The sequence below is a fragment of the Pleurodeles waltl genome, chromosome 4_1, assembly GCF_031143425.1.
Source record: "Pleurodeles waltl isolate 20211129_DDA chromosome 4_1, aPleWal1.hap1.20221129, whole genome shotgun sequence".
Lineage (NCBI taxonomy): Eukaryota > Metazoa > Chordata > Amphibia > Caudata > Salamandridae > Pleurodeles > Pleurodeles waltl.
Window position 1 is genome coordinate 819,319,104 of NC_090442.1, and position 72,089 is coordinate 819,391,192.

The following is a 72,089-nucleotide window of genomic DNA, read 5'->3' on the forward strand; positions in this document are numbered from 1 at the left end:
ACTCCCCCACTTGCAGAACTCCACATAAGGCAGCAGAGATTTTTGGTCACTTTGCGGAGTTCCATGTAGCAGAACTCTACGAACTCCAAACAGGCCTAATCAATACACTACACATTGCCTCTAATTTAGGCACACTGCTTTGTGACAAGCTACCAGAGGGCTCAGCATAGGATAAATTAATTACTTTTGTGGTTCACCCTGGCACGGTTTTGTGGTGATTGCTTGAAAAGGGTATTGCCCCCTTCAACTGAAAACCCAATTTCTCACACAGACTCATCCTGAACCTCTCAAACAGAACTCACATCACAACACACCTCAGAGAGCCCCACTTGCTCCCAATATACAAACATGTTAATTTCAAATTGCTCACACACACAATCAAGGCACTACACAATTTAGTCCCCAGCTACCTGAACAGTTGCATTTCCTTTCACTAACCAACCAGACATGACCGCTCCACAGGATTCCTGCTTGCACACATCCCATGCATGCACAGAACTAGATCAGAAGTACTGGCATTCTCTTTCATCACTTCTAAATTGTAGAACAGCCTCTTACTCCAAATTGAGCCTTCCGCTCTCTACTTGAATTGCACAAGATGCTGAAGACCTGGCTTTTTCAATTACCCAACCTGCCATAGGCAGGGCTAGGCACACACATCTGCTCAGTACTAGGATACCCCCACAGGAGATAGTGCACTTTACAAATAGACATAACATGACATACCATCAAATCTGATACTGTTCAGGAAATGGTTTATAACCTTCCTGTTTCTTTATAGACCCTAATCTGCAACTTGATTATATGGGTCATGGCCTTCATTGTGGACGCATTTCATGGTATATCTTTTCCCTTAACCTAGTGCTAGGATACTTCTGAGAAAGTGGCTGTTTGCAATTTATAAATGGCAACGTGAAAACAAATCAAACACCTACATAAAAATTAGAGGACATTGATTTTAAGCAGCCAACCTCCGCACTGCATTAATGGAGTACTTACTGCTCACTGAAGTTTTTGAAAATGTTCTCTTCTTACTGTGCATATCAACTGTCAATGTCCAAGAGAGTAATGAAATGGTCAAGTCTTACTTGAGCTTCCATAGCCCAAAACACAAAAAAGTAACTTATCAAGAGAGAAGGCAGCCAAAAGGCAGCTTTTAATATACTACACATTCAAATAGTTTTCTAACTTGCAAAAAAACTAAGGCCCTCATTACAAGTGTGGCAGTGTCAAGATCGCCACACTTGCGATGGTGGTTTGACCACCGCAGACAGGGCTGTCCGACCACCCTATCATGACTGTGCCGCCTGCAACAGCCTGGTGGTCTCGGCTTTCACAATCTGGTATGGCAGCGGTGCAAGCAGCGCTGCCCTGGGGATTATGAGTCCCCTTTCCGCCAGCCTTTGCATGAGGGTCTCACCGTCATGCAAAGGCTGGCGGAAAGGGGGTATTGGGGGCCCTATGGGGGACCCTGCACTGCCAATGCACTTGGCATGGGCAATGCAAGGGCCCCCACAGACATCCCGCTGCCCATTTTGCTGCCTAAATTACGGGCAGTGAAATGCGCAATGAGTGCCGTCGCACCTGACGCACCACAACATTGGCGCCGGCTTGATTACGAGCCGTCGTCACCATTGTGGTGAGTTTTCCACTGGACCAGTGGGTGGAAACGCTGTTTTCACCTGCTGGCCCAGTGGAAAACTCCTAATAGGGCAGCCAGCATACCGCCAGCACTGACGGTATGCTGGCTGCAGTGGCTTCGGCGGTCTTCTCTGAAGACCGCCAAAGACGTAAGGAGGGCCTAAGTCTTCAAAAATAAATTATTTGGAGAAGCTTGCTTGTTTTAATTGTAGTCTTTTTCCAACCGCTGGGGGTTTGCCGAAAGTTAAATAGGTATTGAAACTCCAATTGACATGTGAAAGACAACACTTTGCAGAGATGAACAGCCAACACTGCTGGATAGGACACTAGTAATAAAAAAAAAGATGGTCACAGACTTCTAGCCAACAATCAGCATTATATAGACTTTTGTTATGAGCACCAGTTCGAACTTTATCGTTTTATAAGCTTGGGCATTTTACAGATCACTTAGTGACATACAAGTACCAGACATGGCTCTTAGAAGATATATGGATGTTGTGAACCCAGCAGGTCTCTGACATATACTGTACTTGCACTTGTACCATGATTATACGCATGTTTGACCATTCTGAGTTCTAGTAATTCTACCAGAGCCGGACATCCATTTGATGCCTCTGCTTTTCCACTGTTGGCTGCAGACGATGAAGTGTTCTAAGCTTAGTTATGGTAGCAGACAGATCTAAAGTAATTTGCCATTAAGGGTGTTACTAGGTAAACCGCACTTATCTTATACTGGGATAAAGTCCTCGTTTTCTCTACAGCTCAGAGCCCAGACTTGCAGGCATATTTCAGAGTTAAACCAAGGAAGCGTTTTCAACAGAAGTGCAGACTCCTCCTAATAGTCACACCTTTGTTGGGGGAGTAATTGTTGGGGATGTCATTTATAATACATTATACTAATTATATTTCATATGTCTATCCAGAGGCTACTGGAACAATTTTGATAGTCATTCTATCTCCTTCCTGGATTGGCAGCAGCCTCCAGTTTCAAACTGAAGAATGCTGTATTGCATGGAGGAATCCAAAAGGCATCCTAGACATTTTGTGGCAATCAACATTTTAATGAATGGCGTGCCTCGGAGGTAGATACCTACTTCACAAAACAACATCCCAAAAGTCATTTAGCTGATCCTTTGCTGATACTCTCAGCAGAGGAGCCAATATCTCTATTTGCATGGGGTCTGCATTACCCGCAAATAGTTTGCAAATGTAGAGGTTTCACGTTTCTATATGGCACAGTGTGATAGCAGGTTGAGCTTAGGATACCAACTCATTCAGACAGATACATACAGTCGGGTTTAGTCAGATCATGCAAATAATTTGCAAACCGACATTAACTGAAAGATTCAATCATATTTTTTTTATCTTACACATACAAACCATAGCATAAAGCACTACAGTACAACTTCATAAAATTCTCTTAAACTTCTGGTGACATTGTGTTATGCATGTGCCCGTCATCAAACCGTAAAACCAAAAGCTTGCACCAGAGTAATTACTCATGAGCTCAACCCAACAAAGCCACTGATGTGTTATAGCACATTTAGATACCTGTATTGCAACACACACATTCTGTACAGGCACCAGTTTGTACCTCTGCGATGATCACTCCATCACATCAATTCAAATCCCACTCTGAATGAACAATTGGGCAAGGTACAGACACTAAAGAGTGGAAGGGGCCTTATTGATCAGTCATCTTGCCTTCACATAGAGTCTTCAAAAAATATACAGTCAAGAGGTGACACAGAGAATAGTGATCCCCAACATATCGTACATGTACTGAAGGCCTCAAATAGGGATGGAGGCTCTTGCGCCTATCTACTGCCTTTGTCATGATCCCATACAAAAAAGTATTGTACCGCTGTTAGCTGGTGTAGATAGTTAACCGGAGAGCCATCCGGGCTCTCCTATATTTAGTAAGCGTGCTCTGCATGTTCGGGTGGGGCACTGAGAAGAGGTATAAAATAAAGATGGGGCTGCGCTGATGCAGTCCCCCGTGAGTTAACCAGCCGTCAGCATTGCCTGTGTCTTTCTTCCAAAAGTTCCCAAGTCTTTTTCCACATTGGCGACGAGCGAGATGTAAACGTTAAAATAGCTACCCGTGTGCCTCTATAATGATGTGCGACAAGTGAGGGAAAAAAAAAGAAGAAAGGGGAAGAGCGCCATGTCGACGACGCGTGCGACGGTGTGAGTGATCCCCGTTCCCCGCCCGCTGTCCTCGACGAGCTGAGCATTCTCAGCGTTTGCACCTCACCTTTGTCCGGAACAGCACGGGTGCCGTAGCGCCGAAGACTCCTGTCCCCATGTGGCTGTGGGGCTGCCCTGCCTCTGAGTCTGTGCGTGCGGGCTCCTGGATCGGAGGAAAGGATTCCTCCTCTGTGAGGTGAGCCCTGAAGAACGCTACGGGGCCGGAAGAAGAGCGGTTGTCCAGGCGAGGCATCTGTTGCCGAGGAAAGGCATCACAGCACGCCGGGAACACTCGTAGGGAGAAGGCGGCCCAGGAAGTTAAGACCACTGAGCGCTCGTAGTGAAACGAGGCTCAGATGGTGAAAAAACGTTGGCGGCAGCTGAGGGGTGTGTCCCTCCAATACAATAAACAAAATAGAAGAAAAAAAATACATAAAAGGAGAAACAAGATTTTTTTAATTTATTTTTTTAAAGAAAACAATACAAAAAGGGGTTCCATAAAAGAAAAAATACATTGGAATAAAAGGATGTAAAGGCTACAAAGTTTCACACAGAAAAAACTGTAAAGTAAAAAAAAAAAAAAATGGATAAGGAAAAGGACAGTTGAATTAAGTAAAAGCCGGAGACACAGTAAGAAACATTAGACATACACAAGAGCTGTAGCTTTTGAGAAAGTGTACATTTAAAGTAACAACATGAGTGCGCCACAACAAGAAAATGTGCCACCACCACAAGAAAATCCCCACCTCCCGGTACAGATAAATAACAGTGTTCATTCCTCCTTCACAACGTTGTCCCCATTCAGCCAACTGATTGATCCGGCCACAGCGGCACCAAGATGGCGCCTGTGGTTAAATCGACTGGACAACTATTTCTGTGCCACCAGTGAAACGGAAGGAGCGGTGCGCAGGTCACTAATGTTGGTGATGGGTGGAGATGAGTTACAAGAGTTGTTTGATTCAGTCCCAGACACTGGGGACAAATGTGACTTTGATGCGGCTGTAACGGCTCTTAATAGGCACTTTGATGCCCAGTTAAACTCAGACTATGAGCGTTTCAAACTGCGACAGGCGCAGCAGACGGAGATTGAGTCAATGGACATGTTTTATGCACAACTAAGAAAACTAGCAAGTTCGTGTACAGGTCTCAACCAGCAGGAGGAGATCAGAGCTCAGATTATTCAGGGGTGCCGGTCCAATGCACTATGAAAGCTCATTCTGCAACAACAAGGCATCTCCCTAGACGAAATTCAAATTCTTGCACGCTCTCACAAACTGTCGGTGGTCCGGGCAGATGCCATGGCGGCAGTGCGAGGTCGTCGTTGGCAGCTGCTTCGTCAACACGTCCACTTCAGGTGAAAAAAGAGCAGGTAGACGCTATTCAGGCTTGCCAAATGCCAGGACGACGATCAAACCCTTTTAGGCCCGGTGAACGTGTCTGTGGGAGCTGCGGGTATGAACACAAGGCTACAATGGGATGCCCGGCAAAAGGAAAATCTTGCAATCGTTGTGGCAAAGGTAATCATTTTGCAACAGTGTGCCGGTCCGGAAGGAATAAACAAGGGGATCAAATGGGAAAGGACTCTAACGTCCGGAGTGTAACCAAGAAGACTGAAGAGTTGGGAGATAGTACAACATCTAGTGCGCCCATCTTTGAAGAAGACGAGGAGGAGGACATTTTTGTGATCTCATTCACCGGTGGGAGGCAACAAAAGAAGAGACCGCCTCCCATGAGCAAGGTACAAGTCAACGGCATGTTAGCATCAGTACTCATTGACACGGGGCGTCTGTCAATGTCATGGATGAGACCCTGTTTCAGCAGCTAACTCTCACACCGTCTCTCACCCCAACTGCCACCAAGATATACAATTATGGAGGACGGAAGCCCCTTCCTCTTAAAGGAACAGTGAAGGTGTGAGTGACCAGTGGAGATCGGTTGACACAAGCTAAATTCTATGTGGTGACAGGAGATCGGGGCACCCTATTAGGGTATCACACTGCGGAAGATTTGGAGTTAGTGTTTTTTGCTCGCCAGGTATATGACTCTCAAGTGGAACGCCTTATCAGTGAGTTTCCGCAGCTCTTTCAGGGGCTGGGACGGCTAAAAGGGAAGTGCATCAAACTTCATATTTACCCGAGTGTTGCCCTGGTCACTCTGAGACATCGCCGTGTGCCATTCCACTTACGACCTGCAGTGGAAAAGGAGTTACAACTGCTCAAGGACCAAGGAGTCATAGAAAAGGTAGACGGGCCAACACCCTGGGTTTCGCTGTTGGTAATAGCTCCAAAACCCAAACAGCCGGGAGCTATTCGCCTCTGTGTTGACATGCGTCTGCCTAATAAAGCCATTCGGAGGGAGAGGCACAGAACACCCACTATGGATGACATCACAGCCGATCTGAATGGGGCGCAATGGTTCTCAAAATTGGATCTCAACGCTGGGTATCATCAGCTGGAGCTGGACCCTGATAGCAGGAACATTACCACTTTCTCAACAGATGTGGGGCTCTGCCGATATAAGAGACTGAGTTTTGGGGTATCCTCCGCCGCTGAAGTGTTTCAGAATGCCGTTAGAGAGACATTGTCAGGGTTGCAGGGGGTAATCAACCTGAGCGATGACATCTTGATACACTCCGGACTATAGATGAACATCATCAACATTTAAGGGCTACGTTACAAAGGTTAGTGGAATCGGGACTGACTTTTCACAAGAAGAAGTGTGCATTTTATCAGACATCCTTAGAATTCTTTGGCTACATCTTTTCTAAGCATGGTCTACAAGTGGATCCGCGTAAAGCGGAGTCCATCCGTCAAGCCCCAATTCCACAAAATTCAACAGAAGTGCAGAGCTTTTTGGGAATGGCCAAGTATTGTGGGAGATTCATACCTCAGCCTGCCACGATGGCAGAGCCTCTGCGGCAGCACACAAAAGGACAACACTGCTGGGAGTGGACCCCGGCTGCGGACAAAGCATTTACAGACATCAAAGCAGCGTTGTTGGACAAATCAACCATGGCTTACTTCAACCCCCGTAAGCCGACGGAAGTAGTTGTGGATGCGAGCCCCGTGGGGCTTGGGGCCGTACTTCTTCAGGAGCAGAGACATCAGGAGTGGGTTCCGGTTGCATATGCCAGCAAAGCTTTGTCTGCAGTGAAAACACGGTATGCGCAAATTGAGCGAGAAGCCTTAGCGATTCGATGGGCATGCAAGCACTTTCACTTGTATCTCTATGGACACGATTTTCAAGTAGTGACTGATCAGAAGCCTTTATTTTCACTGTTTGGCGGAAGCCCACGCTTAGCACCTCTTCGAATTGAACGATGGACTGCTCTACTTCAGCCGTATAGGTTTTCGGTTATTTATCGCCCAGGGGTAAATAACCCAGCGGATTACCTGTCTCAACACCCATCCCAGAAAACGTTTGATCCTCAACAAGAACAAGATGAAGAAAGCTTTGAAGTCTTTGTCAGTATGGCTGTGCAGTCCGCATGCCCCAACGCTCTTATCATCACATACATTGTGAATGCTACAAAGGATGATGTAGTACTGAAGCAGGTTACTGATTTGTTGGGTCACAAGAAATGGAAACACTTCCTAGAGAAAACGAAGGTGTCTAGCCAAGAACATAAAATGACTATGCAAGGTATGTGGAAGGTGTGTGATGAGCTGTCCACCGATAATACAGGACTGATCCTGAGGGGAAGGAGGATCGTGCTTCCTCAGTGCCTGTGGGCTCGAGTGATAGAGCTAGCCCATCAGGGGCATCAAGGTGCCGCAAAAACAAAGGCGAGGCTGCGTGCCAAAGTGTGGTTCCCTGGCATGGACAGTCAAGTTGATGAGATGGTGGGGAAGTGTCACCCCTGTATCATCACGTCTGCGGAACTGCCCAGTTCTCCGATAGTCACAGAACCTGCCACTCTGAAACCGTGGACGAAGGTCAGCATGGACTTTGAAAGCTTTCCGGATGGGCGGCTAACAATTGTTCTGATGGACTCGTGTACCAAATTTCCTGTGGTAGAGGTCATATCATCTACGGCATTTGAAAATGTGTGGCCAGTTCTCCAAAAGACATTTGCGTTATTTGGGCTACCTGATGAGATCAGGACAGACAATGGTCCCCACTTCAAGGGCAAGAATTTTGCTCATACCTTTATGGGTTGGCTATTTGTCATCGCAAGATCATGCCGTATTGGCCTCAGGAGAATGGTGATGTTGAAAGGTTTAGGAGAACTTTAAATAGAGCCCTCAGGATAGGAGTGGAGCAAAGAGAGGACGGTGAGCAGTGTCTACAACAGTTCCTCAGTGCTTAACGCCAGACACCCCATAGCACCACTGGGTGTGCACCAGCAGCTTTGATGTTTAAAGTCTCTCTGTGTGACTGTATCCCAGCTGGCCCACGCTGGAAACCACCTGTGTTGGATGTGAAAGCCACTCAGAGGCGTCAGGAGGTTACTAATCAAAAGGCCAGCGAAAAACGGCGGACAAAACACAGAGAGTTCCAAGAAGGTGATCAAGTGGTAGTGAAAAATCGGAAGGGAGGAGGGAAGTTCCGAACACCTTTTGAACCCGAGGTTTGGGAAGTCATTGGTATTCAAGGGGCAATGATAACAGCGCCCCGGGGAAGGCAAAGAGTTACGAGAAATGTGTCACATTTCCATAAAGCTGGAATCTTCGTCCCTGTGGAGGAGGAAGGAGAGATGGAGGAAATAACGGGTGTGTCGCCGAGCAGAAATGAAGAGACTGTGAGTGTACCTGTGGCATTGCCTGCTGCGCGAGTCCTGCCGTGTGATTGTCCTGGACATAGGGGTGTGCTCGCTAGAAGTACAAGATATAACTTACGCCCTAATCCTGCTCCCAACAGCCAGCTAAAGGATTTTGTCTGCACAGTAGGCCCGGTGTGAACTGTAATTCAGTGCCATCCTTTTCAGACTGAGCACTGGTGATGTCAGGTGTCGGTGATGTGAGGACATGTACTATGATCAGATGAACATTTTGGTTATATTTGTAGCTCATCGTTCTGGGCTGTCTCTTATTTCTTTCCTTTCTTTATCCTCGTTCTCTTGCTCCATCTTTGGGGTTTGTTGTGTGGTTTTGGATATGTTATATAACTACGTCTCTTCTGTGTGGAGTAAAACATGGGAGGGATCTAGAGAGTTAACCGGGCTCTCCCATATTTTGTAAGCGTGCTCCACACGTTCGGGCGGGGCACTGAGAAGAGGTATAAAATAAAGACGGGGCTGCGCTGATGCAGTCCCCCGTGAGTTAACCAACTGTCAGCATTGCCCCTGTCTTTCTTCCAAAAGTTCCCAAGGCCTTTTCCACAGCTGGTACATCATGGCCGTTATCTGTCCAGTGAATGACTTTTCAACCATTCCGAATCTGGTTTGAACCCGCTCAGGGCCAGGGCCATACGAAAGCTCACAGGTTGCCTCGCTCATGTCACATGACTCAGCTTCTAAACTCGAAGTTTGGCTAATATTCTGGGAAGTCTAGAGTATTTCAGGATAATTTGCGCAGGCCTTGTCGTTGTGCTAATGTTAGGCGCTGAAGCTGGCTGCACCGTTTTCTTATAAGTTTATTGTGAAACAATATGCACTGCAAATCTTTTGACAGTAGCTAGTAGGAGATACTAAAACTTGTTAAAATTCCACATGTTCACCGGAAGGCCTCAACGTTAAAAACATCATGCCCATAAATACTTTTTTTGTGACATCTCTGCAAGGATCACAAGAGATAACTTTTGCTAATTCGCACTGCCATATTCTAAATATGTAGCTTTTCTTTTCTCCTGTAGCAAAGGAAAAGGATTTTACACGTGAATTGTGATTTTTGTTTACTATGTAAGACACGTGCCCATTGTCAATGATATGTAATCTCAATTGGTTTTTGGTTTTGGAGGCTCTGCATCGCTAACTTAAGTGCACTTCCACGCTAGAAAGTAAAAAAAATAAAAATAAATGACACCCTGAAGGAATAGGTAGTTCAATTTAAAGATAATCGAAAACTGGAGGGATCTGCACCATTGGCACTTTTTTTGTGCAACATCACACATCACATCGCCAGTGATAACAACAGTCTTGCGCCTGATGCTGTGGCTATATGATGGTGCCTCATATTTGATAGTTATTTGGAATATGGCAGTAGAAGTGTATGGAGTGCACTTTAACAAAAATATGTTTGTAAGAAAATAGACTAATCGCTTACTCTAATGAGTACAACAGCTGTAATCCTCTGATAAGCTCCGCGAATGACAATAAAATATATTGTGGTTTTGTGTTCTAGGCGTACTGAACGGCACAGTCTATATAGATGGCTCACTTAGCATATCTGCCAATATGTCACTTACAAAGCATTCCCCAAATGCTTTTTCCCTGCTTTTGTTTTGCAGATTTAATTGAGCCAGTCTGAGAAGCATTTCTGTGCCTGTGTAAACCTAAAAAACCTAATTAACTCAATGAAAGTTATGCTACCTCTCCTGAAGCGAAACTAATGAAATTAAAATCAGCTAGATACATTAATTGAATATTGCAAAGCTTTAGAATGGTTTTAAAAGAATTGTTTAGAAACTAATAAAGACTGAGCCAGGCTACGCCTACTTCATCAAGACTGTTTTATAAACACATTAAGAGGCATGTTTAAGAGCCCCTAGCGCCACCTTACCGCCACCATAGCGTCATTTTTTTACACTAAGGTGGCACTAAAGTGGCATTTTCCCCACTCCATATTTACAAAGTGGTGCTATGCATGCATTGCGCCACTTTGCAAACCCTTGCACTACATTATGCCTGCGCCAGGCATAATGTACTCAAGAGGGGCGGTCCCCCTTTAGGAGGGCCAGAACAATGGTCCTTTTTTTTCAGCACTTTTACCGCTTGCTCATAGCAGGCGTTAAAAGGGGGCATACCATTATCTATAATAGGCCCCTATGTACTCTGCAGGAGCAGCACCAACATTTTGGCACTAATCCTGCAGAGTAGATCAATAGCGTAAAAAAATTACGCTATTGCCCCCTTTCCTGCGCCATGGTGTTCCCTATTTTAAATACAGCGCACATATGGTGGCTGTAGGGTGGCCCGAAGGGACACAAGGAAAGTGGCACAGCATTAGGTCCAGCGCCACTTTTCTTAAAAGTGCCCTTATTATTTTAGGTCTAACTTTGTACGGGATACAAACAGGATTCATTATGCATCACAAAGTAGAAATGAAGAAAACAAAAGCCCTGTAATTTTTTTTTGTCACTCCAACATAGATGTCCCACCCCATGTAATTAGGGGCTTGGTGAAATGTCCTTCGCAGTCGAAATTCAGTATTCAGCTGAGGGAGCGTAGCAGCTATACTCAAAATTAACATGAAATGTTTATGAAGTAATGCATAATAATGCCACATATAAAATGTATTAATGTGCTTTTGCTAAACGTGCGCTTGAAATATGCCCACGGGGAGTGGCCGCCAATAAATATGGGGATTAATGAAACTGACTAATAATAATTAAAATGAGATGTTAAAGTGTGATTTTACACTAATATTAAGAGTTATACATAAGGATTTCCTAATAAATCATTAGACTTTAGTTAGCATGAATCGAGGCCTAGCTGCCCGGTTTTCATATTAAATGTGTTTTTCTAACGTGCAGTGTGCTGACTTGCTGAAGGACATGTACTCGTATTTTTCCAAAGCTAATTGATGAGTGTAACCATGGTAGATCCGTTCTCATGAAATTCGACTTACTAGAAGAAACATTTTTGCTGAATGCAACACTGTAGACTAGTTACAGGTACAAGGTCACCTGAACCGGTACAGACAATGGGCCTACTGACTGAAGATGCGAGAGACCACGAGAGTATGAAATCATACCGGACATTCTGCCCGCTGGAGACGTCAATCATAAGAACCAATAAACTACGTGAGAACTATTATGGGGTGACAAAGTTTGATACTAACACTGTAAACCCATTGGATGAAGATAGAGGGGTGCCAACCCTATCTAATCAGAGATTAGGGGACTGTACAACGGAAAAGGGATAAAACCCTTTGACGCGAGGAGCAATTAGGAGATGCCATTGCGAACTTTTGTTATGACCCAGACACTTTGTCACTCTGCATGGAGACTTTGCCTTTTGGTTCTTCAAACCATCCTTGCCTTACCCTGCCCGTTATATACCTTTCCTCCTTATGAGGGAAGTGTCCCTTCTTACCCATCATGCTGAATTCCCTGGCTGATGGCGAATCAACTGATGTCCTGAGGACGAATACTGAATCTGTATGCTGACCCATTACGGAGGGTAACTATATGATGATGAAATTGTAATTGTCTGATTGCCTTTCCTTTCTAGAGACCAACTGCTTATTTGACAGAGAACATAGTTAGATGTTTTCCAAATTAGTGTTACCAAATTGTTTTGCATGAAGCCCAACATGCCAATGCTAATTTGAGGTTTGTTAAAGGGTTCACTGACGCAAATAGACAAATGACTGGTTCAATGCTTTGTTGAATGATGCACTAATGATACTCTACTAAGGTTCATTCATGTTGATGTTGTGCTATGTTCTAATGTTTGTAATCTTTGCTTTGATGAAATCTTATTCGGGTTGCCATATTATAACAATGCTGATATGTTTAATGATTTTGAGACTAATAAACTTGCTAGTAGAATTATAATCAATAGGGAATAAACATCACAAAATTGTACTAAACTGGTGTGGTTATTCATGACTGAAAGGGCATGGTGGTTTCTGATTCTAATTGATGACGTTATTGACTTGTTGATTGACATGTTGATCAGTTATCTCGTCCTAAGGTGTCTTCATTCAGGGTCAAAAGATTCATCGGCCTAAAACGAGTCCCAGAGTGAATAAATGAATTAGATTGGGACGCGTTAGCAGTTCTGGTAGCAGAGCGATGGTTACGGCCCTTTGGGGGCCCTAGGACGAGGGGCCATTGTTTAAAAGTGTTTTTCCAAATAATGCAAATTGGAGGTATGATGTGTCTCTAAATTCCCCATGACTATCCCGGAATCTCGGAGCTTGCTTAAGTGAGTTGGGTATGTTCTTTGCGTTTTAGTATGCATGGTGTAGGATTTGCGCTTGCTCAGCTTATACATATTGCAGGTGATTTGTGAAATTTGTGTGGTTTTAGGCCAGGTAATGCTGTCTTAGTAGGAGTGGGCATACTCCACAGTATGAGAGTAGGGAAGTCGGCGAACTTCATGTGAGTGTGGCACTTTGTGCTCAAAATTGTCCACGTGGTTGTTGGTAATGTATGGACCCGGCGTGGTCTAAGACTCAGGAGTATATTGACAAGTGTAGGAGACACTTGGTTTATGTTGTAATTTGTGCGGTTTAATAGGTCAATCGGGCATGGTTGACAAGTCGAGTTTAAGTGAAATTGTGTGATTGAAACCTTCGATGGAGATTTGGCAAGTTCTAAAGTGCACTAGAACAAACCATTGACAAGGCGAGAGTAGGATTTGCGGGTCGAATTCTGCTTGCGAGTGCAGGAGCTGAGAAGGAGAGAGTAGCGGCCGAGGCTTCAAGTGAAATCTCTGTAAAGTTCTGAAGCAATTGTGTTACCCTTCCTGTAGTACACCGACAAATTTGGGTTTTTGTTGTTAAAGGTGCTCGCAATATATTGCATTAGTTTTGTGTGAGGAGGACAAGCCGCAAGACTTTGTCAGCTGCAGTGTGTGTGAGTGTGATGTCATTGGAGCCACGCTGGGATAGGTCAGTTGCTGAGAGAGGGCGCACACGGATTGCCAGCCGTCCGTGATAGGCAATTTGTTGAGAAGGTAGGTGAAGAGTGTTCTGGGGATTATAGTCACTTCCTGAGTAGATCCTAAACAAAATAAAAGATGCAAAAATGAAGTTTTTCAAGGCTCTATAGTGTGCTTTGAGGGGAGATACATACATTACAGCGAGTGTGGGGGAGCCTACACCGCCTGAGGGTACTCCAGCTTATATCGTAATGGAGGAGAAGGGAGTTGCGCTATATCTTTGGTTAAAGCAGTGGTGCAAATTGACAGAGAAGGAGGGATGTTTGACGTTTCCGGAACATGGAACATTTAATATAAGAATTTTGGAAAATTTGCAATTGATGTTAAGTGTGCAAAAACCGCCCCCAAGACCAGCTCAGTATGAGGCATTATAGGTCTGGGATTTAATGGCCATACAACAGAGGCAGCAGAAATTTTCCAGGAGAATAAAAAGAGCAGAAAAGACTTTAGCGGAAGCTAAATGGGATAATGAGACCAAGATGTGGAGAAGGGGAATAGTTGATGGAATTAAGATGTTTCCGGCAATAACCCAAGAAGATGAGACACAGGGAAAGAAAGCCACTTGTAAGATAGACAAGGGCTCTAGTAAGCCAAAGGAGACTCAAAGGTATTGGGCAGATGTAGATGATTCAGACGATGAAGAGTTTCTTAATCAGTTGTTACATGATCGCCTGACACCATATGCCATAAATGATAATGTACAGAGCACTAGTGTGGGTTCTGAAGACCCGGCATAAAATAAGGGAATCACGAGTACAGTGCAGACAAGTGATACAGTTTTGATACAGAATGGTGTCTGTGTACCCACTGCGCCAGATACACAGATTCAGTTTCAGCCACCACAGATTCAGAGGCTCTATCCTGATGTTCCAGTATCAGAAACAACTACGAGTTTGATGGTGCCGCCTGATCCAGTATACACGAAATCAAAGTTAGTGCAGATTGAGCCAACTCCGCAATTGCTGCCCCAGCCGCAGCAACAGGTGGTTCCGAGTTACACTTCTGTTGCAGGACCACAGTCAGTAGCTACAGCACACATAATGAATCAAGCTATGGGAGTTAATGCTCCACAGGGTTTGGGAATTGGACAGTCACCAGCTGCTATATCATTGCCAATTACTGTTGGTCCACCAGTACCACTGTATGCGCAATGTAAGCCTGGCGTATGTGACCAGGGAGTAATGACCCAAGAGGCAATAAGAGGAGGGTCTACCGGAAACTTGCAGGGAATGACACAGGGAGGACAGACAACTGAAAGGTCTAGATCCTTGTTGGACTTTAGTCCGCTTGGGGTTCCTTTGGAGATGATGAGGCAAGCAGGGTCGGGAATACTAACCCCACAGGTAATGAGTACAAATACGACATAGACACCAATGATGCAGTCTGGAAATGTCTTGTTGCAAGGCTTAACAGCGCAACAATTGAACAAGTGGTGTTATAAGCTCAACACTCCGCAGACTACTACAGCGGCTGCAGAGAGGCCAGAAAGGGAAGAATACCTGAATTTTGTGAGACTGGGTGAAGAAGCCACTGAACTAGTGGAACGAACAATGGGGGTGAACAGATTAGAATTATACACAGAAGCAGAATTGAGGTATCTGTGCCCCAAAATAGCCAAGGAAGTGAGCAAGGTGCATCAGAGGTTGGCAAACTTGGCGGACAAATACAGCATAGACGTAGAAAATACTAAACATTTGAAGAAGAGCTATAGGTTAGACTTTGGACCTAAAGACTTCGATCATATGAAATCTACTGGAATGAAGGCACACCTCGAAGAGATACTGCAGAGTGCTAAAATTTGGGGAGCATTAGAGAAATGGGAAGGCAGATGGGCAAGGAAGAGAAATAAAGAGAAAGGTGATGGCCCAGAACCAAAGCAGGCGAAAGCTGCACCAGACACGGGGACAATAAAATTGTTACCAATGAGAGAGACAGCTGGAGGGGTCCTAGTCCATGTACCATGGTCCAGGGGTGACATCCTGTCATTCACAAATGATTATCCCAGGTTGAGGAAGAAGCCGATAGAATGGTACCAGCAGACGGACAGGTTTGTGAAGCTTGTGAAATGTCTTGGGGAAGGCTTGAATACCCTGTTTGAGATTATAGTTCCCGCTGACTTATGGCTTGAGTGCAAGAGGGGTGTGGATTGGCCGACAGAGGAACCAGCAAGGGACAAGGTTACTGGAACACCGTCTTCTGAAGTGATGAGATATTATCACAAAATGATTGAGTTTTTGAAGCAGAAATTGTCACCAAAGGTGACTGATTGGCAGAAAATTGATTGAACATCACAGGAGGGCAAAGAGTCAATACACGCTTACTATGAGAGGTTGTTGAAGGCATTCAAACACTACAGCGGCACTGAGGTCATAGAACCGAAAGATATGAATCTCCTTGTCTTCAGGTTTGTCGAAGGGCTGAGACCAGAGATTAGCCAGATTATTAAGAATCATTTGATCTGTTGGCAAGCAAAGCCGATTGATAAGGTGTTGCAGTATGCAAAATACTGTAGTGACAAGATTGAATTGAAGCAGAGAAAGTTGAAGGAGAAGGTGAAAGTGATGCAAATTAAGGCAGCACAAGCAGGGATGCAGGGAAATGGGATACAGCAGATGGTACAGCAGCAACCGCAGGGAACTGGAGTGTTTCAGGCACAACCGAGAGGTCGAGGGGGTTTTGTGAACCGTGGTCCAGATATTAATACTGTTGTGGTTCAAAATGATGTCCAAGGGATGAAAAAGGTTTCACTATGTCACGCGTGCGGGGGCGTGGGGCACTGGAAGTGGGAATTCCCAATGGTGGTGCAGGATGGTGTTGTTCAACAAAGCAATGATATCGGTACATTTAAAAATGTGAGGGATCCAAAAGTGAGGGGCCAAAATCCGAATTTCCAGAATAATATGGTGCAGATGCAGGGTCTCCAACCCATGCAACAAATTCAAATGCCACATGTTCAACCAGCACAAATGCAGCAGGCACAACTGCAGATTCCCATGGAAACCTAGACAGCAAATGCAGATACCATTAGCTCCAATGGGACAGCAACAGGAGATGCTTCCTCAACAGGTCACAGGTCAAGCAATGAGTCAAAATAACACAGTACAGCAGTTCCTATTGTGTGGTGAGGATGAAATAAACGATGAATGGTCAGATGATTGTTCAGATAGTGAAGAGTGCAGGCTTGCAGCATCCCTAGAAGTAGATCAGAGGGGACCTTATGTAGAAGGAAAGGTGATGGGTCATAAGGTTTCATTCCTAGTGGATATAGGAGCTACACGCTCTACAGTCAGAAGTGCCAAGGTTCTGAAATTGCCTCTTTCGGGGCATACCATAAGGGTGGTAGGAGTAGCAAATTAGTTCCTGACAAATCCGATTACAGATCCAGTCCAAGTCGAGATTGGTACTTTCCAGGGATTACATGGATTTGTAGTCTGTGACTTGAGTCCTGTATCCCTACTGGGAAGAGACTTACTGTGTAAAACAAGATGTTCGATTACCTGTTCCAATGAAGGGATTGAGGCGCAGACAAACAGTGATGATGAAGGGGACAATGGTCAGATCTCAGAGTTAGAGACGGAGACCGCAAATGAAGAGTACCCTTTGATAACCCTATTCCCGATGTTCACAGTGACTGACTTACCAGTCGAATTACAGGGAACAGGGACAGAAAAGGTGTGGGACTTGACAGGAAAAGAAGTGGGACTAATAAAAGGAGTAGAACCGGTCAAAGTAGAGGTAAAGCCAAATGCAGTGTTTCCCCAGATACTGCAGTACCACATGGCACAAGATGTCCTTATACAGGTGACGCAGATAATTGCAGACTTTATAAAGCAAGGTCTTCTAGAGGAAGTGATGAGCAGCCCGTGTAGTTCACCAATAATGGGTCTGAAAAAGCCTTGTGGGAAAGTTCGAATTGTTCAAGACTTGAGGAAAATAAATGAGATTGTGGTAAAATGTTGCTCCATAGTGCCAAATCCAGCCGTGATCATGTTTCAGGTTCCATGTGATGCAGAGTGGTTCACAGTTGAGCACCTGTCTCAAGCATTCTTTTCAGTGCCTCTTCATGAGGACAGCCAATTTCTTTTTAGTTTCAAATTCCTGAACAAGGTTTAGAGTTGGTGTCGAATTCCTCAAGGGTTTTCTGAATCACCTTCCATCTTCAATCAGATACTGAAGAAGGATTTGGAATCATTAGAACTGCCTTTCAGTTTGACTCTAGTACAGTATATTGATGATTTGTTAACTGCGTCCAGAACAAGAGATGACTGCAGGTATGACACGATTGCTTTACTGAACCATTTGGGAAAGAATGGACATAAAGGGGGTCATTACAACCCTGGCGGATGGTGTTAAAGCAGCGGTAATGTCGCAAAAAGGCCGGCGAACAAAAAAGTGAATCATGACCGTGGCGGAAACTGCCAACATAGACAGCCACTTTAAAACTCCAACCGCCACGGCGGTACAGACAAACAGAGCGGCGGTCACCGCCAATAGACAGACGGAAGACAATGTACTGCCCACAGTATCACAACCCGCCAATCCGCCACCTTTTCCGGGGCGGATTCACCGTGGATAAAAACACTGCGGAAACAGCTTTTGCAATGGGAAAACGCTCACCTTCTACACACTCCACGAGGAAGGAGGACACCATGGAGCCGGAATTACAAATCCTACCTGCCCTTGTCTTCCTGCTCATTTATGAACACCAGCAATGGCGGCGGCGAAGACAACGGTGAGTACTGTACCTACGACATAGGGGAGGGGGGAGGCAAAAGTCAGGGGGACACACACGAAACACCCCCACCTACACCCCCACCCTCGCACATTATAACACACACAGCTATGCATGTCAAAACATCACAGTAACAACCCACAACCCCCCCGGAAGAATGCAAAGACCAAAGGAAATCACTCGAAAAATTGTAATGTACCAAAATACAGTTACCAAATATATACAGATATATATACACATTCAAAAGTATATACATTACGAGAAGCAGTGCAGGTATGCACATATCAATGTCCATGCACCACTGGTCCAAAAATGCATGGGCGAGGCCTACAAGAGATACCTGTCCACAAACGGAGAGAACACTGCTGGGGCATCGGATCGAAATACAACAGGCACCTCAGGGGGAAGGGAAGGGGGGGGCACCTCAGCCGGATTACAGCACCATGCCAGATCCACGACGAGGTTCCATGCCCATTGATGTATCCTGGGAGTGCAAAGCCACAGTCTCTCAAGTCTATACAGTGGGTGGGTTGCCCACTGAACAATCCTGGGAAGTGCAAAGCCACAGTCTCTCAAGTGTCTCCAGTGGGTGGGTTGCTCACTGTACCATCCTGGGGAGTGCAAAGCCACAGTCTCTCAAGTCCCTACAGTGGGTGGTTTGCCCGCTGTACCATCCTGGGGAGTGCAAAGCCACAGTCTCTCAAGTCTCTACAGTGGGTGGGTTGCCCACTGTACCATCCTGGGGAGTGCAAAGCCACAGTCTCTCAAGTCTCTACAGTGGGTGGCTTGCCCACTGTACCATCCTGGGGAGTGCAAAGCCACAGTCTCTCAAGTGTCTCCAGTGGGTGGTTTGCCAACTGAACAATCCTGGGGAGTGCACAGCCACAGTCTCTCAAGTGTCCCCAGTGGGTGGTTTGCCCACTGTACCATCCTGGGGAGTGCAAAGCCACAGTCTCTCAAGTGTCTCCAGTGGGTGGTTTGGCCCCTGAACAATCCTGGGGAGTGCAAAGCCACAGTCTCTCAAGTGGATAACAGTCTCCACTGGTTCTGGAGGGGGAATGGTGCCCACACTGCATTTAGCTCCCCGTGACGGTTCGGGTGCCGTCACAGTCCCAGCTGTACATGGGATAACGATGCTTGATGTGGCGGTGTTTCCTTGTTCAGCAGTGCTTTGCCATAGCGGTCTCTGATCTGTTCAGTGGTTGTCTGCCCTGTGAAGCGGTTCTCTGCCCTGTTCAGCGGTGCTGTGCCCTGTTCAGCGGTCTTCACCATGGCGGTGATTCCCTTGTTCAGCGGTGCTTTGCCATGGCGGGCTCTGATCTGTTCAGCGGTTCTCTGCCCTGTTCAGCGGTGCTGTGCCCTGTTCAGCGGTCTTCACCATGGCGGTGATTTCCTTGTTCAGCGGTGCTTTGCCATGGCGGGCTCTGATCTGTTCAGCGGTTCTCTGCCCTGTTCAGCGGTGCTGTGCCCTGTTCAGCGGTCTTCACCATGGCTATGATTCCCTTGTTCAGCGGTGCTTTGCCATGGTGGGCTCTGACCTGTGTATTGGTGTGTGGCATGACGGTCCCTCATTTTCCAGCGGGGCTGGGGCAGCCGGGGCCCTCCTGGGCAATGACTATGGCGGTGGTCTCCTGACCAATGACGATTCTTGTGCCCTCCTGGGCAATGACTCTGGCGGTGGTCTCCTGACCAGTGACAATACTTGTGCCCTCCTGGGCAATGACTCTGGCGGTGGTCTCCTGACCAGTGACGACGGTGCTGGCGGTGGCGTCCCAGCCACCGGGGAGGATGGTGCCCTTCTCCGCCGTGCTGCTGTCACCAGACTGTGCAGACTTCCTCTGGCCCTTCACCACCTTTGGAGGAGTCACAGCTGGTTCTGCAATCCCCCTGGGACCCTTGAGAGCAGTTCTGCCACCCGGAGTCTTCACCCTGTCCCGTCGGCCACTTTCCAACTTTAGATGCTTTACAGGGGGTGGACTGGCAGTGCTTTGGCTCCGTGTCACACTGCCTGCCCTGGTGGCCGGTGCACTCCACACACCTGTAACACGCACCACTGGTACTGGAGTCTTTTTGGCTGAGGCGCTACTACGGGACTTATGAATTGGAGGGGTGGGGAAGGGGGCAAACAGGTCAACGTTGCTGAGGGAGAGTTTATGACGAACACTGGGATGGGTCGCTGGAGGGGGTCTGGAAGTGGAGGAAGAGGAGGTGGTTGTAGGAGGTGTCACTTTAGGTGTTTTGGGTGCAGGTGCAGGTACTGGAGGCTGTCGTGAGGTGGATGGATGTTGGGTGTGTGGGTGCCCGCGTTTGTGTACTTTGGGAGGGGGCGTCAGAGACACACTGGGAGAGGACACAGGGGACGTGTAAATGGGAGTGGGGGTGGTGAGTGCAGGTGAGCGGGGTGTGATGCTGGGTGTTCTGGTGCGAGTCCTAGTGCCTGTAGATGTAGTGCATGCAGGTGAGAGTGTAGACGACACTGGGAGGGAGGAGGGAGACGATGAGGAGGGGGACACAGTGGAGGCAGTGGGTGTTGCTGTGTCTGTATGTGTCTGATGCTTGTGTGAGTGCCTGTGGGATGTGTGGTGCCTATGTTTGCCTGAGCTACTTTTGTGTGTTGAGGTGTGTGCTTGCTTGTCTGTTGGTGTGCTTGGGATAGGCTGGGGTACAGGGGACTGGGTCTGGGTGGAGGAAGTTGGAGGGGGGAGGCTAGACACAGGGACAATGGCTGCCATCAGTGCTGAGGCCAAAGATTGCAGGGTTCGATGAAGGGCAGCCTGACCAGAATGAATGCCCTCCAGGAATGCATTACCGTGTTGCAACTCCCTTTCTACACCCTGGATGGCATTCACAATGGTAGACTGCCCAAAAGTGAGTGACCTGACGAGGTCAATGGCCTCCTCACTGAGGGCAACAGGGGTGACAGGGGCAGGGCCTGAGGTGCCTGTGGCGAAGGTGATGCCCACCCTCCTGGGTGAGCGGGCACGGGGCGAACGCTGAGGAGCTGCTGGGAGGGTGGTGCTGGTAGGGGGGGTGGCGGCTGTACCTGTAGAAGTGTGGGGCACAGATGGTGCCGCCACCACAAGGGAACTCCCATCGGCGGACGAGTCCGTGTCGCTGGTTGGTGATCCGGTGCCCGACGTGAAGCTCACCTCGCCCTCCGTCCCACTGGTGCATTCTGAGTCCGTGGTGTGGCCCTCCATGGCCTTGTGGGATGCAGCTCCCTTGTGCTCCGGTGCCACTGTACCTCTGCCTGATGATGCTGATGCACAAAAGAACAGGGAGAGCACAAAAAGGGGGGGGAACGACAGAAGAAAGACAGGTTGAGTGCATGGCATACCGCTACTGTTGGCAGACAATACAGACACAGCAGCCCCCTGCCCCACGCCGTGCTCCTGGCCTCTACAGATGCATTTCCTGGGATATGGCCTACATGGCTATGGTGGACATCTGCATACATGGAAGCCACAGGGGCATGTATACCTGTACTTGGCACTCTACTGCAGTGGGGTGGAGTGCCACATGGCCTGCATTACGGAGGGACCTAGCGTATGGAAGTCGCCCTGGCCTAGGGAAACCCACAGCCCTCCTCCCACACCTAGACCCCTCAACTGCACGCAAAGTCCTCAGAATGATAGTGTACTCACCCCCTTGTGTCTGCTGTGCTGCCCTCAAGCGCCCATCCAACTCAGGGTAGGCCACCGCCAGGATCCGGAACATCAGGGGGTCATGGGGCGACGGGCACCCCTCCCACGTTGGGAGGCCATCCCCAGCTGAGCCTCCGCCGTCTTCTTGCTCCAGCGGCGAACGTCCTCCCATCTTTTACGGCAGTGGGTGCCCCATCTCTGGTGGACCCCCAGGGTCCGGATGTCCTTGGCGATGGCACGCCAAATGTCCTTCTTCTGGTGGGCGCTGACCAACATGACATGTACAGGGGAAGAAGAGAAGTCATTACCAACTGCACCGTCGAAGTGAGTGGTCCCTATCCCTGCCCTTGCCATGTGGGACATGCATTCACACTCATTCATGTTGACTGCACTCTGCCCCCTTCCCTCTTACAACCAGCCCTCTCCACCCAGGCATAGCCCATACAACATGCTCTCTGTGTACTTACCTGTTGGTCTGGAGGACCGTAGAGTAGCGTGTACTGGGGGAGGACCCCGTCCACGAGCTTCTCCAACTCCTGAGCAGTGAAGGCAGGGGCCCATTCCCCAGACGCAGAAGCCATTGTCTCTTCCAGACCGAGGTCACAGCAGCACTTGCAGTGTAGGTCCTCTCCTGTCGAAAATCAGGTATCCAGTGATTGAACAGATAGAAAAAGGGCGGTCACGTCCGCGGCGGTGACGTCCGCGGCGGTGCGTATCCTTACCGCCGGCGCATTTCATCATTGGCTCCTGGGACCATTAGGGTCCAATGTTAACCAATGCAGCATTGCGCCGCGGTCTACGACCGCCTACCGCGACGGTGTACAACGCCAGCGCAGTTACCTCACATCCCATTGTCCTACTTTACAGGTCAGGCAGCCGCCATTTCAGGGGTCCACATGGCTTAATTTGCAACTGCGTCACAAATACCTGGGCCTACACTCGACACACATACAGGAATAATTTTTGTCTTTGGTGTTGTGTTCTGTGTATCTGTGGATACATACCTGGGATTTTGTTGACTCTGTGGTCGCTGTTGTCCTTCCTAGGCACCGTCAGCTTGGACATTTGAGAAGATGGTGGAATCCTCCGGTGTACCGACCGCTGGTGGACCTGTTGACAATGGAGGAGCGACATTTACTCATCACCTACAGGTTTGACCGTGCCACTATCCAGGAACTATGTACCCAGTTGGAGCCAGACCTGATGTCACCAATTCACCATCCCACAGGAATCCCCCCTCAAGTGCAGGTGCTGTCAGTGCTCCATTTCCTTGCAAGTGGATCGTTTCAGACAACAGTGGCCATGGCATCAGGGATGTCCCAGCCTATGTTTTCAAACGTGTTGTCCAGAGAGTTGTCTGCCCTGCTGAAACACGTGCGGAGCTACATCGTTTTCCCTCAGGTGGAGGATTTGCCAACAGTGAAAGGTGACTTCTATGCCCTGGGACATATCCCCAACATCATAGGTGCTATTGATGGGACCCATGTAGCTCTGGTACCCCCCCACAGGAGTGAACAGGTGTACAGGAACCGGAAGAGTTATCATTCCATGAATGTACAGATGGTATATTTGGCAGACCTGTACATCTCCCAGGTAAATGCTATGTTCCCTGGCTCAGTGCATGACGCCTACATCCTGCGCAATGGCAGCATCCCTTATATGATGGGTCAACTCCAGAGGCACCGTGTGTGGCTATTGGGGGACTCTGGTTACCCCAACCTGTCCTGGCTATTGACCCCAGTGAGGAATCCCAGGACAAGGGCAGAGGAACGCTACAATGAGGCCCATGGGCGAACTAGGAGGGTGATCGAACGCACCTTCAGTCTCCTGAAAGCCAGGTTCAGGTGCCTGCATATGACAGGTGGTTCCCTATTCTACTCACCAAGGAAGGTGTGCCAGATCATCATCGCCTGCTCGATGCTTCACAATCTTGCTTTGCGACGCCAGGTGCCTTTTCTGCAGGAGGATGGTCCAGATGGCGGTATTGTGGCAGCTGTGGAGCCTGTGGAGCCTGTGGACAGTGATGAGGAGGACGCTGAGGAAGAAGACATAGACAACAGGGAGTTAGTCATACAGCAATATTTCCAGTGACACACAGGTGAGAACAGTTTTCTTTTTACCATTACATTCACTTTCACACTTCTACCTCTATCCTGTCTGTCAGTTCATAGCAGTATTTGTTCACTGAGTTGTACCTTTCTATTACGGTTTCACAGGTGTGGTTAGCAACGTGTGTCATCTGCTTGCATCCTTCAAGGACTTGTGATGTGTGACATAGGTATGTTGGCTATAAAATTGGACAGCATGTTGACACTGTCATTGATTATACATATTTACCAAATCACAGACTGACTCCAGATTGTTTTGTGGTTCAAGGGTGTTTATTTCAGTGCTCAAAAATGGAGGGGGGTAGTGATATGGTGATGGGGGACGGTGGAGGAATGTCCATGGCAGAGTCCAGTCCATTTGTCACACAGGTGCACTGCCCATATGGGCATAGGAAGTGGAGATGGGGCAGTTCCAATCGGGACAGGGTAACAAAGTGAGACAGTGGGAGACAATCAGGGTGGTCTCATTTCCTGGCGGGGGTCTTGCCATCTTGTTCTGTCCTGTTCCTGGATCTCAGGGACCGCTTGCGTGGTGGTTGTCCGTCTGCAGGGGGTGGGGTGCTGGTGTGGTGGTTCTGTGGCGGGGCGTCCTGTCCACTAGCGCCGGCGGAGGGGGTGGGCAGTTCATCGTCCTGGCTAGTGTCAGGTGCCCCTTGGAGTGCAAAGGTGTCCCTCATGGGCTTTTGTATGTCCTTCAGCACCCCTACGATGGTGCCCAGGGCGAAGCTGATGGTTCTGAGCTCCTCCCTGAACCCCAAATACAGTTCGTCCTGCAGGCGCTGGGTCTCCTGAAACTTGGCCAGGACCGTCGCCATCGTCTCCTGGGAGAGGTGGTATGCTCCCATGATGGAGGAGAGGGCCTCGTGGAGAGTGGGTTCCCTTGGCCTGTCCGCCCCCGTCGCACAGCAGCCCTCCCAGTACCCCTGTGTTCCTGTGCCTCCGTCCCCTGGACCGTGTGCCCACTACCACTGCCCCCAGGTCCCTGTTGTTGTTGGGGTGGTGGGTTATCCTGGGTTCCCTGTAGTGGTGGACACACCGCTGATTGACGTGTCCTGGGTAGGGAGGAATGGGCCCGCTGGGTGGGTGCTGTGCTGGTGTTACCAGAGGGTGGAAGGTCAGTGTTGAGCTGTGCCTGTGCAAGAGGAACCGACTGTCCCGAGGCCCACGATGGTCCGGGCTGGTCATCAGGATCCAGTAGGGCAGAGCTGCTGTTGTCACTGTGGGCCTCTTCTGTGGGTGGAGTGGAGATGTCTAGACCCGCCGGTGTGGTGACGTTCCGTAGTGGTCCTGCAGGGATATAAGAGCATGATTAGTGCATGTGTGTGAGTAATGGTGTGCAATGGGTGGGTGTTTGTGTACCCCAGTGCAAGCATTCTGGTGTGTGGGTTTGTGTGATGATGGCTAGGGGGTTGTTCTGGTATGTGCAGTGAGCATGCTTTGGTGAGGGCTGACCATGCTTTGTTTTTGCATGTGGGGCTTGGTGTTGGGATGGGTGGTTTGTGTTATGAGTACATTAGTGAAGAGTTGGAGTGATAGGGGAGGGGGTGAGGGTGGGGGTGTGTGATGGCATGCAGGTAGGGTGGGGGATATAATAGTTGAGATTTAACTTACCAGTGTCCATTCCTCCACCGACTCCTCCGAGGCCCTCTGCATGCATGATGGTCAAGACTTGCTCCTCCCATGTTGTTAGTTGTGGGGGAGGAGGTGGGGGTCCGCCGCCAGTCCGCCGTACCGCAATGTTGTGCCTGGAGACCACTGAATGCACCTTCCCCCGTAGGTCGTTACACCTCTTCCTGATGTCCTCCAGATTTCTTGGATGCTGTCCCACAGCGTTGACCCTGTCCACGATTCTTTGCCATAGCTACATCTTCCTGGCTATGGAGGTGTGCTGCACTTGTGAGCCAAATAGCTGTGGCTCTACCCGTAGAATTTCCTCCACCATGACCCTGAGCTCCGCCTCGGAAAACCTGGGGTGTCTTTGGCGTGACATGAGGTGGTGTGGGTGATGTGTGGGGTGGTGTAAGTGTTGATGTGTGTGGTGATGTGTAGTGGTGTGTGGTTTATTGTGCGTGTAATGTTGTATGGATGATGGTGTTGTGTGCCTCTGTGTGGTGGGGTTCTCAGTTGCTGTGCTCTCTGTCTATCTGGCCTTCGACTCCAATTTTTTGTCATAGGGGTTTGTGGGTGATGTGGGTGTGTGTTTTATATTGTGTTGGGTGTGTGGGAGTGGTGTTTGTATGTGTATCAGGTGTTTGTATTTGGATTTGTCCAATGTGGCAGTGTTTTGGAGATGTGTGTGTATTTTGAGCGCAGCGGTGTGTACCGCCAATGGAATACCGCGGTTGAAAGACCGTTGCGTGGATTTGTGTGTCGTGATAGCATGGGCGTTATTCTGTTGGCGTGACGGTGGAGGATTTGTTTTTGGCAGTTTATCACTGACCTTTGGTGTGGCGGTCTTGTGTGGGTGTCTGAATTACGGCGGATTCCGAGATGTGGTTCATAATAGCTGTGGCGGAATTCCGCGGCGGTGTTTTGGTGGTCTTCTGCACGGCGGTAAGCGCCTTTTACCGCCAATGTTGTAAAGAGGGCCAAAGTGTCCCCAAAGAAGCTGCAATACTGTCAGAAAGAGATGAAGTACTTAGGTCACCTGATTGAGAAAGAATCGAGAAAATATCCAAAGAAAGGATGACAGCCATATTACAGATGAATCCACGGATAACTAAGAGAGACGTTAGGATCTTTTTTGGAATGATGGGCTACTGTCGTCAGTTGATTCCCAACTTCTCAATTATCTTTAAAACTTTGGTGAGATTGACTGTTAAGGAAATTCAGGATGGCACGAGTGCCATAACCATGTCCGAGAAAGAGATGAAGGCATTCATGGAACTGAGGGAAAGCATGTGCAGGGCGCCAGCTTTAGGTATGCCTGATTACACAAAGCCTTTTGTACTGTTTTGTCATGAACGTGATGTTTGTTCTTTGTCTGTCCTGATACAGGTCCATGGAGGTGCAAACCGCCCAGTAGCATATTTTTCAGCTCCTTTGGACCCAGTTGCAGCAGACTTACTGGGTTGTTTGCGTGCAGTTGCAGCAGTTGGTCAAAGCCTCACTCAGTGTGAGGGTATAGTGATGGGACATCCTTTAACAGGAATGGCCCCACATTCAGTTGAAATCCTGTTGACCCGATCCAAGACGCAGCATACAACAAATGTGAGACTTAATAAGTACGAAATAATTATTCTGGGATCACCAAATGTATCCTTAAAAAGGTGCACCGTGTTGAACCCGGCAACTTTACTTCCTATTGAAAATGCAGACATTGATGATGCTGAGGAGGTAGAACATGATTGTCTTGAGGTAACAGATATGTGCACCAAACCGAGACCTGATATTAAAGAAACCCAACTGGAAGAAAATGATTACATTATCTTTGTTGATGGTTCATGCCTGAGAGACACAGTAGGAGTACTGAGGGCTGGATATGCCGTGTGTACAATCAGTGGTATCTTAGAAGCTTCCTGGCTCGAAAGAATATACTCTGATCAGGTGTCTGAATTAATTGCTCTTACTAGAGCATGCCACGCAGCTGAAAACCTGAAAGTCACTATTTATACTGACAGCAGATACAGATTCGGAATTGTACATGATTTTGGCCAGTTGTGGTCGCAGAGGGTTTTCCTGACCTCTTCTGGTTCACCAGTGAAAAATGGCGAGAAAATTAAGGACTTGTTGCATGCGATTCAGTTACCTCTTGAAATTGCAGTGGTGAAATGCAAGACTTTGTGTCAATGGGAAATGGATATGCAGATCAAGTCGCAAGGTTCTGTGCATTGAACTGTATATCGTTTCAAGACCAATGGGAATTGTTACCTGAAACTGAAAATGAAACATGCTCAGGGTATGCATTAAGGGTGGTTGACACACTGGATGAGCTAAAATCATTGCAGGGACGTGCCAGTAAAGAGGAAAAACGTTCCTGGCAGAGAATGCAATGCGTACAGAGATCTGATGACTTATGGGTTTCAGAGGAGGGGAAAATGGTTTTGCCAAACAGCCTTTTATCACAATTTGCGAGGTTTTACCATGGTCAAGCACATGTTGAGGGAGACGCAGTGATCAGGTTATTCAAAATTGATTGGTTCAATCCAAAATTCAGACAAGCTGCAGAAGTCATCTGTCACAGGTGCATCATCTGTCAGCAGATGAATGCTGGGAAAGGGACTGTGGTGAATTTGAGCCACGTTGGGAGAGCAGGAGGTCCATTTAGAAGAATGCAGATGGATTTTTTTGAGATGCCTGTGTGTGGAGGTCTGAGATACGTGTTGGTGATTGTGTGCATTTTCAGTCACTGGATTGAAGCTTACCCTACACGTAGGAATGACAGTCTCACAGTACCGATGCTGCTGCTTAGGGAGTTAATACCACGTTTCGGGTTTCCGATCTCTTTAGAATCAGATAGGGGAAGACACTTCGACAATGAGGTGATTAAGCTCTTGTGTGCTGCATTGAACATTGAACAGAAGTTGCATTGTAGCTATCGCCCTAAAGCATCAGGACTAGTGGAGCAGATGAATGGTACCTTGAAGTCAAGAATGGCAAAAATGTGCGCAGCTACCAATTTGAAATGGCCAGATGCATTACCCTTAGTGCTTATGTCAATGAGAAACATACCCGACAAGAAAACAGGACTATCTCCTCATGAGATTCTTATGGGCCGAGCTATGAGATTGCCCGCAGTTCCTGCAAATGTTCTTGTGAATATCACAGATTATATGGTGTTGGACTACTGCAAGGGTCTGGCTGATCTGGTCTGGTCTTTCTCTCAGCAGGCGGAGGCTACCACATTCCCACCGATAAGTGATCCAGGTCACACCCTGAAAGCCGGTGACTGGGTTGTTGTCAAGAAACACATGAGGAAGTTGTGTTTGGAGCTACGTTGGAAGGGGCCATATCAAGTAATACTTACAACTACTACTGCTGTGAAATGTGCAGGTCTTCCAAATTGGATACATGCCAGTCACACAAAGAAGGTGACTTTTCCAACTGATGAGGAACTTGAAGTGTCCAAAACAACAGCTGCGGAGAAGAAAGTCTCAGGGCCGGAGAGTAATCAAAGGGGAACTGAGACTGAAGGAGAGCTCGCTGAGGACGGCTTAATCACTCAAACAGTAAACAAGATCCAGAGGGGTGACAGTGAGCCTATCTCAGCTGAGGTAACAGGGGAACCGGCACACAGAGAGGTTCTCCCAGAAGCAGACGGATAAGGGCTTGAAGTTGAGCCCATAACTGACCCTGAAGGTGAAGGAGGTGAGGTGGAAGGAGGTCAGAGTGTTCAGACTCCTCCTGAGCTACTTCCAGACCCATCAAGAGAAAACACCATAGTACAAGAGGAGGGCACTGTTCAACATCCCGAAGGACCGAGCGATAAGAAAACATTTAAAGGAGATAACTTGCCGGAGCCACAAGCTGCAAAGGAGAGAGTGATCCCTAACGAAACAATAGAGGAAGAAGTTGACACAACCAGGAAAGAAGATTTCAGTGAAGGAGAGTCACAGGGTGATCGCAAACTGAAAAGAAAGAGAGTTGCAAACAGAAGATACGCAGGTCCTGAATGGGCGTATGCAACATCAGCTGAATGGCAACAAGAAGTTTTGGCATTCTGTTTTGATTGAGAAATTCCAGGTCAATACTATGGCACCTGAATTCAACCATAGAAAGAGACTGTGTTAAAATTTGAAAATTGAATAAAGAAAGAAATCTGAGAAAAGATACTGATAAATTACCAGATGTGACACTGAAAACCTGAATTGACTATGAAAAACCGATTATGACAAGCTTCTAACCTGATTTGACAATGGGTCCTGGGAGTGAGTGAAACACTGTAAATACTTGCTAAGAGAAAGAAAGAGACTTTGCACAAAGAAGAAAAAAAAAAGAAAGAGCTTTTGGTATACCTCAAAGTTGATTGTTTGTTTTATCCTATTCTGCTCTCTGATTCTTTAGAGATCATGAGTAACACTAGAGATAATGATAGGGGTAAGATGTGTGGTTGGTTGAGTGCTATTTTGGGTATTGCATGCGTAATAATAATTATAGGTGTGATTGTGGGAATGCCATTGGTGGATAAGAGTGCGATTAACACTGTTTCAACTCCTGAGACTGCTATACTAACACCATGGGAGAGGTTTGAGCAGGATACAAAGTACTTGCATGAGGGAACTAATTCAAAAAGGGAACTAAAGTATTTTATTGCTTGCTGAATGAGTATGTTGACACAATGGATGCAAAGAATTGCTATGTGTGCATAAAGATTCCTTAGTCAGTACAAGAAGGGGTTACTTACCATAGTCTGCCACTTACATATGGAATAAGCTGTAGTTTGCTATTAACAAGATTCTATGATCAAGAACATGTTCAATACTTCTGTTCTAATCTAGATGTAGTGTTTTCTTTTGTGCCTGTAATTGAGTTTCTAAATAAATTAGCTAAAGAACATAACATAAAAATAGTTAGGGGTTTCTTTGAGCCGACACTGACATTTGGAACAGCTTATGCGCACCGCAATAATCTAACCTGCTTACAAACGTCTGTTGAAAAGACCTTCTTAGATCACACTGATGATAGAAGAATAGCATTAAAGGAAAGGCTAGAGAAGGGATTAGAAAAACGAACGTTTGCAAACGATTATGCTTATAGTGCAATAAAGACACAGGGCAAATTGACTATAGATGCATTACACGTAGGAAGGCTTTGTATATATAGGCCAAAATCTGATCATGACACTTTATTTGTGGGAACGAGTGAATGCATGCATGTGTTTTTGTTCCGGAGTAAATGGACATTCATGTTAAATGGACAGGATCCAGCGATCCCTGGGATCTATTATATATGTGGACTTAATGCTTATTACCGTCTTCCAAAGGGATGGTATGGGACATGTTATTTGGGAATAGTCTTCCCAAAGATCTACCAAATTGATGACTTAAAGCAACTTCCAAAAATATCTGAATTACATCATACTAAACAAAAGAGAGAGACAGCAGCTGCTGTCGTAGGTGACATATGTGGAGCCATAATTCCTTAAGTGGGGGTTATGTGAAACTCCATAAAGATTCGAAAGTTGTCTACTATTGTGGATAACATGCTGACAAACTTCACAGGGGATATATAGTCCTGATGGACACTGAACTTGCTGCGGAGAGGGCTATGACTCTTCAAAATCGGCTTGCGTTAGACATTCTTTTAGCGAAGTGTGGAGGAGTCTGTAAGATGCTTAATGAGCGCCACTGTTGTGCATTCATTCCTGATAATAGTAATAAGATTATAGGTATGCTTACTAACCTAACAAGAGATAGTGCAGATTTGAAGGAGCTGAAGGAACCTGGAGTTTGAGAAAGGGTTGGAAAAGGAATTACTAAAGTAGGGAATTGGTATAGCCGTATTTGGAATGGGGTACTTGCAAAAATATTAGGGGGTATATTGATTGTTCTAACTTGTTTATTTAGACTGTGGTTATCATGCAAAATTAGTAAAAGAAATAAAAGAAAATTGTCAAAACACAATAAAAGAAAAGAGGAAAAGAAAAAGGAGAAAATGTTCATAGAAATTTAGGAAAAATCACAGTGGGGAGGAAATTGAAATGTTGTTGAAAGGTTGTGAAGGGAAAGGTTTTGTGTGATGACAAGTGTCATCAGAGGAGGGACTGAGGGAGCGTAGCACCTATACTCAAAATTAACATGAAATGTTTATGAACTAATGCATAATAATGCCGCATAGAAAATGTATTATTGTGCTTTTGCTAAACGTGTGCTTGAAATGTGCCCACAGGGAGTGGCCGCCAATGAATATGGGGATTAATGAAACTGACTAATAATAATGAAAATGAGATGTTAAAGTATGATTTTACACTAACATTAAGAGTTATACATAAGGATTTGAAGATAAATCATTAGACTTTAGTTAGCATGAGTCGAGGCCTAGCTGCCCGGTTTTGACATCAAATGTGTTTTTCTAACGTGTAGTGTGCTGACTTGCTGAAGGACATGAACTCGTATTTTTCCAAAGCTAAAGGATGAGTGTAACCATGGTAGATCCGTTCTCATGAAATTTGACTTACTAGAAGAAACATTTTTGCTGAATGCAACACTGTAGACTAGTTACAGGTACAAGGTCGCCTGAACCGGTACAGACAATGGACCTACTGACTGAAGATGCGAGAGGACCATGAGAGTATGAAATCATACAAGACATTCTGCCTGCTGGAGACGTCAATCATAAGAACCAATAAACTACGTGAGAACTGTTATGGGGTGACAAAGTTTGATACTAACACTGTAAACCCATTGGATGAAGATAGAGGGGTGCCAACCCTATCCAATCAGACATTAGGGGACTGTACAATGGAAAAGGAATAAAAATGTTTGACACGAGGAGCCATTAGGAGATGCCATTGCAAACTTTTGTTATGACCCAGACACTTTGTCACTCTGCATAGAGACTTTGCTGTTTGGTTCTTCAAACCATCCTTGCCTTAACTTGCCCGTTATATACCTTTCCTCCTTATGAGGGAGGTGTCCCTTCTTACCCATCCTGCTGAATTGCCTGGCTGATGTCGAATCAATTGATCTCTTGAGGACGAAGACTGAATCTGTATGCTAACCCATTACGGAGGGTAACTATATGATGATGAAATTGTAATTGTCTGATTGCCTTTCCTTTCTTGGTACCAACTGCTTCTTTTGACAGAGACCATAGTTAGATGTTTTCCAAACTAGTGTTTCCAAATTGTTTTGCATGAAACCCAACATGCCAATGCTAATTCGAGGTTAGTTAAGGGGTTCACTGAAGCGGACGCAAATAGACAAATGACTCGTTCAATGCTTTGTTGAATGATGCACTAATGATACTCTACTAAGGTTAATTCATGTTGACGTTGTGCTATGTTCTAATGTTTGAAATCTTTGCTTTGATGAAATCTTATTCGAGTTGCTATATTATTACAATGCTGATATGTTTCATGATTTTGAGACTAATAAACTTGCTAGTAGAATTGTAACCAATAGGGAATAAAACATCACAAAATCGTACTAAACTGGAGTGGTTATTCATGACTGAAAGGTCATGGTGGTTTCTGAGTCTAATTGATGACGTTATTGACTTGTTGTTTGACATGTTGATCAGTTATCTCGTCCTAAGGTGTCTTCAATCAGGGTCAAAAGATTAATTGGCCTAAAACGAGTCCCAGAGTGAACAAATTAATTAGATCGGGACGCGTTAGCATAGCCATTCCTCAATCAGAAGTGAAACAAAACTACTCACAAAATTTGTTTTTGTGAATCAGGCTGAGGGTTTTAATTTGGATTCTACCCTGTATTACAATGTTAAATCAGGAATCTTTCACATTTGCTCCTAAAAAAGCTCACCCTTCGCATCTCAAATGGGGACGTGGTAGTACTTAGCCAAATAGTAGTCATTTCACACCTTGACAACTGCATCCTAACTTCCTCCCTTGACTCTTTTAGACCAGTGTTGCCTTACACTGGCAGGTGGGTGGTAGGTACATGCAAGAACAATCATGTACCTCTTCGCTCCCCCTTAGCTTCTCTGTTTTGCTGAACCTCTGTTTAATATGGTCAATGTCGTCTATAAAGTAAATTGGTTTCAAATGCATAATTACCTTCCTCAAATCTAGGCGGTTAACCTATTCACACAACCTAAAGCAGCCCACTGACTCACAGTTTAATTACCTTGGATAGAATGCAAAAATACGGAGAACATGCACAGGTCTAAACAATTGATAATAACTTAAAACAATACTGAATGAAAATGTTGCAACTACATTCTTGAATTGTCCTTTTTGGAAGCAGGGCTTAAATGTAGAGATGGAATGCCATGGACTTTCCTTGCAGAAGAGACGATATTTTGTGTGAGAAAAGAAAAGGAATGAATTTGAGAGCAGTGCTTGACCACTCAGGGTAAGGAGCATAAGTTCGCATTCATCAACTAAGGTCAATCTCCCAGAGAACCAGACAAGTAGCTGTTTGCTCCCTGAATGAATGATAAGGTAAATAATGAAAAATTCAAGATTACCTATTCCTATCACGCCCACAATATTAATCACTTAGGATTTGACACTCGAATCACTGGGTAGCATTATTCTAAACAAATCACCTCTTTCCAGTCCACAGGGTTAGGCCCCTTTGAATCTTCTTTTCCAATTGAACTAGACAAAAATGAGTTTGTCTCCTGATATTGAGGAGTAACCCCTGACGGCCTAAGGCCAGGCATGACTCTTCACGATGAGCAGATCCCCCATTCTGCCCTCGTGTCCCTGACCCCGCCTTTGCTGCCCTTGCTGCCTCATTCCCGGTGCCAGTGGTAGGAGTATCTATCATGTTCTACAATTGTATTGTATTTCATTTTTTCATATCGAATGTCATTCTCTACTCTGTTTTTAACTGCATTTGTGCCTTTTTTCTGCCCCACTTCATTTTTGCCGCTGTGTTTGCTGCCCAGTTCTCTTTCCGGCTCTTGCCGGTTTTCCCCGTCCCTGCCGCTGCATCCCCTGCGGCCCCAGCACCCCTCGCACCCCCATTGGCTACCACCTCCCAGCTGCTCCTATCTCCCACCTCCCCTTCTTGATGCCGGCCGCTGCGCGGCTTGAAGAGTGACCCGTGACCTGCCCTAAGGCCAGGTACGACTCTTCACAATGAGCAGATCCCCCATTCTGCCCTTGTGTCCCTGATCCCACCTTTGCTGCCCTTGCCGCCTCATCCCCGGTGCCAGTGGTAGGAGTCTCTAGCGTGTTCTACAATTGTATTGTATTTCATTTTTTCCGATCGAATTTTGCTCTCTGCTGTGTTTTTAACTGTATTTGTGCCCTTTTTCTCCCCCACTTCCTTTTTGCCGCTGTGTTTGGTGCCCAGTTCTCTTTCCGGCTCTTGCCGGTTTTCCCCGTCCCTGCCGCTGCATCCCCTGTGGCCCCACCACCCCTCGCGCCCCCATTAGCCACCACCTCCCAGCTGCTCCTCCCTCCCACCTCCCCTTCTTAATGCCAGCCGCTGCGCAGCTTGAAGAGTGACCCGTGATCTGCCCTAAGGCCAGGCACGACTCTTCACGATGAGCAGATCCCCCATTCTGCCCTCGTGTCCCTGACCCCACCTTTGCCGCCTCATCCCCGGTGCCAGTGGAAGGTGTATCTTGAGTGTTCTACAATTGGATTGTATTTCGTTTTTTCACATCAAATTTCGTTCTCCGCTTTGTTTTTAACTGTATTTGTGCCCTTTTTCTGCCTCCACTTTGTTTTTGCCACTGTGTTTGCTGCCCAGTTCTCTTTCTGGCTCTTGCCGGTTTTCCCAATCTCTGCTGCTACGTCCCCAGCACCCCCCCTCGCGCCCCTATTGCCTACTACCTCCAGCCTCGCAGCTGCTCCTCCCTCCCACCTCCCCTTCTTAATGGCGTCTGCTGCGCGGCCGGGGGTGTGCCAGAGGCAAGCCCGTCTGCACCCGTCCGTGCCTGGACTGCGCCCAGTGCCTGTTCCCCTGGTCCACGCCTCTCCGACCCCACAAAGTAGCACTACTCCTCCATAGAACTCCATGCTCTCAACCCAGGCCAGCCTCCCGCCTGCATACAGGCCAACCCCAAGCACACACACGGACCTTTCACATGCCACTAATGCTGTTTTTCCTGCACTCACACAAACACCAACAGCACCAAAACCCACCACAACAACACTAACACGCACCAAAACAACACTAACATGCACCACAACACTAACACACACCACAACAACACCAGCACACACCACAACTACAACAGCCCCTGCAACCACCTTAACTGCATACTCCTAAACACCCGCTCTGTCCGCAAACACACCATCGAGCTCTGGGACTTGATCACTACACACTCCCCTGACATCACCTTCCTCACGGAAACTTGGATGAACACCTCATCAGAACCCGACATAGCCATAGCCATCCCAGAAGGCTACAAAATCGCTAGCAGAGACCGCATAAACAAACCAGGAGGAGGCATCGCCATCATACACAAAAGCACCATCAAGATCACCACCAACACCCTCGACACCCTAGACAACGCAGAACACCTACACTTCCTAATTCACATAAACGCCAACACCACCCTCAGAGGAACCCTCATTTACCTACCGCCATGCCCCATCCCCCTTTCTGTGATACCATCGCTGATACCATCGGCTCCCACGCCCTCACCTCCACAGACTATATTCTCCTTTGTGACTTCAACTTTCACCTGGAGAACACCCACGACCACAACTCCACAATCCTGCTAGATAACCTCACGAACCTAGGACTCAAACATCTGGTCACCGCACCCACTCAATCAGCAGGACACACGCTGGACGCAATCTTCACCTCCAGCAACCACATCACATTTACACACAACAACGAACTCCACTGGGCCGACCGCCACTGCATCCACCTCTCCTTCACAAAACCCCCCACCCACGACTGACAACACACCACACCCTACCGAATGTGGAACAAGATCCCATAGAACACCTGAAGACCAAACTCCACCCCCCCTACACCAATGACCCCAACATCGCTGCTCACAACCTCACACACTGGTTAACGACCTGCGCAGACTCCCTCGCCCCACTGAAAAGTAACAACAACACCCGCAACATCAAGACCACCCCCTGGTTCACCACTGAACTCCAAGCCTCCAAGCATGAATGCCGCAAAACTGAGAAAGCATGGCGCCAAGAGCCCTCCATGAACAACTTCTCCACCCTCAAAACTACCATACGCAAACACCACCAACTCATCTGGACCACCAAACGGACTTAATGCAAAGAACGCATAAATAGTAACTCACATAACAGCAAGAAACTCTTTACCATCATCAAAGAGCTCACCAAACCCAAATCCTGTGCCATCGACCCCCCTCACACACAAAACCTCTGCAACTCCCTCTCCAACTACTTCCACCCCAAAATCTTAGACATACATAACAGTTTCACACCACCTGCACCCACCATTACCACCACTGACACCACCAACATGACCAACAACACAACACCCCCCACCCCAACCAACTTCACACCTGGATCCCTACCAATGACGAAGCAACCAAAAAAAACATTAACTCCATCCACTCAGGCTCCCCCACAGACACCTGCCCCACCACATATTCAACAAGGCCAGCCCAATCATCGCTCCACAGCTCCGTGGCGTAATCAACAGCTCCTTCGATGCCGCTACCTTCCCAGACACCTGGAAGCACGCCGAAGTCACTGCACTCCTCAAAAAACCCAAAGCAGACCCGGAAGACCTCACCAACTACCGCCCAATGTCTCTTCTCCCCTTCCCCGCCAAGGTTGCTGAGAAGATAGTGAAAGCCCAACTGTCTCACTTCCTAGAGGAAAACAATGCACTCAACGCCTCCCAATCTGGATTTCGCAAGAACCATAGCACTGAGACCGCCCTCATCACCTGCACTGACGACATCAGGACCGAGTCGACAAGGGCGAGACCGTCACACTCATCCTCCTGGACCTCTCTGCAGCCTTCGACACTGTTTGCCACCAAACCCTTTGTGCAGGCCTTTTCGACGCAGGTATCCGGCACAAGCCCCTAGACTGGCTTACCTCCTTCCTCGTCAAAAGAACCCAGAAAGTCCCTTCCAGTCCCCAGCAACCAAGATCATCTGCGGAGTCCCCCAACGGTCCTCCTTCAGCCCTACCCTGTTCAACGTTTACATGGCCCCGCTCGCCAACATCCTCCGCCCCCACGGAATCACCATCATCTCGTACGCAGACGACACCCAGCTCGTCATCTCCCTCACCAGGAACCTTTCCACCGACAATACAAACCTCCACGCCGGACTCCTCGACACTGCCAAATGGGTGACTGCAAGCCACCTCAAACTCAACTCCAACAAAACAGAAATCATCACATTCGGCCCCAACAAGACAGTATGGAATGACTCCTGGTGGCCCACCACCCTCGGACCACCCCTAGCACCCTCCACTGACGCACACAACCTCTGCATCATCCTAGACTCATCTCTCTCCATGGATCAGCAAATCAACATCATATCATCCTCCTGTTTCAACACCCTTCACATGCTACAGAAGACCTTCAAATGGATTCCCATGGAAACCAGAAAAACCATCACCCATGCACTCATCAGCAGCAGACTGCGAAAACGCCCTCTACGCTGGTACCACAGCCAAGCTTCCGCAGAAACTCCAGTGTATCCAGAACGCAGCCGCACGCCTCATCCTCAAACTCCCACGCCACAAACACACCTCCGCTCACCTCAGAACCCTTCACTGTCTGCCCATCAGAAAAAGGATTGTCTTCAAAATCCTCATCCACGCCCACAAATCCCTCCACAACACTGGACTAGCCTACCTCAACGAACGAGTGAACTTCCACGCACCCACTCGACTCCTCCACTCTGCTCACCTCTTCCTCGCCACAGTCCCCCGCATCCAACGCACCACCTCCGGAGGCAGATCCTTCTCCTACCTCGCCCCAAGACCTGTAACTCCCTCCCTACAACCTACACAAGACCCAGGACCTCCCGACTTTCAGAAAGCACCTAAAGACATGGCTTTTTGAGCAGTAAATCAGCATCCCGCTCCCTCCACCCCCTCAGCGCCTTGAGAACCTTCCGGGTGAGTAGCACGCTTAATGCAGTTTTTGATTGATTAATTGATTGAGTGGATGTGAGAAATTGGGTTGTTCACTTAGTGAGATGTGAACTCTGCTCAAGCAACAGCTACAATCCCTGCCAGAGTGAATCACTAAAGTCACTAAATTAACCTGTGCTTAACCTCTGGTTGCTTGGCACAAAGCAGTCAGGTTTAACTTATAAGCAATGTGTAAAGTATTTATGCAGTGCACCAACAGTAATAACGTGAAAACACAAGAAAATAAAAAGAAAGACAAATACCACACAGTGTGCACAGGCCCAAAGTATTATAGTTCAGGCTGGACTGTTCTGACGGGGCAGTGGTCAAGGCTGACCTGCATATAGCTGGCTCCCTACTGAGGTGACAAGGTGTGCAAACTGACAGTCGATTGGGATGCAGCACGAGTAATTACCAGTGGCTGAGATTAGTTCAAGCATTCCATCCATCACTTTTTGTATACGTCCTCTAAGTGGGATGGGAATGTCCAGTTGTAGGTCTTCTGCACACTGAGTCACTGGAACTAAGCTGTACCTAGCTGAGGAGCCCATAACCAGGGTGAAATCGATCCTGGGTTTCTTGAGTTCTGTTTCAAGGAGGATCTGGCCTGGCAGTTTGGGCTGCACAGTTTCAATTGGAACAGGGTTTAGATTGTAAATAGCTGGGTCCATACTGAGGTGACATGGTGGTCAAAATAACAATGGATTGTGATGGGGCCCTGAGTAATTGCCACTGGCTAAGATCAATTCATGGATTCTAGCCATACATTTTTTGAAAACTTTATGAACGTGACATCTTCAAAATTGTAACTTAAAATCTAACTAAAGAGGGTTTTAAATGACAATTTCTCAGATACCAAACATACACAATTTAACTGCTCACAATTATTAGTATGCATTTACTATATATAATTAGGTAACCCAATGTTATTGTGTTGAAGATGCAGGCCTCACATTAGTGAAAAATAAATTAGAACCTTACATTTTCAACAAAGAGCCTTCATAAGTTTAAAAAAAATAAAGCTTTATTTCCACAAAAGAAAAAGGGATGAGGGCAAGCAGTAAAAGTGTTTCTAGTTTCCATTGTATAAATGGAGTCGCTGACTCTGGGTGATTTGGTGCATCCTTGTTGAATATAGAAGTGATAGCGGGTGTTTGTTTCTTGTGATGAATCTCACACTTTAAGTACTCTTGTTTGAGGTAGGATATTTAGATGCCATGGGGTGACTGGGACATCCCTCTATACCTTTTGTCAACTGAGATTCCTGCTGCTAATGAGCATCCACTCCCAACAAATAATAGGGCTGTTTCTTGCACAAAGACATCTTGTTTGTCCTCAGCACCTCTTTCTGTCAGTTATAGTTCTACTCACGTTTTACACTGGCCAATTGACTTTCTTTTACCTGGCTTTCCATTATGCACTGGTCTGCAGCAAAACTGTGCTGTCTGCAATGTTGTCCCCTTTCAGCCTAATTGTAAAGAAGTTCCAAACTGTAAAGCTTCCTCATGTAGCCAAAACCAGAGTTTGTCGTGGAATTAGGCTGTTTCTACTTTTCCTTTGGGCGGGCTGTGCCTATGGCAGAGGTTGCTGGTGTTAGTATTTGGTTTTTTTAGAAGATAGAAGTTGATTGTGGTACAGAAGGAGGTTGAGTAGAAGTTTTCTGAACTTCTTCGTGGTCACTCTTGAAATTACCACTCACTGGTTCATCTCCCTGACTACCAGCTAGGCTTTCTGGAACCATTCTTTTCCCTCATTTTGTGGGGTAAGATTGAGTTGTACACTTCATGTTACCTTCATTTGATGAGGTTGTGGAGAAAATGGATGAATGGTCTTTCTTTTCCTGACAGGGGATGGTTATGAGGATGTGTCCTGTATAAAAACAGTCAGGACTGCCTGCTGTTAGGTATGCTCACCTTCCTTCTTTACACCTACCTCAGAATTAAATAACTGTAGCGCACTCTTATTGCTGTTGAGTTTCCTAGGAACATTCAGTTTTTGGTGCAATTCCATTTTGGACTTACTGGTCTCAACCATAACTAGTGTCAGATATAATTGAGAAATATCTGCCTTGGTTCTGGGAGTGGTACTGTTGTTGATCCAGGGCTGATTGTCTCATTGCCCTACTGCCCAGGAGAGGGTATAGCAGGTTTGCTGGGTTGCACATCTTGGCAGAAAAAAGGATGAGAGCTTGATGCAAGAGTTGTCCACAGCTGTCTTCTTCTCATAGGCTGCAGAAGCCCATTTCATAGGGGCTATTTTCTTCACTTTTGTTGTTCAACAGCATGATGGATAGCAATTAATAGGGACGTCTCCAAACTTTGGTATCAGATAATTCAAAGAACTCTCTCTATCTCAGTCTAGCCCACCTTAGAGCAATAACATTTAACAAGGAAACAGTCAGTCATGACTATTACAGACAATGCAATCCAGGGCATCACAACAGTAATATACCCACATTTGAACTAACTGTTCTGTTGTATTGGATACTAGTTTGACAAAATCAGGACCCTATGGGAATCAGTGGGAGGCTAGCAAAAATTAATTAAATTAATTAAAAATAAAATAACCATGGCCCAGAGAACCCAATACATGTACCAGAACACATGGAAAAGAACTAGAAAATGTGGTATAATTCCCTGGTGTCCTTCCGTAGCCCGTAGGATCTTTATTAGACCCTGGGGAATGTTGGGAAAAATCAATTACATTAATTGAAAATAATAGTGGCCATAGACATGAGGGCCTAAGCCATCTAGAAGAACATGTGGATAACAGTTCTGAAAATGGTAAATGAATACCAAAGACTACAATCAGTCCACAAGCACAACATATTAACAAAATATATAAAGAAAGAACAGATGAAAAATTAGCAACAATGTCTGCGGGCTGGTAAATGTCCATAACAAATACAATACTCCCAGCAGAAGGCTTTTAAAAGTGTCATGCAATAAAATGGTTACTAATCAATGATCATACACATACACTGGCTTCACAAAAGGAAGGGTGAACACATGGCTTGCATGGCAAAAAGGCATGGAACATAATGAGCAGAGGGCTGCCTACGAGACACACAATTGTTTCACAAAATGGTAGATGAGCACTTGTCAAGGAATGAGGAGGCATGGTGAACAAAGACAAAGTGGCCACCCATGAGACACACACTGGTTACACAAATTAGTGAAAGAATACATGGCAAGGAAAGCAGGAACTTCTTCCCCCATCAACAAATACATGGACCACTGCTACTCAAAATGTGCATGGGCCTAGTATTGAAGCAACAATAACTGAAATAACAGTACAGAAACATGGCCAAAATGTTTAAATGATGCTTTAAAAATTCCCCGAACACAAAATGGCTTAGACAGCAAATACCTCAGACAAAGATTTATACAATTTGTAGAAAGGCATTTTAATTAATCATCTTGCTCTCGGGCTCTCTTTGGCTCTCGCTCTCACTCTCTGTCACTTTCACTCTCTCTCACATGGAGGGGAAGGTAGCTGAGAACAAATTAACATGTCTTGCTACTAGGTCCTCATCTCCTAGAGCTATTCTAATCAAGCTGTTCTCAAACTAAACACCATTAGGAACATGTAAATAAAAAATACCTAATTTTGACATGAATTCAAGCTTGTCTTCTAACCCCTAAAGTAATAAAATTATCTCTAGCACAGCAGAGGTAAGAATGAGAAAAACACATTAAAACTACATCAGTAGCCTACAGCAGTCTAGAACACAAACAACAAAACACTACTATATAATTCCAAATCTTGGCAAAAACAAAAGAAAAATGATGAACTCTATAACTGCAGGATTCAATCACCTGAAAAAGTCTATTGCCCTTACATGCTTGATCCAATCGAGCATGTGCCTGCCAGCATCCCTACTCTAAAACCCAGCCCATCCAGCAAAATGCAAAGGGAAAAGTAAACAAAAAACGAACAAACATAGTGGTATTTGCTGTCCATCAAACAACAAACGTACTTGATTTTCACATTAAAATTCCAAGGGTACATGATGCAGCAGAGATTGCAGACAAAGGCTGAGTAATGCTTTAAAAAATGACCAATGGCTCCAGTGAGGACTGTTGAGGACAGGAAGAATATGTTAACATTCTATGTTCAGTAGCCTCACTGTCTAGAGCATGTCATCTTTAAAATAAATAAAAAAATGGTTCCCAAACAGTCCGATGGATTAAAATTCAACTCAAAATGAATTTTCCCATAGAATTCTTATTGTCCAATGTTTTAACGCCAGCCTCTCACGTCCAATTAAATTATTTTATTCATATGCTCCTTCAATAAGATTTTTACTTAAACAAAATCCCTGTTACATCACATGGCATTATGAATAATCTTTGGAATTACAAGTCATATTTGTGAAAGGAAATGCTGAAATTATACTAGAGTATAGTGACATACAGATATTTACATCCAATCTTATTCAAAAGTTGAGTGGTAGTTATAATAGAAGTTTACATTTGCTTTTTTTTGTGGCTGATTGGTCAATGTGTTTTACAGTCCTGTACTTAAAAACATTGACTTGAAAATTGGACTAATGTTCTGATAGTCTTCTTGGTCCTCCTCTAGTTTCTTGATGAATGGCTAGAATCAGTGGTGCTATTGGACTGACGATATTTTTTTTCTGAAATGTAAAGATATCTCAGATCATTAACACCTATACTCTTCTCATTTAGCATTCATGAAATTTAGCAGGAAGGTTTTTTGGTTAGATATTTCATCGACCTCCATGGTATTCTTCTCTACAACCCATGTGTATCACAGGACATGGATCTTGGCTCCCTTATTTTCTCTATCCATACTTTACCTCTCTTGTAGATCATCTCATCGCCCTTTTCAATTTATTCTTACCAACATAGGGCCAAACATTCTCAAATGCTCTACCTCTTCTTCTTTGCTCTGATCCTCATCATCCAAAATGCCATCTTCCCTTGCCATGCCCTTATCTTGAATCTGAATAATACTGAAATTGACTCATTTCCTGTGTCCCGTCTTTCCTCTATCTTTCCCTCTTTCTCACCTTTCTCTTTCCACATGTGCATAATTTTCAATTAAAATGTCTCATCCCTGCAAATGTTTACTCTTTGCCAATCCTGATAATTTTAGCTGTACAATCTTCACAAGGGTCACCCATTTCTTACTTTCCAGGCCACCAAAACTCTCATAATCACTCTTAGTTTGTCCTGTCTTCACTATGTTACAAACTGCTTTTTGCAGATCCCACTTATTTTTAAATCAGTCTTTAAGTGCTATCTGTCTTTTTTTTTAATTTTCCGCTGCTTGATTCTGTCCTCACCTCATTTCTCTCTGCTTGCTACTTTTCTCTTGCCTTCTTCACTCTGCTAATTTGCTTCCCATGCATTGTCTTCAATTATCTTTAGGATCTCACTTCTCACTGTCTCTCCTTTTTTGGTCAGCTTTAGTTTTCCTTTTACCTCTAGGCTGTTTCTCACAGTTCATTATGGTTCAATTCTATCAGTCCCATTCATGTTATCCCTACTGATATATTCCTATTCAGTTTTTGCCACTACATATCAGTAAGTAGGGCTAGAAGCACCTCCTACAGTTTTGAATTGAGGAGCATGGGAAAGCAATACTTCATGGTGGTCTCTGCACATTGTTGGTGCGGTCCGTACTAAGGCTTTGCATGAATAGAAGACTGCAGGCCATAACCCTGGCTTAGGCTAGAGATATGCTGGTGATGGCCATCTTAGATATCTGGATGTAACTTCCCTCATGGACCACTGCATATTTGCTAGGAAATGATGAAACAATCTTGCTGCATCTAGGAAACTGATAAGAAAATATTGGATTTCCTCATCAAGAAAATCTAGTGTCCTGTAGATCTGTATTGAAGGACACCAGGAATCACAGATTAGTCATGTTGTTAATAGAAACACTGCTGTACTCTTTTTGAACATTTAAATGAATGCTTATAAGATTAGGTGTTGGCCTGTGATAGAACGCAAAGGTTTTTTAGGCTGGGCATGGCCCTTGTGCAGTGTATTAGTGTCAAAGTAAAAGGTATTTGAATCTTGTATTTTTATATTACATTCATATGCAGGGAATTCCTTGATACTAACATTGATGGTTGTTTTGCATGTTGCAAGTAGTAACTATAACATCTTATAGAGAAAGTGCTTAGTGATAAAGCTTGAGGTAATTATTCCCATCTTGGAGAGAAGATTCAGCACACGCCTATGTAAGGCCCTCATTTTTTATATGTTTACTTTTCAGGAATTACAAGTTCCACATTCAAGTACAGAGGGTTGGTTACACAGAGACATTGTTAAGGTATAGCAATACTCTATTACAGCTAAATGCAGAACCCTTTATTGTAAGTTACTAATGATATTTTCTGCCTTACAGCATCTACTACATTCTGCAGAAATTCTTGACTGAAGCAGAAGTGATGAGTTGAAATGGTGAAGTCCAGTCTCGATGTTTTCTCTCTTATTCCATCCCCCTTTCTTTGTATACATTACTGGCACTTATACTTTCCTGTGTAAATGGTCATTGATGTTGTCAGTGAGAGACTGAAGAATGCATAACTTCTGTCCCCACCCATGTGGTCATCCAACCTGAGTAAGGGATCCTGCCACCAATCAATCTCATTGTTTTAATTTACTGTCTGAGCTAGAGTCTGGCAGATGAGTACACAATCACAAATTTGACAGGTGTCCCGTCTACCTTCTTACAAGTGTATTTTATCCGAATGCACTTGTAATAATGCAGAAGGGATTCATATGATGCTTGTGAAGGAGGACCCATCAGCCAAATTGTAAACCAGGCACCTAATTACAGAATTAGGTCATTACATGGAGGCGTGAGAACCAAGTTTTGCATCAGAATTAACTGTAGACAAACAAACAATTGGTGACATGCACTGAGAGTTTAAACCTCACTTGCATATGTATATGTCCTAGTAGCATATTCCGTACCCCCCAGCATCCTTGAGGGATTCATAGGGAATCCATAGAAATGCACACTATTCCTTAATCAATCTCAATTGCACTTTTATGTCCATTATTGTATTTCAAGGTGATAAGACCAAAGTGGCATTTGTTTTGCAATATGTAGATGGGAATTTTGATAGAGTATGCCCTTAACAGAGAGAAACAATCCATTGTGGTAAAACTTCTCTGCCTTCTGCGAGCAGGTTTGAAATGTATTTGCCAGAAAGTTGCATATTCTCTCTTTGATGAATGAATTATTTGATTTGAAGCACGTCCATGAAAATAGTTTTGAGCTTTATTATGATGTGTGTTCATTCGGTAAATGATATTGGGTGGCCGAAAAAAAAGAGCATAATTACTTTATTAGGGGCAAATAACTGATTTAAAAGGTTTGCTAGTATAGGTAGCAACACCTTCAGCTAAATGTGCACAGCTTACAGATTTAGTGGTACAGTTTGATCATCATATTTTTTAAGCAGTAAGAAAAAATTAAATCAGAGACAAATTTGTTAGTTGTGTCTCCTTAGCAAAAAGAAAGCCAAACCTCAGAGTCTTCTTGAACCATTTTAATTATGCAGTGTTTGGTGCACTGTATCTAAACACAAAAGAGACAAAAGTTGCACAATGAAATTATGTATTGCTAAAGACTTGAAACATTGTGAAATACTATTGGATTAAATCCAGACGATCTAAGAATTAGGCATAGGTAGCACCACATTCAGAAAGACAACAATTGACAAAAAGATTTGATTCCATGACTATGGAAGGAGGTGTTTTGCCTGACGAAGTCAACAACTCAGTTCCAAAATGTATAATGAAAATCATGTCATCAGATTCATCTCATATGAAAGTTCATATGAAGATAATCTTGTCAGGAGGTCGGAAGAGCATGCTGCCAGGGCTTTTAGATGCTAGAGCTTCTGGGAATTATATATGTATAGTATGTTTGTTCAATATTTGTAGATTTCATTAATCTGCAAAACATCCTGTGGATTTAAAGCAGTGGATGGTTAAAATGTATCAGCTGGTGTAGTGAGACTTTATACACACAATTTCCTTAGTCAGCTTAGCAAGTCATCATGAAAAGATTCATTTTGATTTCATAGATGCTCTTCTGTTCAAGGTAAACTTGGGAATGCCTAAACAGCAAATCAAGGGGGGAGCACTTTGCTGAAGAAATATAATAGATATGGTCCAGGATTTTGAAAGCTTGAGGATGAAATGTCTCAATGTTGTAGGTAATGTTTCTTTATTTCCATTCCAAAAATTAGCTTCATGTAGCCTTTGATTCCATTCCAAAGGTGACCTAATACAGGCAAAGTGAGCTAATACAGCCAACATGTTTCTTTCAAGCAAACTTCGTCCGGGCAATGGAATGTGGCAGGAGTCAGACCCTAGTAACCCTGGCTCAGTATGATTATTGATACAGTTTACTTCATAGTTCATCCACATCCATAGTAAAATGAACAATAATTGGCCCTTAGTCAGTGTCCATACAGCATGTTCGTGGTGGCTGTCAGTCAATTTCGGCAAAACCACAGTTGGTGTTACATAATCCTCATATTGATTGAGTTCTCAAGTCTTTTCAATTAAAGTCTGAATATTGTAAGACTAGCTGTCTGCTTTTATGTCAACCCAGAGGGCATTGTCCATTCAAAAGGTTTACAGAAATGTGTATTTTACCAGTTTTCATTTGCATGACCTCCTTACCCTCTTGGTATGACAATTTAATGATTTATTTGATAAGAATAAAGTAAATGTCTGGAGGAATCAGAATTTTGGTAATTATGTGCTACTCTTTTGATATAAAAGCATGAAAAAGTTTGGAGTTATTTCTATTCTCATAACTATCAGTAATTTGGCTCACAAATTCTCCTGCAGGAGCATAGGAACAACAAACTTAGTGAAAGTATGTGACTGTTGGCTGCTTCAGTTTGTGTTCCATTACTTTTAACACAACCTCCTTGGGGCAAAATGTATCATCTTGTCCATTTTGGTAAGAAGGGTGTATTGTGTGCTAAGAAGATAGATCTATGCTCAGTTATGCTCCTCAAGTAATTCAATGTATTCTTGTGATTTTGCTGTAACTTTCTGTAATCATGCTACAGCAAGTTACAGAAGTTGTGCCCTTCAGGTAAATGTGCTGCCCCGACATAGAAGCTATGATTGCAAGATTGATTTGGAACCTGGTACACCCATAAATTACTGTTTACTAAATGCGTTAACATATTCAAATATCAACCATTTCTTTGTATTTTAAAGAAAAGCTTCCTACCATGCTATGAGAGACATTTTATCTTCGCAGATTCAATGTGAAAGTGATTCAGTGTACAGAGGATCCCCATTGACTTTGGCTACTATTGTTTCATATGATCATTCCATTGTTTTAATCAATCTAGATTCCTTCTTGACTAAATTAGGTATTAAAATTCAGTCTCTAGAGAAGGAAAAATGGTTAAAAAAAATAAGATGGCATTAAAGAGAGTATACATTGAGTCAAGGGTAGCTCTATGCTTGCCATTCAGTTAAGAAAATGGGGTAATCTTTGGTTTGTGATTCAAAGGTTACAGAACATGCTTATTATCTAGGACTTTAGCAGTGTTAAGGATATACTTTTAGTGGTCTGATCTGTGTGCTGATGTTAAGAGATTTTACATAGCTCAATTGGTTTAGTAAGGACTTTGCCTGCTCCACCTGGGCCTTGGCACACAGTGTCACTGGATGGACACATTTTTCTGATTACTGATACGTTATTTCAATTTCTTTCAAAACGTTGGTCTGTTCTCTGTAAAGAATTAGACATGGGAGACCCTCTAATCACCAGATATCATACTCGGACAGATGAACTGACTGAAAAGTTTTTAATAAATGTGTTGAGTAGTATTTGCACTATAAATATTCTCACAAGAAGATGATTACAGCAGGGTGATGTGGTTGCCATATTAAATGTGCAATAACTCTGAGCAATCATATCTTGGAATGTCAACTTTTGTCAGTAAGTATGACCATCATCCCACCTATTTCCTTTGGATCATTCTCTGTTCACCTCATGTTTGTCTGTGCAAGAACAAGCAACTCAGTTAAAAGACATTCAGAAATTGCCACAGAAAGCTATTGAAAAGTTGTTAATGCTTATAAGATTTATGCTGACTGTAAATGAAGTTATTCAACTCAGTGATGTTGCAGGTGAGAAAGTGTGGCTTCTCCAAAAATTGAAACGTAAGCTTGTGAACCCATACGTGATTGAACAGATTCAAAATTCACATATGGCATGACTGAACATCACACCAATTAGGCACTGAGAAAAGGGATAGGAAAATGAAATGCCCTGTACTCAGTGAACATTGTGAGCAGAGGTATCTTTTACTGGGCATAACCAGAGATCACTATGTGTACCGGTTCCCCATTTTACATGGCTGCAAGCTATGCCAGTGAGCACAGTGTGTGTTGTTATTAATCAGACCCTGAGCCCAAGGCTTGAGCCTTTATCCTATTCCTCCTAAACGTTGCCATTGGGCATTCCCACAGTCATTTACTGCAATGGTATTTGGTATAGCATAGGGCATGACAAATACCATATTGTTTGTTACAAATCACTGCACATGGCTCAGGATAGGCTTGGAAGGGTTTCTGACCATGCCCTACGCTTAGTTGTCTTGGAGATCAGGGGTTCTAGGAGCAGACTTGTGCACACCCTGTGCTTATCATGCATTGCATGTTACAGGGCTCAGACAGTGGAAGCCATTGTTTACTGGAAACAGCCATAGTAAACAACTACAGACACTATGGAAAGGGGCAATTGGATTCTTGTCCACTAGGCTTGGCTACATTCCATGGCCAGTAGGCACCACACATGGAGTACTAGGTACAGGGTGTGTATGAAAAAACACCATAAGCCCATCACATATACACTTAGGTGCCAATTGGCATTATCTACTAATGTGCCCAGTATCAATGCCCACAATTGTTTCTGGGCATGGACACATGTACTGTGTAGAAAAGATGATGGTGGATGTGCCCAGTGGCTGGACATAGCATTAAGCCTTATCCTGTGCCTATGTGGACAATATGGACTGGGCAAAGGGCTACGTTTTGCTGTATCCATGCTACCATATCCCATAGTCAAAGTCTGCAGTTGTGCTCAGTGGACTGGAAACTTGCCAAAAGGCATTGGCTTTAGTCTTGCCATATGCCCATCAACCCTGCAGCTGTACCTAGGAAGTATAAGATATGTTTTTGAGATTCAAATACTGTACCCTTGCCCAATTAACCACAAAGCATTTGTAGTGGCCTTGCCATATGGATATGGAACAAATGTTCTTGGCCCCAGTAAACACGGGACTAAAATGCAGTGCTCTGCAACAACTTAGCATGAAGAATACTCTGAAGCCATTCCCTGTACTCTATATGCTTCCCAGAGGATGCATAGCTTTAAAATGTTAATGTCATTTCTGATTCATAGACTAAAAAGCCTGACTCACAATCTGTGAAAGCAGTTTTGCTAAACCGATTAGAAAGGGATGTCTATGAATCTGCACGATGAGTAGCTTTGTGACATGTCAAGCCACGAAGTCGTACAGTGACTTTTATTTTTTGAACGGGCAATTTCTACCTATCCTATTGTGTGCCCTGCTCCTCACTGCACATTACCAGAGATTATTGTTCAGAGATGCCTCACAAATAGGCTTCACATGCCCTTGTCAAATTACAGGTCAGATTAGTTGCTCGGACACTGATTCTCCTGTCTGTTCAGGAAATGTAGTGACATAACTCCAAATTACTTATCTGTACCTGCTTGCAACTTCATTTGTTTAAAACACTTTTAACAGATTTTTCCCAAAGCCAAAAATAATTTTGAATGAAACCAAAAGCTGCCCACCAGCTTGTTAGGGGTGAGCACAAAGCACTCCATCCCCTGCAGTAATCTGTCTTTGGGCTTTTAACCACACCCATGTCACGTCAGTCACTTTCGTTGATCCGTGGGCTTGTCTTTTTAAAATCCGCATGCTTTCATTCGTGAAAAGCATGCATACGTCATGCCTTTTCCGGTGTTTAGCCCACCTACACAGCACTGGTAGCCTACCGCAACTCCACAACCCTGATAGACAACCTCATGAACCTAGGACTCAAGCAACTGGTCACCTCACCCACTCACTCAGCAGGACACGCGCTTGACGCAATTTTCACCTCCAGCAACCACGTCACCTTTAGCCAGACCACCGAACTGCACTGGACTGACCACCACTGCATCCACTTTTCCTTCATGAAACCCCCCACCGAAAAAACACCACAACCTACCGAATGTGGGACAAGGTCCCCACAGAACAGCTGAACGCCAAACTCCCGCAAGCTCCACCGCCCATCACCAACTATCCCAACACTGCTGCCCAGAACCTCACACAATGGTTAACAACTTGCACAGACTCCCTCGCCCCACTGAAAAGCAACAACAACACCCGCAACATCAAGACTGCCCCCTGGTTCTCCACAGAACTCAAAGCATCTAAACTTGAATGCCGCAAAATTGAGAAAGCATGGCGCAAGAGCCCTCAATGAGCAATTTCTCTGCACTCAAAACATCCATACGCAAACACCACCAACTCATCCAGACCACCGAACGGTCATTCTACAAAGAACGCATAGATAATAACTCACACAACAGCAAGGAACTCTTTACCATCGTCAAAGAGCTCACCAAACCCAAATCCAGCACCATCGACCCCCTCACACCCAAAACCTTTGCAACTCCCTCTCCAACTACTTTCACCTCAAAATCTTGAACATACACAACAGTTTCACAGCATCCACACCCACCAACACCACCGACATGACCAACAGCACAACGCCCCCCAACACCAACCAACTACACACCTGGACCCACTACTAATGACGAAGAAACCAGAAAAAACATGAACTCCATCCACTCAGGCTACCCCACAGACCCCACCACATATTCAACAAGGCCAGCCAAATCATCGCCCCCCAGCTCTACTCCGTTATCAACAGCTCCTTCAATGCTGCAACCTTCCCACACATCTGGAAGCACGCCGAAGTCAACGCGCTCCTCAAGAAACCCAAAGCAGACCCGGAAGACCTCACAAACTACCGCCCCATCTCTCTTCTCCCCTTCTACGCCAAGGTCGCTGAGAAGATTATGAACGCCCAACTGTCTCACTTCCTAGAGGAAAACAACGCACTTGATGCCTCCCAGTCTGGATTCCGCAAGAACCACAGCACTGAGACCGCTGTCATCGCCTGCACAGATGACCTCAGAACCAGAGTGGACAAGGGCGAGACCGTCGCCCTCATCCTACTGGACCTCTCCGCAACTTTCGACACTGTATGCCACTAAATCCTCCGTGCACGCCTTTTTGATGCAGGAATTCGACACAAGGACCTAGACTGGCTCACCTCCTTCCTCGCCGAAAGAACCACCTCCCTTTCAGTCCCAAACAACCAAGATCATCTGCAGGGTCCCCCAAGGATCCTCCCTCAGCCCTACCCTCTTCAACATTTACATGGCCCCGCTCGTCAACATCCTCCGTCCCCAAGGAATCACCATCATCTCGTACGCTGATGACACCCAGCTCATCATCTCCCTCACCAGGAACCCCATCCACCACCAGGACAAACCTCCACGCCAGACTCTTTGATATCACCAAATGGATGACAGCAAGCCACCTCAAACTCAACTCCAACAAAACAGAAATCATCATCTTCGGCCCCAACAAGGCAGTATGGGACAACTCCTGGTGGCCCACCACCGTAGGACCTCCCCCAACACCCTCCACCCACGCACGCAACCTCGGCATCATCTTAGACTCATCTCTCACCATGGCCCAGCAAATCAACAGCATCTCGTCCTCCTGTTTCAACACCCTTCGCATGCTACGGAAGACCTTCAAATGGATTCCCTTAGAATCCATAAAAACAGTCACCCATGCACTCATCAGCAGCAGACTGCACTATGGCAACGCCCTCTACACTGGTACCACAGCTAAACCTCTGCAAAAACTCCAGCGAATCCAGAACGCAGCTGCACGTCTCATCCTCAACCTCCCCGGCAACGAGCACATCTCCACTCACCTCAGATCCCTTCACCAGCTGCCATCAGCAAAAGGAACATCTTCAAAGTCCTTTTCCACACACACAAATCCCTCCACAACACTGGACCAGCCTACCTCAACGAACGAGTAAACTTCCACGCACCTACTCGACCTCTCCTTGGACCTCACCCTCGCCACCATCCCCTGCATCCAACGCACCACCTCCGGCGGCAGATCCTTCTCCCACTTCGCCTCCAAGACCTGGAACTCCCTCCCCACCAACCTACACAAGTCCCAGGACCTCCTAACCTTCAGAAAGAACCTCAGGACATGGTTTTTGAGCAGTAATCGGCAACCCTTCCCTCCACCCCCCCCCCCCACAGCGCCTTGAGATCCTAACAGGTGAGTAGTGCACCTAATAAAAAAAGTTTATTGAATGATTGATTGAATTTGCCTATAAGTCCCTGGAAAAGAGGTATCCCTATACCCAGGGCCTGTAAATTAAATGCTACTAGTGGGCCTGCAGTGCTGCTTGCACCACCCACTGAAGTAGCCTTTCAGACCAATCTCAGGCCTGCTGGCGCAGGGCCACTATGCGCAGTTTTCTGCCACAGGGACCTGGCATTTCACTTTACTTGCCAGGCCCAGAACTCCCCGTTTACTACATGTAAGTCACCCCTAAGGCACGCCCTAGCTAGCCCTTTGGGCAGGGTGCCATGTATGTAGAAGGCAGGACATGTGCCTGTCCCGGTAGTGACAAACAGCCTAACTTGGTGTCTCACTGCTGTGAGTGCTGCCTTCTCATAGGATTGCATTAGAAATGCCCTGCCTTATGTACAAGGGGTATTGTCTGATTTATGAGGGGTAGCGAAGGCATGTTTGGTATGGTTGTAATGGTGGTAAGAAATGCTGATTACTGGTGTAGGTGTATTTTGTATTACTATTACAGAAATGCCACTTCTAGAAAGTGAGCATTTCTCTGTGCTTATGACTCTGGTGTATTGCAGCTTGTCTCCAATTCACGTCTGGGCAGACTTACAGTTGGGGCTTTGTGCATACTTTTCAGACAGCCTGTACACAGGGAGGGTGGTGGTGTCACAGAGGTGCATCTACATATTGCATAGTCTTCCTGGGCTGAGAGAATGGAGAAGAGGGGCACACCTACATTTGTAAAGGCTGTGCCCTGGCCTCGCACAATAGGGTTGTTTTCCCCCCACTGATGTTTGGAGCCTGTGCTGGAGGAGAGAAGGGGAACTCCCAGAACCAGTTGTAACTGGTTGAAACCCCCTCTCCTCCTCATTGTCAAAGACACTGTAAACTGAGTATAAGTACAAGGGAATTTTCCCCACAATTTGGACATTCTTGAGGATTGAAGAGACTTACCTGAAACTGGACACTGGACACTGCTGAAAGGACTCACCAGGACCCACCTTGGACTGCTGCTGCTGTGCTGACCTGTGGCCTGCCTGGTTACTAGGAGGAACGGCCATCATCTGCATCCCTTGTGCTGGCCTGTAGCTGTGCCCACCAGCCATGTGCTCCTTATCTTGCTGTCTCCAGGGGCAGGGTGCCATGGCCCCTGACCCCTGCAATTATCCCCTTCATGGGGAGTGCTTCTTCAGATATTTGAAGTGCTTCCTTGTGCCCCTGGCGTCTCCTGAGCACAGTTGCAAGTAAATCAATCACCGCCCTGACCCCGGATCCAAGATCTGTCCCAGCGCTTTTAAGAAGCACTCCGTTGCTGCCTGATATCACCGCCGCAGTCCAAGGGTATTTATGGTGTGCTGAGCACATCACGCTCCATCTAGTGCTTGCTCCCAGGGAACCAAAAGCAAGAAAAAAAGGAGTGAGCGCACTCCAATCATGCCCCCAGGGCGGAGCGTGCTTTACGACATGCCCCCGGGCCACCGGCAGGCCTGCTCACCATCACGGTGGAAGGGTCAGAGGATGCCAGGGGGGGGGGCCACAGAGATCGCAGGCCCCAGGAGGTGCAACCGAGAGGGTGTTGACCACCCCTCTCCCCCAGGAGCCAAACGCGGCCCCAGTTTAGTGCACAGGAGACCTGTGGGCCCTACCTTCCTCTTCTAGGCACAAAGAGTGTCTCTTTCACAAGAAACAGGTACTTTGGCTTTTAAATATCTAAATATTCCTTTTATGGGCTTTTATGGTATTTTCTTGACAAGTACATATACTTCTTTATTGTGATCCCTGACTACTGCTTATGTTGTAGAATCCTGACGTGTTCTAATGTGACAACTGCTTATTCTTGCAGAGTATTTGTAACTTGTGTAACATTTTGACAACTGCTAAGGTAGCAGGGTATTACTGATGTGTAATGTTTGGTCTAATTATGTTTTGTGCAATACAGTTTATTTTTACATAGCTCAGTGTTGTGTTTACTTTGTGGTGTACATATTGTGTCACATGTGTTGTGTGTGTTGTGCAAACTCTTTACACATTGCCTCTAAGTTAGGCCTGACTGCTCGTGCCAAGCTACTAATGGGGTGAGCAGGGGTTATGTTGGATATGTAACTCCCTTGCCCTGACTAGAGTGGGTGGCTTCTGCCTGGCTTAGGTGCATACCCTAGCCAACCTGAAACACGATTTCTAACATTGGTTATCAGCGGTGAAGATAGGACTTGCGCTTGCACAGTACCGTTGTGACTCATTTTTCCACCGCAAATTGCACTTAGTAATATACCCACATACTTAAAAAAAAATCAACCCCAATGTTCTGTTACCAGATTCGCTATTTTCCTGAGAAACTCCTGTATTCCACTTTTTTTTTACTCATTTGTTTACACCGAGCAATTAGTATTAGATTCTCAGTACTCTAATTATTCATTTACAGCACATATTCCCCACTGTATTAAAGCTACATGTAGTATCACACCAGCCATTACTCTCTTAAAGATGCAAATTCTAACACATTTCCAATCAATTCTGTTGTAGACATAGAGTTTCAAGATCACTCATACAAGTGCATGAACCAACACCCACCCGGAACCAGTAGTGCAGGAGGGATGTTAAGATAACTCCGTTAACTCCGAGAACCATAGAAGAACAGGAACACTCCTAGAGCAGGATAGAGAAAAGAACAGATAACATCTAAAGTTAGTAAGTGTCGAGGATAAGGGATGACAATTTAGGGAAAGAAACATACACAAAATACAGGAGGGATTGGGAATGTGGGAATACACCACTAAACTGTATGAGATTGACGCATCCTTGAACTTGTTTTTAGTCTGTCTTGCAAAGATGATGCCTGAGTCATTGGGTTTTTTATATAAAAGGAGCTGCCTGCGTGCAACACGACTGAGTCTGTTTTCAGTCCTGAGGGGTTGACTGTCTCCCGGTCATTAATTTGAGTAAACCTATATCATATTTCCAACGACATGTGTCTTTTTTCCGGCTAACATTTGGAAAGCCAACCAGGATTCAAGTCCAGTCTACTCCGACAGTGTCAGTTTTCAGTCCTACCGGGTTGACTGTCTCCCGGTTGTTATTTTGAGTAAACCTATATCATATTGCCAACGACCTGTGTCTTTTTTCCAGCTAGCGTTTAGCGAGCCAACCAGGATTCAAGTCCAGTCTACATCGACAGTGCCCGGAGAAACAAAGGCACGAAGTGACAAAGGCATGCCTGACTGAATAGATATGCACATAAATCAAGATAAGCAGACACCATGTTTGACTAAACCCTGTCTATTCATACGGGTGGGTTCTCCTGAGATCGTGCCGTAAGGTAGGTGAGACTGACTCTGACTCTGTATCAAATTTGATTATGTGACACATGTTTTTGTCAGTAGAGAAACAGAAGACAGGGCAGTGATGTTTTGTATTTGTGGATACTTCATATATTAATATGAAATTATGTATTACCTGGGGAAGACCAGAAGGTGGAGGACATAGTGTACACTCTGAATTGCCCAATGTTGGACACTGGAAGACCTAGGTTAACATATTACCCAGTCTTAAACTGGAGGGACTACCTTCACAGACTTGCCCACGACTGGGCAGCTAGTGGAGTCTGATGCTTTGGGAAGGAGGCAGTTGAAAGAAAAGTGTTGATAGACTTTACTCTGAGCACTGTCAGGCACTGTGGAAGGACAAGGAGATAATACAGAATTTGTTTTGAAGACGGGGACCCTTCATGAACACACAAGGAACACCTGTCAAAATTTGCATAAAAAGATAGTCAAACATTGCATGGAATGGTATAAGGAAACAAAGGACTATACCTATCCATGGCCCAAAAATGGGACCTTTGATGATAAAATAATAGATCATATATTAACATACATTTGTACTAAATACATAGCAAAGAAGAAGGAGAAAAAGGAGTGTTAGACCTAACAGCCCTAGGGTAGTCACCCCTAACGTTTTGCCTCCCTCCCCCCACTTTTTGGACACTGTTTATGCTGGTTTTTAGAATCTGCGCACTTTACCACTGCTAACCAGTGCTAAAGTGCATATGCTCTCTCCCTTTAAACATGGTAACATTGGATCATACCCAATTGGACTATTTAATTTACTTATAAGTCCCCAGTACTGTACACTATATGTGCCAACGGCCTATAGATTAAATGCTGCTAGTAAGCCTGCAGCACTGGTTGTGCCACCCACTTAAGTAGCCCCTTAACCTTGTCTCAGGCCTGCCATTGCAAGGCCTGAGTGTGCAGTTTCACTGCCAATTCAACTTGGCATTTAAAAGTACTTGCCAAGCCTAAAACGCCCCTTTTTCTACATATACGACACCCCTAAGGTATGCCCTGGGTAACCCATAGGGCAGGGTGCTGTGTAGGCAAAAGGCAGGACATGTACCTATGTAGTTTACATGTCCTGGTAGTGTAAAACTCCCAAATTTGTTTTTACACTGCTGTGAGGACTGCTTCCTTCATAGGCCAACACTGGGGCTGTCCTCATATATTGTTTGAGTGGTAGCTGTTGATCTGAAAGGATTAGGAAGCTCATATTTAGTATGGCCAGAATGGTGACATAAAATCCTGCTGACTGGTGAAGTTGGATTTAATATTACTACTTTAGAAATGTCACTTTTAGAAAGTGAGCATTTCTCTGCACTTGAATCTTTCTGTGTTACAATCCTGTCTGGCTGGGTTTAGTTGACAGCTCCTTGCACATTCACTGAGACACACCCCAAACACAGGCTACTCAGACTCACTTGCACACATCTGCATTTTGAATGGGTCTTCCTGGGCTGGGAGGGTGGAGGGCCTGCTCTCACACAAAGGACTGCCACACCCCCTACTGGGACCCTGGCAGACAGGATTAAACTGGAAGGGGACCTGGTGCCCTTCTAAGCCACTCTTTGAAGTCTCCCCCACTTCAAAGGCACATCTGTGTATATAAACAGGGGCTCTGCCCCTTCCAATTCAGACACTTCCTGGAGAAGAAACTTGTAACCAGAACCTGCATCCTGCCAAGAAGAACTGCCTGGCTGCACAAAGGACTCACCTAACTGCTTTCTGTGAAGGACTGCTGCCTAGCTGTTGCCCTGCTGCCTTGCTGCTCCCTGGCAGTGGTGAAGAAGTGCTCTCCAAGGGCTTGGATAGAGCTTGCCTCCTGTTCCCTGAAGTCTCAGGACCAAAAAGACTTTCTGTTTTGCAACTGGAACCTCTTGTGCGTCAAAAATTCAATGCACAGCTTGCTAAAAACGATGCACAGCCTGCCCCGCGGTGAAAAATTCACCACACGCCAAACCAGAATAATGCAGCCCAACTTCGCAAGGAGAAGATCGACGCAGCGCCTGCATTGTGAGTGGAACTTTCGACGCACGGCCCACTGGATTGACACACAGCTGACCTGGGACGACATGTCCCAAATTCCAGAGGGGAAATGGATGCAGCGCCTACTGTGCGGAAGAAACTTCCACGCAACGCCCACCGGGATGACGCAGCACTTGTGACTCTGCTCCACAAGCCCGGGATTCCATGCACAGACCCCGAGCATCCGAAATCCCCGCAACCCGAAGAGAACCCACGACTGAGCGCCGGAAATCGGCGCGCAGCCGTACCTGCATGGAAACTAAATAACGCATCACTGTGTGCGGCCCGAGAAATCGACACACACGCCCTTTGTTTCCACGCTTCTCCTCTGTGGCCCATTGCAGAGATTTTACACGTTAACCATGTACTTTGTGCCTAAAAGATACTTTGTTTGCTTTAAAAAGACTTAAGACACTTTATATCACTTTTCAGTGATATCTTTACATTTACTTATTGCATCTTTGATCGTTTTGACCTGTACATATCCAGATAAATATTAGATATTTTTCTAAACACTGACTGGTGTATTTTTGTGGTGCTATATTGTGTTATTGTATGATTTATTGCACAAATACTGTACTTTACACATTGCCTTCTAAGTTAAGCCTGACTGCTCAGTGCCAAGCTACCAGAGGGTGGGCACAAGATAATTTGGATTGTGTGCGACTTACACTGACTAGAGTGAGGGTCCTTGCTTGGACAAGGGGTAACCTGATTGCCAACCAAAGACCCCATTTCTAACATTGATGATCAGCGGTGAGGATAGGACTTGTATTTGTGCAGTGACATACAGTAACTGAGTATTTCACTACCTACCCACAGTTGAAGGTCAACTTGATTTTTATCTTTTTCTGCGATTTTGTTTTTCCTGTAAATATTTTGACCAAAATACTTACTCAACGTGTCTCAGGCTGGGTCTCAAGCAGGAGATTTTGACCTAGCCCTGTTGGAGAAATACACTGTCAAACAGCTGAAAGGGATATGGGAGTACCCACCCAAGGTGCCTCCAGAAAGGAGGAATTTCAAAAGGCTCTGAGGGCCCAGGGCAGAAGCCCATTCAGAGGAGGATGCTGAGGAGGAGGTGCCAGAAGATGGGCCTCCAGAGGATGTTTTGCCATTAGTGAATGTTACCACTGCAACTGTGCCCCCTGCCAAACCAGGGAGCAGTGTCTCTGATCAAAGCCTGACCACAGAGGAAAGGCGAGAGGAGAGAGAGTTTCAGTTGCAAATGGCAAGGCTAAAATTGAGGCTCAACAGGAGGAAAGGAGGGCAGAGAGAGAAGCCAAGCAAGCTGAGGATGAAAGAACAGCCAAAAAGATTGAAGCTGAAAGAGCTGAAGCTACAGTTGAGAGAGCCTTGGCTGAGAAAAAAACATTGTTGGCTCATGAACTGAGTCTCAAGGAGCTGAAGATCAAGGCGAGACAGTCTGAGTCCAGCAGTAATGGTGGCAGCATACAGGCAAGACCTGCTGGAGAAAAGAAGGTTTGTATACCCAAAAATGTGGTGCCCAATTTTGTGGTGGTGAATGACATAGATAAATGGTTAGCTACTTATGAAGTTGCACTAAGGGCTCATGAGGTTCCTGAAGGGCAATGGGGTACAGCTATGTGGAGTTATGTGCCAGCACTGGGGAGGGACACACTTCTCACACTAGACCCAAAGGATCAAAACACATACCCACTTCAGAAAGCCATTTTACTTGCCAAGTTTGGTCTGACCCCTGTGAAATACTGTCAGCGGTTCAGGGACAGCACCAAACAGTCCACACAAACATGGGTAGATTTCTTTGACTTTTTCAGTAAGGCACTGAATGGATGGTTGCTAGGCAGCAAAGTAGATGATTATAAAGGGTTATATGACTTGATTCTGAGAGAGCATAGGCTCAATATTTCTTTTACAGAGTTGTGGCAGCACTTGGTAGATAGTAAGCTGACCGACCCCAGGAAGCTTGCTGAGGAGGCGGACCACTGGGTTAGCACCAGAGTGCCCAAAAAGGCATCTGGAGGGACTCCCACAAAGGTGGTCAGGGTTCCCAACAGAAGAAAGAGGGGGGAGGACTTATAGAAAAGGAGTTCTAAAAAGGCCCCCAAAAGAATTCTGGGGGGTTGGATGCCATTCCTCTTCTAGGTTTGCAAAGAAGCCAGGGTATTTTGATAAAACATTAGGGAAATTAATTCCCTAATGCTTAGAGTGCTACCAGCATGGACACTCCTAGAGCCTCAAGAGGGCACAGTCCACCACTGGACAGACACCTGGGTTGGCTAGTGTAGCGCTCGGGGGAGACAGTTCCAGTTAGCTTTGGGAAGCAGGCAGAGGTTTCCCTAGTGTCCATGGGAGAAACCGAGATGGTGCCTGTAGCCTACATGTCAGGAAATACTTCAAAGTATAGGCAGTGGGTCACCATTGATGGGCAAAGTGTGGTGGCTCTGCGTGACAAAGGAGCCAATATGACTACTGCCAAGAGTCAGCTGGTATCATCAGAGAAGATAGTCCCACATACATTCCACCAGGTCATAGTCGCTGACAATCGCAAGAGTCACCTATAGGTGGCTCTGGTTCCCTTTGAGTGGGGGGGAAGTCTCTGGTACTCTGAAAGTAGTTGTGAGTCCTGCCATGCCTGTAAATTGTCTGTTAGGCAATGATCTTGAGCATACTGCCTGGAAAGAGGTAGAACTCAGATCCCACCTGGAGATATTAGGTTTGCCTGAGTGGGTCTGCATGACCACACGGTCCTTGGCTGCCCAGGAAGGGAGTCAAGGGCGTCTGGAGCCTGGAACAATGGCCCAGACAGCTGCAAAGAGGAAAGGCAAGAGGCGCAGGAAACCCACCTCAGATGTTCCCACGGTGGTGGACGGGCACCTGCGGAGGAGGAGGCCCCTGAGCCAACTGGGGAAGACATAGCTGACCTGGGTAACCTACCTGAACTTGCTGGCTGGCAAGCAGAGGGTGGGCCAACCAGGGCAGAATTCTGCAAAGCACAGAAGGAATGCCCCACCATTGAGGGTCTGAGGCAACAGGCCACAGCCCAAGCAGCAGGTGACGCCTCTGGCACTCACCATATTTACTAGGAGAATGATCTCCTTTACAGTGAGCCTAAGGTTCCAGGTCCTGGGGCAGCATGTGTGCTGGTGGTCCCCCAGTGTTACCGGGCCTTCCTACTGGGTCTGGCTCAGGACATTCCCCTGGCAGGACATCTGGGCCAAGACAAGACCTTTAACAGGCTTGTCACCCACTTCCATTGGCCCAAAATGAGGTTAGCCTCAGATAGTTTCTGCAGAGCTTGCCCCACCTGCCAGGCTAGTGGGAAGACAGGGAAAAAGCTTAAGGCTCCCCTGCTCCCATTCCCCATAGTTGGCACCCCCTTTGAAAGGGTGGACATCGACATTGTTGGTCCCTTGGGCCCCAAAACTGCCTTGGGCAACAGGTTTATCCTGGTTTTGGTGGACCATGCCACCTGCTATCCAGAGGCAATCCCTCTGAGAACAGTGACTGCACCGGTGGTGACCAGAGCCCTGTTGGGAATAATTACCCGTGAGGGATTCCCTAAGGAGGTTGTGTCTGACAGGGGCACAAACATCATGTCTGCGTACATGAAGTCCATGTGCGATGAGTGTGGGGTGACCTACCGGTTTACCACCCCTTAACATTCTCATTTCAATGTGCTTGTTGAGAGATTCAACAAGACCCTGAAGGGCATGACTAATGGCCTGACTGAAGCCATGAGGCGTAAGTGGGATGTCCTCTTACCATGCCTGTTGTTTGCTTACAGAGAGGTGCCCCAGAAAGGGGTGGTGTTCAGCCCCTTTGAGCTTCTCCATGGTCACCCTGTCAGGGGACCTCTAAGCATTGTTAAAGAGGGCTGGGAGAAAGCTCCTAAGACACCTCCCCAGGATGTGGGCAGCCACATGCTGGCCCTCTGCAACCAAACCCAACACTTCTGGAAGAAGGCCAAGAGTAACCTCGAAGCCAGTCAAGAGGTGATGAAGGAGTGGTATGACCGGAAGATCACTCACCTGGAGACAAGGTTTGGGTGATGGAGCCAGTAGACCCCAGGGCTCTCCAGGACTACTGGACTGGCCCCTTTGAGATCTGAGATCAAGGAGCGTAAAGGGGAGGCCACTTACCTACTGGACCTCAAGACCCCTAGGCACTCCCTAATGGGTCCTCCATCACAACAGGCTCAAACCTCACTTTTTGAGGTCTGAGATCAGTATGCTCCTGGTCACAGATGAGGGCATGGAGAAGAGAGTGAACCTCTCCCCGACCTTCTCTCTGCCAAAGAAGGTGATGGGTCAGTGGAGGGTGTCATTCTCTCTGACTCCCCGACTCTAAACCAGAGAGGAGACTGCTATAAGCTATTAAAGCAGTTCTCCTCCCTATTCTCCCTTGCTCCTGGACTGACCCACCTATGTGTTCATGACATTGACACAGGTGACAGTCCCCTTGTGAAGAACAAAATGTACAGGTTATCGGATAAGGTGAAGGCCAGCATCAAGGAGGAGGTCTCCAAGATGTTGACTTTATGGGCTATTGAGAAATCCAATAGTTCCTGGGCCAGCCCTTGGTGCTCATTCCTAAGGCTGCTGCCCCCGGTGCAAAGCCAGAACTCAGGTTCTGTGTGGACTACCGGGGTCTCAACTCAGTCACATGGACTGATGTTCACCCCATCCCCCGGGGCGATGAGCTCATTGACAGACTAGGCGCTGCCAAGTTCCTGAGTACGTTTGATCTTACTTCAGGGTACTGGCAGATCACCCTGACTGAGGGGACCAAAGAGAGATCAGCATTTTCTACACCTGATGGCAATTACCAGTTCCGGGTGATGCCATTTGGGTTGAAAAATGCCCCGCTACCTTCCAACGGTTGGTTAACGGGGTCCTAGCTGGCAAGGATGCCTACTGTGCAGCCTACCTGGATGACATAGCTGGCTACAGTTTTAGCTGGGAGGAACACCTGCTCCACCTGAAGGAGGTGCTTCAGGCTCTGCAATAGGCAGGCCGGACCATCAAGGCTAGTAAGTGCCAGATTGGGCAGGGTTCCGTGGTGTACTTGGGACACCTAGTAGATGGTGTCAAGGTGCAGCCACTCCAGGCCAAGATTGGAACTATCAAGGCCTGGCAACCACCTAGAACACAGACTGAAGTGAGAGCCTGTTTAGGCCTCACTGGATATTACCGCAGATTCGTCAAGGGCTATGGTACCACTCTGTCACCCTTGACAGAACTCACTTCCAAGAAACATCCTAGGTTGGTGAATTGAACAGAAGCTTGTCAGAAAGCCTTTGATTCTCTGAAGGAAGCCATGCGCACGGCCCCCGTACTCAAGGCCCCCAACTTCTCCCAGGAATTTATTGTGCAGACAGATGCTTCAGAGCATGATATAGGGGCTGTTCCAGCACAGATAAATCAGGAGGGCTCAGACCAACCAGTAGCCTTTATTAGCAGAAGGCTATTACCACAGGAACAGAGGTGGAGTGCTATTGAGAGAGAAGCATTTGCTTTGGTCTGGGCACTGAAGAAGTTAAGACCATACCTGTTTGGGACTCACTTCCGGGTTCAGACAGACCACAGGCCCCTCAGATGGCTCATGCAGATGAGGGGTGAGAATCCAAATCTCTTGAGGTGGTCCATTTCCCTACAGGGGATGGACTTAACGGTGGAGCATTGCCCGGGGATTGACCACGCCAATGCTGATGGTCTCTCCAGATACTTCCACCTTAGCGATGAGAGCTCCCAGGAGGTTGGATAGCTCTCCCCACTTTCAGCTGTGAGGAACGCATGTTCGACCTGACAGCCTTAGGGTGGTCACCCCTAACTTTTTGCCTGCCTCCACCCACATTTTGGACACTGTTTTTACAGGTTTTTAGACTCTGCACACTTTACAACTGCTAACCAGTGCAAAAGTTCAAATGCTCTCTCCCTTTAAACATGGTAACATTGGATCGTACCCAATTGGACTATTTAATTTACTTACAAGCCCCTGGTACTGTGCACTATATGTGCCCAGGGCCTGTAGATTAAATGCTACTAATGGGCCTGCAGCACTGATCGTGCCACCCACTTAAGTAGCTCCTTAACCTTGTCTCATGCCTGCCATTGCAAGGCCTGTGTGTGCAGTTTCACTGCCAATTCGACTTGGCATTTAAAAGTACTTGCCAACCTTAAAACTCCCCTTTTTTCTACATATGTCACCCCTAAGGTGTGCCATAGGTAATACGCTAACATTGGGGATACCCTCATATACTGTTTGAGTGGTAGTTGCTGATCTGAAAGGACTAGGAAGGTCATATTTAGTATGTTAAGAATGGTGATATAAAATCCTGCTGACTGGTGAAGTTGGATTTAATATTACTATTTTAGAAATGCCGCTTTTAGAAAGTGAGCATTTCCCTGCACTTAAATCCTTCTCTGCCTTACAATCCACGTTTGGCTGGGTTTAGTTGACAACTTCCTTGTACATTCACTCAGACACACCCCAAACACAGGATACTCAGCCTCACTTGCATACATCTGCATTTTTAATGGGTCTTCCTGTGCTAGGAGGGTGGAGGGACTGACACTTACATGTCAAAGCACTGTAGCCTGCCCTCACACAAAGGACTGTCACACCACCTACTGTGACCCTGGCAGACAGGATTGAACTGAAAGGGGTCCATGTACACATCTAAGCCACTCTTTGAAGTCTCCCCCACTTCAAAGACACTTTTGGGTATTTAAACAGGGCCTCTGCCCCTACCACCTCAGACACTTCCCGGAGAAGTAAACCTAAACCAGAACCTGCATCCTGCCAAGAAGATAGGCAAAACTAGATCACCTGTCTCACCTGTGTGCTTTCTGTGAAGGACTGCAGCCTTGTTGTTGCCCTGCTGCATGGCTGCTCTCTGGCTGTGTTGAAGAAGTGCTTTCCAAGGGCTTGGATAGAGCTGGCCTCCTGTTCCCCTAAGTTCCAGGACCAAAAAGACTTCATCTCTACAAGAAGGAGTCCTTGTGCGGCACAATTCGATGCACATCCTGCCAGGAACGACGCCCAGCCCGCATTGCGGTGAAAAATTCAACACACGCCGAACCGGAATGACACAGCCTGACTTTGCAACAAGAAGATCAACGCAGTGCCAGCATAGCGACCGGAAATTCAATGCATGGTCCACTGGATTGAAGCACAGCCAAGCTGGAATGACGCAGCCCGACTTCCAGAGAGGAATTAATGTAACGTCTGCAGTGCGGTAAAAATTTCCATGCAACGCCCATCGGATCGACGCAGCCCCTGTGACTTCATCCTGTCAGCGCCAGAAATCCACGCATCGTCCCAGGGGCGTCCGAAAAACCCGCAACCCAAAGAGGATCCCGACCGAGGAGCAGAAATCGACGCAAAGCCGTCCCTGCGTAAAAACTAAACAACTCATTGCCGTGTGCGGCCTGTGAAATCGGTGCATACCCCCTTTGTTTCCATGCATCTCCTCCTCTGGGGTTCTTTGTGGAGATTTTGCACACAAACCATGTATTTTGTGCTTGAAAGAGACATTTGTTGCTTTTTAAAGACTAAAGACACTCCACATCACTTTTACAGTGATATCTCAACATACTTATTGCATTTTTATCGTTTTGACCTGCATCTTATCAGATAAATATTATATATTTTTCTGAACACTGTGTGGTGTATTTTTCTGTGGTGCTATACTGTGCTATTGCATGATTTATTGCACAAATACTTTACACATTGCCTTCTGAGTTAAGACTGACTGCTCAGTGCCAAGCTACCAGAGGGTGGGCACAGGATAATTTGCATTGTGTGTGATTTACCCTGATTAGAGTTAGGGTCCTTGCTTGGACGGGGGTAACCTGACTACCAACCAAAGACCCTATTTCTACCAATGTGATTCTGAGCATATCACTGAAATAAAATAGTAAATGTAATACAATTGTAAATATGTGTAATCTGATGTCATTTGCATAATCATCTAATGTAGTGCTCTCTTGCTATTTAGCTAGATTTGCCCTTTCTAAATATAAATACATACAAAATGTATGGTGTAAAAGATGTATGCAAGCCTAGAAATGGAGGGATGGTGGGCTAAATGCAGAAATCAATCAGTAAAACTCGATATTAGGTGAAGGGTGGATGGAGCTGGATGTGTGTCATAAACAATGTGCTTATTGTTTCTAAACATCTTTGACCCTGAGAAGCACGGTAGAATGCATGTCTGAATGAGGTAGTACTATGGCTACGTATGTTTAGTGCACAAAACCTAGGTCCTGCCAGCCAGCCAGCCAGGAGAAGGAGTGGCTGATGGGAATTTATGCAACAACTACCATTTGATCTTCAACAGCTTTGTCCGCACACTGGAAATAATGCACTTGATATTGCCTTTCACCTTTAATCTGTTGCAGTATCCTGACGACACCACATCAAGTACTGTAGGAAGAAGTGCAGGTAACAGAAAAATATGAGCAGAAAAACAATAAATATGAGTGCTCTCTCTCACCTGTCATCAAAGCCAATGCATGGTGCCCCTAGAAGTACCCCGAAGCAGGAGCCAGGGGAGATCATTAAGCCTCAGATCTACTAGCTATCAAGATTAAAACCTCAATTCAGGGTGGTTTAGGGGGCAGTAGCACGAGAGCTGCATACCCACAAGAAACGCTACATTGAGTAGCATTCTGCCACACTGGGGACGCCTTGCCACATCAGCAAACAAAAAATATATGTAAAGGAAAACTTTTGCTGAATTAAATAAACTACTGGAATTAATGAGGGGAATACGTCATGACTTTTTTTTTTCTTTGTGGTATTCTACAAGAGATTTATGTCAAAAATCAGCTTAACCCCCTCCAAAACAAGTCTGACCTAAAACATCAGGTCACACTCTAATAGATGACAGTGAGAGAGCGTAGCTTATATAATCTATATTAACATGAAATGTTTATGAACTAATGTACAATAATGCTGCATAGAAACTGTATTAACATGTTTTGCTAAAACGTGCACTTGAAATGTGCCCACGGGGAGTGGCCGCCAACATATACGGGGACTAATAAAATTGACTAATGTTGATGAATTATTATGGTTTTACACTAATTATTGATTGTTATTAAAGTTTTGCTAATAAATCTTTTAGGCCTTTAGTTAGCATGAGTCGAGGCCTATCTGCCTGACTCTCATATTAAATGTATTTTTCTAACGTGCAGTGTGCTGACTTGCTAAAGGACATGAGCTCTTGTTTTTTTCTTCAAGCTAGAAGCTGAATATAACTGTAGTAGATCCGTTGTCATGAAATTCATTCTGCCTGTAGTAACATTTTTAGCTGAATGCAACAGTTTAGATTAACGTTATGTACAACGTCGCCTAAACCAGTACGGACAATGGAGCCACTGACCGAAGATGTGCAAAGGACCACAAGACGATGAAATCATACCGGACGTTCCACGTGCTAAAGACATCAATCATAAGCACCAATAAAATACATGAGAACTGTTATGGGGTAACAAATTTGATGAGCTAATTTGATTTTAACTGGTCAAAGATAGTGGGGTGTAACCCCTCGTCCAATTAGGTTTTAGGGGAATGTACAACGAAAAGGGGATAAAAACCCTTGACAACAGGAAGTAAATCAGAATTAGGGAGTAGGAGACTGTGAGAGGGGGAGATGCTGATGCGATTTATTATGATCCAGAGACTTTGTCACTTTCCTTGGTGACTTGCTGATTTTATTTAGAACCATCCTTGTCCTTAGATGGCCCATGTATACTTTACCTCCTTATGAGGGAAGTGCCCCTTTTACCTGAGCCGAGTTCCTGACTAATGGCGAACCAACTGATGTCCTGAAGACGAAGACCAAACCTGAGTGCTCACCCAAACTTGGAGGGTAACTATATAACAATGAAATTGTGATTGTCTGTTTGCTTTTCCTTTCTAGGTATCAACTGCTTTTCTTTTGACAGACACCATAGCTAGGTGTTTTCCAAATTGATGTTACTAAATTGTTTTGCATGAAGCCCAACATGCCAATGCTAATTTGAGGTTAGTCGAGAGGGGTTCACTAAACGGACGCAAATAGACAAATTACTGAATCTATGCTTTATTGAACAATGCGCTAATATACTCTGCTAAGGATAGTCTATGTTCACGCCGTGCTATATTCTAATGTTAGTGATTCTTGCTTTGATGAGTTGCCATATTGTGTCTATGCTATTGTGTTTCTTGGTTTTGAGATTAATAAACTTGCTAGTAGTATTGTAACAAATAGGGAATAAATATCACTAAATTTATACTAAACTGGTGTGGTTAATCATGACTGAAAGGTGATGGTGGTGTCTTGAGTTTAATTAAATGTCATTGACTAAAGTAAAGTGCATTGTGGTAATAAATATTGATGATATTATTGACGTATTAATTGACATGTTGATTAGCTATCCCGTCCTAAGGTGTCTTTCAACAGGGTCAAAAGATTCATTGGCCTAAAACTAGTCCCAATGTGTAATAATTTATCATAAAGGGACACGTTAACAGTTCTGGTAGCAGAGGATGGTTTAGGCCCTTTGGGGCCCTAGCACGAAGAATTATTGTCTAGACTTGTTTTTCAAGATAATGCAAATTGGAGGTATGATGTGTTTCTAAATTCCCCATGACTTTCCCGGGATCTCGGAAGCCTGCCTAAGTGAGTTGGGAATGTTCTCAGCATTTTAGCATGAATGGTGTGGAATTTGCGCTTGCTCAGCTTATGCATATTGCAGGTGATTTGTGAAGTTTGTGTGTTTAGGCCAGGTAATGTTGTTTTAGTAGGAGTGGGCATACTCCGCAGTATGAGAGTAGGGAAGTTGGCATACTTCATGTGAGTGTGGCGCTTTGTGCTAAACAATTATCCACATGGTTGTTGGTGATGTATGGACCCGTCGTGGTCTAAGACTCCGGAGTATATTGACAAGTGTAGGAGACACTTGGGTCTGTGTTGTAATTTGTGCGGTTTAATAGGTCAATCGGGCGTGGTTGACAAGTCGAGTTTGAGTCAAAGTGTATGAGTGAAACCTTCGATGGAGATTTGGCAAGTTCTATAGTGCACTAGAACAAACCATTGACAAGTCGAGAGTAGGATTTGCGGGTCGAATTCTACTTGCGGGTAAAATCTCTGTAAAGTTCTGAAGCGAATGTGTTACCCTTCCTGTAGTAAACCGGAAATTTGTTTTTTTGTTGTTAAAGGTGCTCGCAATATATGGCATTAGTTTGTGTGAGGAGGACAAGCCGCAAGACTTTGTCAGCTGCAGTGTGTGTGAGTGTGACATCAGTGGTGCCGCGCTGGGATAGGTCTGTTGCCAAGAGGGGTCGCGGACGGATTGACAGCCGTCCGTGAGAGGCAATAGGTTGAGAAAGGTGGGTGAAGAGTGTCCTGGGAATTAAAGTCACCTACTGATCAGATTCAAAACAAAAATAAAAGACGCAAAAATTATTTTTTTCAAGGCTTTAAAGAGCGCTCTGAAAGGATACGCATACATTATGGCGAGTGAGGGGGAGCCTACACCGCCTGAGGGTACTCCAGCTTATATAGTAGTGGAGGAAAAGGGAGTCGCGCTTTGCCTGTGGATGAAGCAGTGGCGCAAATTAACAGAGAAGGAGGGATATTTGGCGTGTCCGGAGCATGGAACGTTCAATACAAGAATTTTAGAGAACTTGAGGTGGATGTTAAGTGTACAAAAGCCGCCTCCGAGTCCTGCTCAGTATGAGGCGTTAGCAGTTTGGGATTTAATGGCAATACGACAAAGACAGCAAACACTTGAAAGGAGAATAAAAAGGGCAGAAAAGACTTTAGCCGAAGCTAGATGGGACAATGAGAGCAAAATGTGGAGAAGGGGAATAGTTGATGGACTTAAATTGTTTCCGGCAATTACACAAGAAGATGAGACACAGGGAAAGAAAGCCACCTGTAAGACAGACAAGGGCTCTAATAAGTCTAAGGAGACTCAGAGGTCCTGGGTAGACAAAGATGACTCAGACGATGAAGAGTTTCTTAATCAGTTGTTACATGATCGCCCCCACCATATGCCATAAATGACACTGCTCCAAGCACTAGTGCGGGTCCTGGGAATCCGACACAAAGTAAGGAAGTTACAACTGCAATGCAGACAAGTGATACGGTTTTGATACAGAATGGTGTCAGTGTACCCACTGCACCAGACGCGCAGATACAGTTGCAACCTCCACCACAGATACAGAGTATTTATCCAGACTTCCCAGTACTAGAGACAAATATGAGTCTGATGGTGCCGCCTGATCCGACATACACGAGATCAAAGCTGGTGCAGATTGAGCCAGCTCCACAATTGCTGCCCCAGCCGCAGCAACAGCTGATTCCAGGTTATAATCCAGCGGCAGGGCCTCAGTTAGTACCTGCACCAGCTACAGTGAGTCAAGCTTTGGGAGTTACTGCTCGACAGGGTTTGGGATCTGGTCAGACACAAGCTGCCATATCATTACCAATTACTGTTGGTCCCCCAGTACCATTGTATGTGCAGGGTAAATCTGACGTGTGTGATTAGGGGGTGAGAACCCTAGAGGTAGTAAGAGGAGGGTTCACAGGAACTCCCCAGCCAGTAACATCAAGAGAACAATCAGCAGAAGGACTCCGGTCCTTGTTAGACCTTAGTCCGATTGGGGCTCCATTGGAGGCAATGAGACAAGCAGGGTTAAATGTGCTAGCCCCACAAACAATGAGTACAACTACATCACAGTCACCACGGATGCATTCTGGGAACATTTTGTTGCAAGGTTTTTCCGCGCAAAAATGGAATGAGTGGTTAGAAAAGACTTATGCTTCACAAAATACTGCGGTAATTGCAGATAAGCCAGAAAAAGAAGAATATCTGAATTTTGGGAGACTGGGTGTAGAAGCTGCGAAACTAGTGGAAGGGACAATGATGGTAAACAGATTAGAGTCATACACAGAAGCAGAATTGAGGTATCTGTGCCCAAGATCACAAAAAAAGTGTGCAAGGTGCGTCAGAGGCTGGCAAACCTGGCAGACAAATACAATATAGACATTGGGAATACTAAACATTTGAAAAGAAGCTACAGATTAGATTTTGATTCTAAAGATTTTGAGCACATGAGATCTACCGGAATGAAAGCGCATCTTAAAGAGATACTGCAAAGTGCGCAAATCTGGGGAGCTTTATAGAAATGGGAAGGCAGATGGGCACAGAAAAGAGATAAAGAGAAAAGTGAAGGTCCGAAAGTAAATCAGGCTAAAGCTGCACCGGACACGGGGACAGTAAAGATGTTGCCAATGAGAGAAACAGCTGGAGGGGTTCTAGTCCATGTACCATGGTCTAGGGGAGACATTCTGTTATTTACAAATGATTATCCCAGGTTGAGGGAGAAGCCTATAGAATGGTACCAGCTGACAGATAGGTTTGTGAAACTTGCGAAATGTCTCTGGGAGGACTTGAATACCCTGTTTGAGATTATCGTTCCACCTGACTTATGGCTTGAGTGCAAAAGAGGTGTGCATTGGCCGACACAGGAACCGGCAAGGGAT